The sequence below is a fragment of the Tachysurus vachellii genome, chromosome 12 (genome assembly GCF_030014155.1).
Source record: "Tachysurus vachellii isolate PV-2020 chromosome 12, HZAU_Pvac_v1, whole genome shotgun sequence".
Lineage (NCBI taxonomy): Eukaryota > Metazoa > Chordata > Actinopteri > Siluriformes > Bagridae > Tachysurus > Tachysurus vachellii.
The window spans coordinates 5086711-5158799 of record NC_083471.1 but is presented as its reverse complement, the minus strand read 5'-3'; the positions used below and the strand labels follow the sequence as shown (position 1 = coordinate 5158799).

The 72089-nt window shown below is 40.4% G+C and overlaps 2 protein-coding genes across 2 annotated transcripts; one reads left to right on the top strand and one right to left on the bottom strand.

The window, feature by feature from the left end:
- Positions 1-16110: 16110 nt before the first annotated feature.
- Positions 16111-58698, bottom strand: mei4 (meiosis-specific, MEI4 homolog (S. cerevisiae)). Its single transcript, XM_060882852.1, has 5 exons — positions 58562-58698; positions 58144-58377; positions 51841-52352; positions 41424-41555; positions 16111-16525 (listed from the first exon to the last, which is right to left on the bottom strand). The coding sequence occupies exons 1-5, from the start codon at positions 58593-58595 to the stop codon at positions 16274-16276; spliced, it is 1164 nt and encodes a 387-aa protein (XP_060738835.1). The 5' UTR covers positions 58596-58698; the 3' UTR covers positions 16111-16273.
- A 5952-nt stretch (positions 58699-64650) lies between these two features.
- LOC132854448 (5-hydroxytryptamine receptor 1B-like) lies at positions 64651-65983 on the top strand. Its single transcript, XM_060882853.1, has one exon. The coding sequence runs from the start codon at positions 64790-64792 to the stop codon at positions 65948-65950; it is 1161 nt and encodes a 386-aa protein (XP_060738836.1). The 5' UTR covers positions 64651-64789; the 3' UTR covers positions 65951-65983.
- The last annotated feature ends 6106 nt before the right edge of the window (positions 65984-72089 follow it).

Sequence of the window (72089 nt, the reverse complement as noted above, 5' to 3'; positions counted from 1 at the left end):
AGTATGCAAGAAACCACTGGTCAAGAAGGTCCACCAGAAATCATGAAAAATGTATTTGGTCTGATGAGGATCAGTATTGAGACTCTGTATCTGAGTTTTAAAGCACTCTGTGTGAAGCAGCCTAAAGCAGGTATCTTACAGTGAAATGGGATCCTGACCCCTTCTGCTCTCTGGACCTGCCTGATCATCTTGTTGGAGTTCTCATCAGTTGGTCACATGGACAAACTGGAGATACGTCAGTTTACTGTGAATGGTACAATTAGAAATGATGAATCTGGCTTTAGACTGTAGTTGATGTAATTAGTTTTGGTCTTAAGTCTTCATCAGTAAACAGCTGATAAATACAAGAATATAGACTTCATGGGAAAAACTTCCTGGTTACAGAACTGCACTTTTTATATAATATGGTATATACAGTTACATAACATGTACATAACACCACCACCACCAGCTCAACACCACCTCACCATCTCCACCACCACACCTTCATCACCAGTTCATCACACTATAACCACCACATCTTCATCACCATCACACTATCACTACTCCATCACCACCGCCATCACCACCACCACCACACCTTCATCACCACAACATCACCACCACCAGCTCAACACCACCACACCATCATCACCACCACACCTTCATTACCACACCATCACCATCACACCTTCATCACCAGTTCATCACACTATAACCACCACCACACCTTCATCACCACCACACAATCACCGTCACACTATCACTACTCCATCACCACCACCACACCCTTATCACCACACCATCACCACCACAATCACCACCACTACACCATCACCACCACCACACAATCACCATCACACTATCACTACTCCATCACCACTGCCATCACCATCACCACCACACCTTTATCACCACACCATCACAACCACCACACAATCACCATCACACTATCACCACTCCATCACCATCACCACCACCATCACCGCCACCCCTTCATCACCACCACCACACCTTCACCACCACTATAATATATACAGTTATAGAATGGAAATGATCCATAATTGTGTTCTTCAGTGTCACCAGATGAGGATGAGGATCTCTTTTGAGTCTTGTTCCTCTTTTCTTCCTATAGTCTTATGGAGGTTTTCCCTCACTATTGTCACCGCTGGCTTGCTCCTTAAGGATGGGCTGATACATTTAATGTTGACAGTCCCATTAAAAATCATATCATAACTGTCCATCACCAGATCGTCCCTTCTATTTATTTCTCATCCGGTACTTTATCGGCTGGCTCCGGGTGTAACTTTCTGGCAAACAGCAGTCAGAGAGAAACAGGAAAAATGTAATGATCATGATCGGATAATTTTGTTTCGCAGCACAGCAGCTGGCAGCCAATAGAATCTGATTAAACATCACATTCATGTAATGTTTCAGGAGGTTACACAATCGTACAGATGAATTACAATGATTATTCACAAAGAAACTTACCATACTCGTTTACAATATGTTACGTTTATGAATATGATAATTAACTTATATGGAAATTATTTAAAGGATGATTTTTGGTTGTTGGTTTGTTTGGCACTGAACTCCAGGAGATTGACTTCAAACTCAGTGTTGAAGCTTGCCTCCAGGTTCTGGGTGCCACATTCAGTGAGGGAAAAAATAAGCGAAACAAAAAATGAAGAAAAAACGTAAGCCTTAAGAAGTTTGGAAAGCAGCCACATGTGCAGCGCATTTGCAGGAATTATTTACCTGGATAAATTAATAAAAAAAAAAAAAAGAAATCCCACCCCAAGACAAGCTGAGATCATGATGCCTAATACCAACATCGATTTTATTTTATTTTTTTTGGTGAAAAATGCTATTTAATGATCAGATTATTACATTACATTTGTTTAATTTTAGAAACAGTAACAGGCAGCAAATTGATCATCAGCTAGCAAATCGATCATCAGCTGATTTTATTGAATAAACTGATTCAGTCCTAATGATTGAGTATTGTGACTATATTTACATCACCATCCTTCCTTTTGACACGCAATATACCAGGTCTGACAGATTTGGAGATTTGTAGGTCTTGTTACAAAGATATTTGACCACTCTAGACCCTAGTAGACGTCAACATCCGGTTTGTGTTCGTTTCAAATGTAAACAATGCGAACGATTTGCAAACACATCTAATCGTGTTATGTCTGGGTCAAAACGACCTGTTTTTTCTTCCTGACAGGAAAGAAAGGCTTAGGTCATATAGAGGATTCCATCAAAGAGGATTCAGAAAAGTATTTGTATTATAATTTGTATTAATATGTTCAAATATTCTGTTGTTTTGTGAAGAGAGTGTAGAATACAGACACAAATAAAATGTAGAGTGAACAAAAACTAGGATTTTTCTATTGGCTTTTGGAGAAGCTAAAGTGAGAATAGAAATAAACTACAAGGTGGCTGCATAAGCTTCTAACTATTATAGTCTTTATTTTAGAAGCATGTTCCCTGATGATCGTCCTCTGTGCTCTTTCTGTGGATGAATCCAAATAAATAAGTTGTGATAGTTTGTAAGTTGGTGTTATTGTTGTACAATGATTTAGTCGATTAGTTGAAGTTTTTCTGTTCTGCGTAATGATGTTTAACGACTCCGACAACCTCCTAAGTGCATTTTAGCAACCATCATTTTTCAAGAAACAAAGACTATATAAGAATAGTATAGAAGAATTTATTTTGTCACATATACATTACAGCAGGGCTGTCAAGTGTCACGTATTGAGAGTGACAGTCAAGCATTTGGGTCTTTTCTCACGCTCTCCTGCCACACATCGTATTTCTCAAAAACTTTTTGACTATTTATCATATATTTAATAAGCCGCAGCGCCCAAAATGTATCAGTCCGCACCGCTGTCTCTATGGAACCGGGCAGGAATCAAGTGTGTCTCAGCTCTTAGTCGAACCTGACACTTATCAGCCAATCAAAAAAAGGAGGCTACACAATAGCCAATCAGAAAATAGCACTCTGGGTAAGATTTAACGCAACAACCAATGGAAAAAAAAACATTCATTAGCGAGGATATTTTGATGGTCAGTTTGAACAAAACCTCAACACGAAACAGTCTCTGGACGGGACATTGTCCTCAATCATGACACTAAAAATGTCTGGGCTTGAGCTGAACTGTTTTATATGGGAGTAACATTACAAATGATAAAGGAGTCCAAAAAGGCAACAAACACTTACAATAAACACCACCAGTCATAATCTCTCTCACTCACTCACTCACACACTCACACACTCACACACTCACACACTCACACACACACAAATTCATGAATGGAAATTAAACAAATACTTTGTTGGAGATGTCACGCTTGCCTGTCTTCAAAACTTGAGAGCCCTGCATTACAGCATCATAGCGTAGGGTCAGCCATGATACAGAGCCCAACAGTGGCAGCATGGGTCTTGAACCACGATGATCCTATCAACAACCCGGAGCCTTAACCGCTTGAGCCATCACTGCCTTAAAAAAAAATAATAATAATAATTGGGGTTTTACTGAGGTGTTTTATATCTCTTATAGCTCTTTGTATACAGTACATAATTTAGGTCCACAAATGGTTCAACAGCAGGATCCCACGCTCTCATTGCTGTGGCCCTGATTCGATTCCCGGACAGGGCCCTAACCCAGCTAACTCTCAGTGCTGGACCCGAGACGGAATAAAAACAAAAGGGGGTTGCATCAGGAAGGGCATCCGGCATAAAACCCGTGCAAAATCTAATAACCACGTGATCTGCTCTGACCCCGAACAGGGAGCAGCCAAAGGAAGAAGTATACAGTACATAATTAATGAATAAATCACAACATGGGGTGCTGAAAATAATCAGTTCTAGGAAGGTTGGGTGAGGTCATGCCATAGCATCCACTTGAGTTTTTTTGTATTTTCCAATAATATTACATCCTGAAGTGTTTTACTCAGTTCCCAAAAAAAGAACTTCTGAATTCGTTATTGAAAACATTCTGTTTATAGTTCTATTGAATCAAAAACGATGACCTGAGTCACAGAGCAATTCAAGGTAAATTCAAGGTCACCTGCAGGAAACGGTCTGAATATTGAATCGTTAAGAGAAAAACTATAAAAGATTGTAAAGGCAACAGGAATCGAGTTTGAGAACAAAAGCAGAAAATACTGTACATCCCACTCAAGGCCCTTCCGCTTGCTCTTATACAGTGTCACACATTTAAGGCCAAACAACTAAATCAACACACCGATCAGTCAGCCAGCATTTATTTTTCATGCTGAGATCAGAAATCATCAAAAAAGTAAACCAGAAGCCTCCTGCTGCCTGTGACATTTCGACTGACGGACAAGAAGACGTGGGATATACAGTATTCTCCTCCTTTACAGAACTTCTCCTTCTATCCATTTTCAGTTCCCTGCCTCGCGCAAACCCGGCAGTAATAATTCACTATAATTCACATTAATACAGCCAGCTGCCGTGGATATAATCTTGTTATCTGGTTAACACTCAAAAACACGGCAAATTAAGACGAATGAGAATAGTTCGAGCTCAATTTTCCAGCGTAAAAATTATAGCAGATAAATCACGAGAAACTGCACAAGAAAGTGAACAGTCTCTTAGAAGAGTCCTAAAACTTGGAAAATGAGCTGGATTCAGAAGTCAGACAATGATTTCCTATTTCTCTCATGCAGCCACTGAGGGCCTGGCACCGTTAACACGCAACTGATGAGGTGACCTGATAAAGTCTAACAGGGTTCAATCCAAGTCCAAGAACACAAGCCCGAGATCTGATGAGAGACACAGGTTATGAACTGCTTTAACAAGTGCACTTTGAGTTGGGCTGTATGACGAACCTGGAGAATAGAGACCGATGTTTCCCACTTTTCTTATGTTGGAGAAAAACGCAGCATTTTGTAAATACTGTAATAAATTATTTTTGTAGGTAAGGGATCAGTGGTGCAATTTCAAAGCGTTTGAATAACCTTAAAAAAACATAGAGAACTACCGACTTACTACAAATATCAATAATTAAGCTTGTTTTTTCATCTACAGTACATGTACACGTGCTTGAGAAGGCCGCTGGGTTGTTTGTCTCTTCATCTTCAGAAATTAAGGCTACAACCATTTGCAACCGACCAAATCACTTTTTAAGTATTAAAACTAGCCTGTTTTCCGGTTACATGTAGAGCAGAGGAGTCAAACTCAAATTCACAGTGGGCCAAAATATAAAACTGAGATAAAGTCTTGGGCCAAACTGAATATTTATTGAAAAATTAACTGCAACTGATATGTAATGTTCAATCTTTTTCATATGGAAACAAACTTTTGTTTTGCTTGAACACAGGATTTGGAACAACCAGAGCTTGATATTACAAACACATAAGAAATTAAATTTGAAATAAGACACATCAGTGGTGTTCATTTCTTATTTAAATAAATAAAATAAATTATGCCTCTTGGTGGCTTAGTGGTTAGCACGTTCGCCTCACACCTCCAGGGTTGGGGGTTCGATTCCCGCCTCCGCCTTGTGTGTGTGGAGTTTGCATGTTCTCCCCGTGCCTCGGGGGTTTCCTCCGGGTACTCCGGTTTCCTCCCCCGGTCCAAAGACATGCATGGTAGGTTGATTGGCATCTCTGGAAAATTTTCCGTAGTGTGTGATTGCATGAGTGAATGAGAGTGTGTGTGCCCTGCGATGGGTTGGCACTCCGTCCAGGGTGTATCCTGCCTTGATGCCCGATGACGCCTGAGATAGGCACAGGCTCCCCGTGACCCGAGGTAGTTCGGATAAGCGGTAGAAGATGAATGAATGAATGAATAAAATTATGCCTCTCACTGGATCATTTTAAGTTCCTTTTTGAAGTGGATCTTTTTCAAAAGCTCCGCACACAAGACAAACAGGTCTGTCTTTTATATTCGTGAACAGATAATCTGCCTCCCATCTGTCTTAAAAGCTCCTGTTGTCCATCTTTCGTTTGGCCATTTTTGTGGAGGGTGTAGTTAACTTGCCCGATGTGACTGTAGCATGGTTGTTAACGACTGTCAACAGAGAATGAGGGGCGCTTGTTTTTCGTGACTACGCGTCAATACAGTGGCAAGGCATTCTGGGATTTGTAGTATTAGCGGAGCATGCGGCTAGCCAGCTGTAATGCACATTTGATATGATCTCGCGGGCCAAATATAATTACACCGGGCCTGAGTTTGACACCCCTGATGTAGTGGTTGGATTTTAAAACCCACTCAACCTACCAAAAAGGTTTAGTAAATCTTGAGTTTTCAAGATACAGTTCATGACAACGTACAACATGTACAACTAGTCCTTCTTTAATAAACGAGAAAACAATAAAAAAGCTTTGCATTAGAAAAGGAATAAAACCCTGTCATTGCATTGAACTCTAATCTCTCTCATACTGATCTACATTGCTAATTAAATCTTAATAACATGGATAAACATGTGAACAAAGATTTCTGTCAAAGAAACAAAACAAAACAAAAAATTCAATATGCAAACAGCTTGAGGTTAAAAGCAGAATGGCATAAATGAGCTTGAAGCTCAAGAACGTGACGCATTCACAAAGACCCTAGTAATGAAGAATCGGGATCAGGCGACGTGCATCACATGACGTGACAGGAAAAATCTGCTGTCAGTACGTTGAAAGGTTTGGAGAGTAAGACGATAAACTGTCTGGACGTAAGCATAAAAGCTGTTGACTTGCGGTGTAGATAAAAATGCGAGCTTTTGTTGAAGTAAAGCCACAACAATGCAGTCTTGTCTGTTCTTTTCCCTGTGATGCTAATTGGATATCGCAGTGCATTTTAATTTATTCCTGTAAATGAATGGAGTCAACGTAATCGTTTATTATTCAAAACACGTAAACCAATCAGTTCACCTGCTCATTTCCGCCCTCCTGTTTCATTTAGTAATGAGGTATCTGGTAATGAGAAGAAAGGAGGAAAGGTCTGTGATGTATGCTTGATCTGGTAAGCTTGGTTAGAAAATTATATACACCTCACCAACCACTGGGTTTTACTCTCACAACAGTCTTGGTTCTTCACAGTAGAACGTTATGGACTACAGTTGGATTCAGATACGAAGAACTTGATTTGATTCGCTGTATTATTACACCACCACCACAGATAAAGATTAATCAGATTTGGTAAGGTTTCACAAACAAACATTCCATTAACCCCAAAATCCACTGCTTCCAAGCATTGTCCTTTAAAGAAATACCAATAAAAAATACATAAACGCCCACAATTCTGTTCTGGGCTGACGGGAGCAGAGTCTGACATCATTATCTGCTGTTTCAATGTGTTGTTTGATTAGAGATGCTTTTCTGTTCACTCTGGTTGTAGGGAGTAATCTAATTTGAGTTACTTTAGGACCTTTTTACACCTGGTCACTTCATGTGTTTTCTCTGATCCGATAGCTATCTGATTTGTTCCATTTACATTAGGCCACATAAATGCGTCTTGGCAAATCTGATATCGATCCGATCTTTCTACTCCCGCCCAAAATACAAATATATTTTACCTCTTTTCCGGGGTAATTGAGATGGAACACGCTTTGGTGTGTGCGGTTTTCAGAATGCAATCAAAAAGAAGATGAAAAAACTTATGTAAGTTACGACGGTTATGCTACAAAAAACAGCATTTACTGTTTGCTGCATTTTCGCTGGCAGCAGCAGTGCATTTTAAGACCCAACGAGACGCCTGGGTGAAAGATCACCTGCGAGTGACGTACTTCCATTTGGGAGGAGTATAGCGCTGACGTATGTGGCTCGAACAACCACATTCATTTACACCTGTCCAGTTTCATCTGAAATGCGTCCCAGACCACCTCCTGAAGTGGTTTGGACAATCTGATTTATATCCGTCTCGAAAACATGGGGACCATATTTTAAATTGATTTTTAGAACAGGGAGATGGAATAGGGGCTTGCTCCGTCCGATCAGATAGCTATCTGATCACAGAAAATGCATGAGGTGACCAGGTGTAAAAAGCCCCTTAGAGTTCATGTCAGCTCTTCACAAGTCTGCACATGCTCCTTTTAAATGTCCAACCAAATGTTCACTAAACCATTCTTTGATGTAACATTCAGATGAAGTGTTTTAAATCAACCAACCAACCAACAAATCAATCAACAAATCAACCAACCGAGAAACCAACAAATCAACCAAACTTGTGGCTTGAAATGAAATTAGTGTCAAGTGATTATATGACTAAATGAAAGTCAATAGCTAAACTGGCTGCAACAAATAAAGAAGAATCAAGTCAAATAACCCACATTGAATGATGAAATCTTGTTTAATAAATGAATAAATTAATTCATTAATAAACAAACAAACACCAGGGACTTGTTGGAAAAGTCTTCAGTTCCAGCAGTTTCCTTGTAAACAGTCAGAGCTGTTAAAACTGTAATTTCATGTTTCCTGATATGAGAATATCTTCATGGATGGAGGACTTTGTCTAATTAACTTCAGGCGAGATAAAAATAAAGGATGCTGAGGGAATGTAAGAGATAAGGTACAGTGACGTTTTCTGCTAATAATAATGTTACGATATTATAACCAGACCTGCCGATCTTCACAAACAGAAAAAAAACATCCTGACAATTAGAAACATCTTTAATATAGTCATTTGTGTAGTATTTCCTATTATAAGATAAAATTATCAGGCTCATTTCTAGATTTTGTTTTACTCATTTCAAGCTTATTCATTAGCAGATTTTGCTCATTTTGGTCTATTTAGAACATGAGCCTATTCAAAACGTTTAATATTTATTAATTATTGCATCATCTTTCTGCCCTATGAAGAATTACGTTGAGCTTAAAACTTTTTTTTCCTTGTCTGTTGTATGACGTAGTATATAATAAGAAAATTACTTCCCTGTTAAACCGGCAAGCTACAAGAAATCATGTAGTCTTTTTCCACCTTGTGATATAGCAGCCAAAATAATTCAAGCAGAAAACATACGCTTCAGGAGAAAGGTTTTAAGTATATGACTTTGTCGAACACACAAAACTTTGATCAGATTCCTTCTCATCTGATCTTCACACACTGCAGCACCCTGTTAAGATCAGTGCCACGCCAACACCCTCAATAAATTTCATTCCTGTCTAATAACGAGCAATCATTCCATCAACACTAAATCAGGACGCGTATCGTTACTTCATATCGACGATATGGGGACGTCTCCCGCTGCTGCCTCGTAAATAACATGCAAGAAGAACATGCAACACTGTTAGACCGGGTGCTCAGTTATCAAGGTCACCTTCACCTCGGCGTGCTTGTATCTGGAACAGCCTCAAAAAATTGACCATCAACACTTCAGGCAGAAATTAAACGGACATATACAGTATGTAGATTTGGGAGACATTCAAAAGCCATGAACTACTAAAAAGCTATTAAAAATAATATTTATCTATATCTATAATATCTATAGTATCTATTCTACTGAATTACATGTATTAGATTACACTGTAGGGGTGTTGAAGGTGAAGTAAACATTGTTTAAGTTTAAGTCTTTCTCTCTCATTACATTTTTATAATATTAAGGTTTTTTCCCCGTTTGCTTTATTGGAACATTTTCACTTTGTTTTAAAAGCTGTTGATGTGCCTGAATTATTTTTTTTCTCCTCTAAAACAATTTTCGTTTGATTCCCCCAATCCGAGCCATGCCTCTAAGCTGTGTTGGCGATATCTGGAGAGGAAGGAGGAGGCAAGTCAGTAATGGAATGACCTGCCCCGCTATCTGAACTTAACCCTGGCGAGCTGCTCTGGGAAAAGTTGGAAGCGAATCTGCTAAAGGTATATATTATTGTCGTATTACTGTTATTACATTATGTATCGCTGTGATAAAGTCAGTATAACCGAGTTAAACCGGTGAAGACAATCCCTTTTGGATGGTGGTGGGTGAAGAAAAAAAACAGTCAAGATGTATGAATTCCTGGTAGATGACATATAGGGAACATCACGTTTTGGTCACGCTGTTGTCCAGTAGTGGCTTTCAAATCATCCTGAACACATAATACAGACACAATCTCGAGTATTAATGCAATTGACTCCATTTTAACTTTTACCACGGCGCTGCTGAATCTTAAATCTGATTGGTCGGAAGGTGCCGACCATTTTCATTTTCTTTGACAGCAGCTCTGATACACTTCATTCACTGGGACTTGACACAATATAATTCAAATAATAAATGAATTTATAGAAAGAATGATAGTAAAGAAAGTAATCAGAGATACGGTGAAGTGTTCTGTTCAGAAGATTATTTATTTATTTAACACGTGACTCGAGTGGCTTAATGCTATGTAGGTTTTCTGTCTTACGGACGATTATTTTGTTCACTTTACAACATGACAAATCCGAAGCTCTCCACAAAAGTGTGAAAAATCGGTTTGGTGTAGACCTTTTTGCAATTTACTAATTGTACAAGCTACAAACGCTGGTAATGTTACACCAATTAATTTGCTATTTTCTTCCAAGCTTTATTTTCCTTTTTGATGTCTCTATAAATGGTTATATAAATGGTCTCTATAAATAAAATCTAATAAATGGTTAATGAGAGTTTGAATATTTGAGTCAAGCATTATATAGAAACAAAGTACATTTGCACTACATTTCCACCACAAGGGAATAATACAAGGCAATTATTTGGATTTGTCGCTTTATCTCATCATGCATAAACTGCACATGTTGAAAAAAACGTGTTAAATGGTCAGCGGTTAAGGCTCTGTTAAGGGTTACTGATCAGAATGTTAAAGGTTCAAACCCCAGAATCACCAAACAGTCACCTGTAGGGCGCCTGGATAAGGGGTGTTCCTGGGGTGACTTACTGCACTCTGACTCAAGCTTAATGACAATAGATTTTAAAAAGAATTTCACTGTACTGTAGTGTACATGTGTTTAAAACAAATTAAAAGCATTTAAAATGCCTTGTTGCCGAATTGCGGCTTCTTCGTCACACGCGTAAACAGAATAGGAAAGGTGGAAAAAGGCCGTCTGTGGTGTAAACAGAAAGATTTGGAATGGTAGCAATAACACACCGATGCTCTCACTCACTCATTTTCTACCGCTTATCCAAACTACCTCGGGTCAAGGGGAGCCTGTGCCTATCTCAGGCGTCATCGGGCATCAAGGCAGGATACACCCTGGACAGAGTGCCAACCCATCGCAGGGCACACACACACACTCTCATTCACTCACGCACTCACACACTATGGACAATTTTCCAGAGATGCCAATCAAACTACCATGCATGTCTTTGGACCGGGGGAGGAAACCGGAGTACCCGGAGGAAACCCCTGAGGCACGGGGAGAACATGCAAACTCCACACACACAAGGCGGAGGCGGGAATCGAACCCCCAACCCTGGAGGTGTGAGGTGAACGTGCTAACCACTAAGCCACCGTGCCCCCTGAGCACCGATGCTGCACTGAGGATTTTTAGTATGGTTGAGATTGATGTTAAACCATGAACATTGAATTTCAATTACACAAACTATTTGTGGTTTATTTAATAGTTTAAAAAAAAAACAAACAAAAAAAAACCTCTATGTAAAATGCTTTCCCAGGCAGGCAGAAGATTATTAAACATGTCTATTATGAAGGTTTTCATAATTCAGGGAAGCTAGCATTCAAGATGTAGCATAAACTCTGAACATTAACATATGACTAATCAGAATGAGAATGTCACAGCCAGGCTGCTCCGCCGAGCTCTGTGGAGCTCTGCCTCCTGCTGAGACGCTCTCATTTCTGCCAGCGATGATCAACGCTCACGTCGGTGGAAAAAACACAGAGAGAGAGAGAGAGAGAGAGTCAGTTCACGTTGTTGTCATTTCCCCTCTCTTCCCTCCATCTGTCTCTCCTTCATCAATTCGCTCTGCAATTTACTATCAGGCCCCAGTTTTGTGAATGCAGCTCATGTCTAATTGTAACGAGTTATCAAGTGTAATGAGCTTTTAATGTTTTCACACACACGGAAAATTGCTCTGCGGTAATTAAGGAGTCGTCATACTGTGATGGAGTACCTAGTCTGAGAGATTAATATGGTTTTGATGCACTGGGAGGGGTATTATTTATTTATTTATTTATTTTTCATTTCTTTCTATATTTTTATACAGTACGCATTTCGTAGGAAGTGTATATTTTGATGTTTACAGTTTCGTTACAGCATTTTTACCTGTATTTTAACTCAAAAGACATTTTGATGGTCTCGTATTACTTTTAAAAGGTTATAACCTTGGGCAAGACATTACAAGCACCATAAAATCCTGGAGCTCGAAATAGCTTTTGATGTTTAAAGTATGGGGAGAAAAAAAAATAAATAAAAAAATAAAAAAACGGCTGCCTTTAAATCAAAAACCTTCACTTGTGTGGGGCAAGGTCAAAAATCAGAAGGGTCATCTTTGATGGCATTTCTAAGTGAAGACTAAGTGCTTGGTGTGTGATGTACAGATGTACAGTATGTTTGAAAGCAGGTACCTAGATTTGGAAATTTGCTGTCAGGTTTTGTTAAAAGATCACTTTAAAATCAATTACTTGCCACTATACCATCGGTTAGGTCTAAGATGGTTTAAGAAACAGATGATTTTCTGTTCAAAACTCAACACTTGCTTCGAACGATAGTGCTTTTTTCAATTGCCGATCATTACCTGGAACAGTAATAAGGAAACAAGACCAAACAAGAAGTCAGGCTTCAGTAGCAGATTTTAAGCAAAGCTTGTCGTATTCACTGGCGGCCTAGTAATCATCATCATAATGAGCAGCCTCATGGACTGATTTTTGATGAGTTTTTCAGTGTTTTCATTTGTTTGTTTCTCTAAAAAAGCAGCAGGAAGACAACGAGACACAAACCATACTGATCGTTTCGTCAGTGTTTACATCAGACATCTGTATGGTGAAAAATCTCAATCCGATGTGAAACGGTTCGTTTTGTTCTTTGGTTGGATCCAGTACCTCAGAATCTACCACAAATTTTTCCACAAACAAGCATCTCAGAACACACAACAGGTTGACCCTTGGTTTGGATTGGCTATAACGGCAGGAAACCGGTCCTGTCAGTCAAAAAGAGAAATCTGAGACTACAGTGGACGTGGGCTCACCGAAAACAAAACCTGCACAGTTAAAGATTAGACACTTGAATTTATTTTCACAGCATGTAGTAGTATAATGTCAGGATTTGTCACAAGTGGTGAGCTCCATCACCGTGATCACCGTGAATCTGCTTGTCCTAACACCGGTGCTGCTGAGTTTCCAGGCTCCTGAGCAGACATGTGAATGAACATAAGCGGTTCTGTCCATACAGCTTTCTGACATATTAAGCACACAAGAGCCACCTCGACCCCCACTCATCCCGGAGGATTCTGTTGTCTTGTAGTACGTCCCCGGGATGCTGGCGACAGGATATGAGAGATGCAGAGATGGCAGGAGGAGAAGCGGGAGTCGAGACAATACACAGGCGATTGTTATCAGGCAGCAACATGGAGTCGAGCGAGCAACGCGTCCAGCTCCGGCGACATAATTCATGATCCTCCATCAAATGAGTTCGGCGTCAGGGATGTTATTGCCTGCACAAATATCTCAGCATGGCAGTGCGACAGCATCACAGGGTCACTGATGGAGCTATTTATGAGGGGCTTGTGAACTCAGGGAAGCGAGAGGAAGTAAAGAAGGAAGGAGTGCTCATGGAGCAAAATGGGTTCACGAAAATCACGAGCACTACAAACGAGAAAATGTGAACCACTGCAGTTTCATGGCAAGGTTATAAAGTATTCCTTTTCTGATGGGGGGGAAAAAACTGGACAAGGTATGAATCAGTGGACAACTGCTGTGGTGGTGTACTGGTATTGGAAAGTATCCACTTCACGAGGTTAGCAGTAACTTTGCTTTATGTCAGGCCATCGCGTTGTCGATTAATATCCTGTAACACCAGACTTGATTTATTCCTTACATATCAGAACACACTAAAGTTTTCTAGTTCATATCCCTGCTCTGTACATAATATGGACTGTACTAGGAACAAAGATGGAAAAAGCACCATGTCCAAACCCTGCTAGAAGATCTTAAAAAAAGTTTATTTAAAAAGATTAGATTCCCTTTCCAGTGAAATACTCCTCACCTACCTCGACATTTATGTCTACATTTCTAACTTTCCAACTAATTTACAAATTATTAGCAGTTCACAATGGGAAATGATGCGGATTAGCATCACCCACATCAGCCTCGCTCTCATAATATGAGGTAAAAGTCACTCATTTATTCACTCACCTGTTCTCTGTCCATGCTAATGTTGGTAGGGAAATAATTGCAGATTCATGTTCTCCATTAACCTCCATAGAATCTCCATTCATACTGCGTATAAAGAAACTAGTCTGGTATCTCAACCAAATACTGTAAGGGCTTCAGTAGCTGGCGACCTCATAATTCGCTATCTAGCTCTTACACATCCTGAGAATGACTTACTATGCTGTAGTAGCAACATCAATGTGATATCTTAAGTATAATATGGAGCTTTTGAATAGCTAAAAGCTTACCTGTATGTGTTTAACGTAGGTTAGATAGTGAGCGGTTTCCTTTGAAGCATTTTAATTGCTAATTTACTGACTTCACTGTCTCAGACCTTGCTGCATGCAATAAACATGCAATAAACATGTTGACATATACACACACACACTGGATGGATGGATGGATGGATATTTTATATACACACACATAATTTCAAATTTAGTGAGCCGTTGTAATTTTCACCCTGTCAGATTATGAGATATACAGTAAAAGTTCCTGTCAGCTGTCTTGTAAACAGACTGCATAGTCAGCTATAAAAAAATACCAAATTAACATCATTCAACTAAAAAAAAAAGGGAAAGAAATCAATGTTGTTTTCGTGCCTGAACAGTTAAACGTTCAGTAATACCATCACAGCTGACAGCACGATAATATCATAAGCCATCATTAAAGGTTAGCTGAGAATTTAATAAAAGCGGACATCTTTTTTGAGACGCGTACGGTGAAAGAGAACGGAGAGATGAAGGTAAAACAGATTGGAGTCTATCGTGTTAATCAGTGAAGGATCAGCGCCAGGCTCCAGGGAAGTATTTAGGATTAATGTGGATATTTAGGATGAATCTAACACTATCTTAATTGCTGTTGGGTGGCAACAAGGGACAATTAAAAGCTACTGATTAGATAGTGGTCTGATGCTTCTTGCACAAGATTACTGGTCAGAATTTGCTTCAGAGAAAAGTCCACAACATGTTAAGGTGTGTGTGTGTGTATGTGTATAGTGTTGTATATAAGTGGACTGGATGTCACTGATATGCAACATGTATACACATACACACACACACACATACACACACACACAAGGTTCTATCAACCGTGCAATAAGACATACATTAAATGGAATTTAAACCATTGTTGTGTAAATACTCACACTTGAAAAGATGATCCACTTATTAGAGGTTTTCTCGGGTCTAAAGAAATGTATCCGACCCGAAGTGACCCGAATCACTTTTTACCCCGAACCCGACGTGCATAATTTATTTTTTTTAAGAAAGACCCGACCCGAGACAAACCCAAAAAAATCAGACCCGAGTCCGACCCGACGGCAATTTTTTTTTAACCTGGCTGGACCCGAATGTTGCACACACCGAATGCAGCCCTGTATGCACCAGTCAGACAGAAAAGTAACCGCTACAGCGTGGATTCAAAATTGATTGACAGGTCTGTTTGAACGAAAATTAGCTTACCGCCAGCAACACGATGTCGCAAGCGGTCTTGGCAAACAGAGGAGAGGTTGGAAAAGGACTCGAGTCGATGCACACAAGCGAGATACAGTAGTTCCGGTCTTCTCGGGTCCGTTTGGTAAAAACACATTCATTTTAAATTACCCGAGACCCGATGCCGCTATTATTATACCCGACCCGTGCCCGAGATGGACCCGTGAAGACCTCTACCACTTATGTCTGCTTCTCTGAGTGTGTTCAGGTGAGCGGCAACATAAAAATCCCAATGCGTAGTCCATAATAATTCCCCAAAATCAGTTTAACACTTACCTTTCCTGTAAATGCGTTCTACACTTACAGACCAGCTCATTCATAAAGGCAAATGAATCAGAAGAACAGTTCACTTGGTTTATTTGTCATTAACAACATGTCTTAGATTTAGTCCAAGGACTTGACCAATAACTGCACACTGACTGTCTATATTTTTTTAACATCATCTTGCCTGAGAGATATGGAGAAAAACTAAGTCAGGAAGAAAAACACAGGAGCTTTGAAGCTCAGGTCCTTCGAGTGCAAGCAGGTTTAAGAAGTCCCTCGATTCTCCACATGTAAAGAGCGAACAGGGGAAACTCATCCGAAAGAGGAAGGATGTGTTTTTCCAACTGGGAAAGTTGGAGGTGGTGGTGGTGCTCGCTCCCTGTGCTACATGACCTGGCTTGAAGGAGCTGCTCTAGGATCCAAAAAAGGTAAAAGGAGTTGTCATATCTGACCCAGTCGACCTGCTGTGGCTGTTGTCCCTCAGGAACTTCCTGGAAAACAACACAAGGGGGTATTCACTGGTCAGCAAAAGTTCAAGTATCCGCAAACGGGAGATGATTAGTTATCGAGCGCGGTTAGGATATACACAACTTTGACACAAGATGAATATTAACATTAGATTTACACATTTCTATTTTTTTATTTATATAAATCCTTCAACATCTAGTCCAACCAGATACTACCAAAAAGCTTTAGGCACTCCATAAGCAAGGCTGGATGACAGACGTGTGGATTCAAAGGCTTACTGATATGTTTCTGATGACCTTATGCCTTCACATCTAGCATGTTGTGATGGCTGAAAATATACAAAGATCTTTCTACAGAAATGTAAAAAGTCAAAAGGATCGGGTGAAAGAAAAACGGGTAGAATGAGACATGGTATAAAAATCTGGTCTGTAAGTGTAGAACTGAGGATCCTGAGGCATCTACAGATCTACCGGCTCCAGTTGGACTTGGGAAACTTTAGAGGAGATGTGAACCCTTTTGAGAGATCAATACAACATTTATCAGACTGTATATTTATAATCACACCCTCCAGTGTCACCCAGATGAGGATGAGGTTCCCCTTTGAGTCTGGTTCCTCTCAAGGTTTCCTCCTTTTACCATCTAAGGGAGTTTTTCCTCCCCACAGTCACCTGAGTCACCTCAGACTTGCTCAATGGGGATAAACACATACACATTGTGAACTAAATATATCTAATATTAATCTTGAATTTTGTACTCTATTAATCTTTATTATTCTTTATATTAACCTTTTGTTTTATGTTTATGTTCTGGAAAGCTGCTTTAAGACAATGTCAGTTTTAAAAAGCGCTATACAAATAAACTTAAATTGAATCGAAAACTGATAAAGACTTTAATATTCTAACCTCCTGCATTTTTAGATCTCTCTTTATCTGCCTTTTAACATGTTGAGCGAAAAAATGAAAGACACAAGCCATAATCAAAGGGCATCGTTTAAGAAACTAACTTCTGCATCTTGTCACAAGTTTGCTCTTGTTATTCGAACTAGAACAAAGCTTTGAAAATGAACCATCAGAAAGCAAGGAGCCTTTTGAATGAATCCCAGCAGATGGTTGTTTACTTACTGCCTCTGCTAAAAGTGCCCCCAGGAAGCAGGAGAGTACGTAAGGGACTACCACAAAAAATACATTCAGCCATAAAGACTACAAGGCAAAGACTATCAAAGACTACAGCTGAAGATGTTTTTTTTTTTTTTTCTTCCAAAACCCCATCACACTCATGGAAGTCTGAGGAGAGTTCAGAAACCGCCAGCAACGAAACATTAATTTTAGGAGAAATGTGACTTCAAGATATTTGGAATTCAAGAGCACCTGCTTGTTCAGTGTGAATATTCACCCGCTTCTATTATATTTGATCCAGCTGTAAAAAAATTCTGAATGTGGAGGAAAAGCTCTTTAAAAGGGACCTCCAGGAGGAGGATGGTATAAAAAGAGATTCATAAAACTTGCATCGAGGCAAAACCACGCTGGCACGGAAAAGCACAGGGACGGATTTAATTTGATGGCACGGCTTGATTGAAGGTGACAAAATGGAGAGATAACGTTCATCCTGGTGTTTAATTACTTTAGAAAGAAGCAGGCAAAACAAGATCAAAATTGTTCAAGGTTGACTCCAGTGAAGGGGAAAAACACCAACAAAAATCTTGTATTAAATGTAAAAATATTGCTATAATAAAAAAAATATAATATTTGTTGACTTATTGTTGGTATTGATGCATCAGCATGGCTTCAACCTATAAACATCAACCTCTTTCACATATTCTGCATCTGGCATTTCTTCCCAAATTGGAATGAAGTATCTTCTATCATGAATGGATAGACTTCATCTGATCAACCAGAGGTTGAGTAACACCATCCTTCGCAGACACTCCGGGCCATCATCAGGATTCAAACACAAGCTCCAGACGATACCATGAACGCTTTTCCTGCTGCACAAACAAAAAGGTTTTGATTGAAGTGGGTTTTGCTATTCATAATGCAGAACATGCTCTGGGTCATCTGGTATCATCTGACTTGATCTAGCGTAACTTAAACAGGAACCATGAATGGATCGTTAACTGTTAAGACTTTAAAATTTAAAAATATACTTTAATTAAATTCTTATTTTATCTGCTCATACTTCTGAGTTTGTTAAACCCAACAGCTATCTAACGGACGCCCTAAAGCTTAGACAAATTTAGGAAATAAGATTTTTTCAAAGCCTTAGGGCCTTTTTACACCTGGTCACTTCATGTGTTTTCTCTGATCCGATAGTTATCTGATTTGTTAAAACTGTTCCATTTACATTAGGCCACATAAATGCGTCTCGGCGAATCGGATATCGATCCGATCTTTCTACTCCCGCCCAAAATGCTAATATATTTTACCTCATTTCCGGGGTAATTGAAATGGAACACGCTTTGGTGTGTGCGGTTTTCAGAATGCAATCAAAAAGAAGGCGGAAAAACTGTTTTACTGTTACAAATGTTTACATTTACTGTTTGCTGCATTTTCGCTGGCGATGTTTGATGTTATTTGTTTCTGGCGCGATGCACGACTCGTGAGTCACTTGCGAGTGACGTACTTCCGTTTGGGAGGAGTATAGCGCTGACGTATGTGGCTTGAACAACCACCTTCATTTACACCTGTCCAGTTTCATCTGAAATGCGTCCCAGACCACCTCCTGAAGTGGTTTGAACCATCAGATTTATATCCGTCTCGAAAACTTTTCGGAGGACTTTTAGACCTTGTCTTTTTACCATCGGATAGCTATCTGATCACAGAAAACACATGAAGTGACCAGGTGTAAAAAGTCCTTTAGTCTCACAATAGTATGACTATAGTACTTCTTTCTCGGGGGAATCCCTTTTGGCTCTGACGTCTGGCTCGTTGCAACAATATTTCTTTTTTTTTTCATTATACGTGCTCACAGGAAATGCTCTCTCGTGCTTAGGCCCATCACGTCAGTGAGGATGTTTATTAAAAGGATTAACTGCTTGCTCCTGAGCTGAACCTTCTCATCCCTTCCCCATAACTTATGTAACATGCAATATCGAACAAACCCCAGATGATTCATCAATGGTGCAAGAAAAAGATCTTCCTCAGCACATTTGATTTTGGTTGGTACTTTGGTTGCCCACTCATTTAGCTGACAGCTGTATTTAGGCAAGAATGATAAATGTACTGAATCGAGCGGTCATAGAGAAACTACAGAGTGAATGAGTTTAGACCCAAATAAAATGGGGTGTGGTGGGTGGTGGTCGGTGGTCGGGGACAGGGGTTTGAACTTTAATAGAGATGAAAAGACGCTATCCTAGAAGTAATGTGACTAAAAAAAACAAAGCCTGAAAGAAGCAACTAAGAGAAAAATTAGAATAAAGGGAGTATTCTGAGATGATAAATCTGTGTGTGAAACGTCATTGCTTTCAAATCTGGACCCCCAGGAACGTAGTGCGATGGACTGTGCTTCAGGACAACTTATGGTGAGATATGGGGGAAAGTAATAAGGAGGAGGGAGAGAGAGAGAGAGAGAGAGAGAGAGAGAGAGAGAGAGAGAGAGAGAGAGAGAGAGAGAGAGTTTGTACACTCACTAAGGGCCACCCATACACATGCATATTCAGGCCATTATTCAATCAAGTAGCAGCATTGACGTCCAAAATCACATCAAGATCAGCTGATGTTCACACCTTTGACCATTGTTGGTTGTTGGTGCCAAATTATGAGAGTCGACGATGAATAAAAAAAAACACTATGCTTTCTTGGTGGAAGGGATGAACACAGGGGCGTTTGCCAATCCTGTGCATCTGTGAGCTCATGTATGAGGAAAAATCCAGATAGCACCTGAGGATTTTACAGCACACTGTGATGCGGCATAAGCATCTGTTCAAAAATAGATGAAATTGGCTGGCTGGGTTTCAGAGTAAGCATGTGCAAAGCCTTCATCCTCTTCGGTTGGTGGCATTCATATGATTTGATGGAGGAGGGACGAGGGAGCATTTCAGAGTGGATAATACATGAAACCTTGGGCTGATTCACTACAACAACATACATACACACACACGAGTAAATATATATATATATATATATATAATATATACACACACACATATGGCAAGAACTTGGATCCGAGTTGTAGAGATGTCTAGAAGCTACTAAAAATTAATGCAGGCTTTTATTTTTGTAGCCCATCCTCATGATTTAGCATATTTTATGCTTGCCAGGGTTGTAAAGATTGGTTACTTCAGTTACTGTAACATTATGTTACTAAAAGCTTTTTGTTTTTCGCACCATTCTGTATAAGCTATGCCATTATTTGTCCAGGTTTTATTACAAGTTAGAAACGATCAAAATATGAACCTATTTTGAAATTTTTCATGCCTGGTTTCTAGAGTTGCTCTTAAAGGGATGAGGCATGATAACAAGACAGTGGAACTCGCTGCCTCTTTGGTTCACTATGGAAACGTGCTGAGGCTAAGGGATGAGTAGCGGTAACGGAATACGTCACTGCAGTCTTACTGCTAAGTCACTCAATCACAAGCCACTATCTCTGGAGGAGTGAGACTGATATAACAAAGAGCAAAAGCAATATAGAAAGAGCACAAATTATTTCTCCCTAGAGAACACTACAGCATGCCTCGTTCTTCTAAATTGAGAGAAAATAAGCGGGGTAAAAAAAGCCAAGAAGCAGCAGGAACAGCAATATGACAGGATGAGCAGCTGGATGAGTCTTGTTTATTCCCACTCCTCCTTACTTAAAATTCAACCCATTCCCATCATACAGGAGTAAAAGCTTGATATGAACGATGCTACCCAAAAATAAGACATTTAGAAACATGTCTAATGAAGCAAGTGGCGCTGTGGAAAGTCCTACTGTTGGGTCGTGGTGCAGTTGGGTGGACCTCATTCTTTCTGCCTCGGCAGAATTAACACTCATCTAAATGCATAGGCTGTCCATTGTGCCTGAGAGCAGAGTCCCAGTGAGGACCCAGTACGAGCTCTGCTTCTGCCGCCTTTAATAGGCCAGATACAGAGAAGAAGGAGGAGGAGGAGGAGAAGGAAGAGAGCAAAGACCTGGCAAGCTGCAAACTAGGACAAGTATTACTTGCTTCACGGTTATCAGAAAGAAAAAAATTAGGTTCAAACACGACCATGATCCTAACCCATGGAGGTCCATCAGTCTCCCAGGGTTCAAAGTCTTCTAAAAAAGTCGCATTTGAATTATTCCTGCATCTCCCAGGCTGTGCTTTTGCAACAGTCCAAGCACAACAGCTGTATCGACAGCATGAAACACCATGAATGTCAAATAGCCAGAGAGATGAACTTCAATTAAATATGCGACTTTACAACTGTTTATGATTAAAGGTGCGGTGCACGATGTTTGAGAAATGCTTCAGAAAACTGAGTCGGGCCGACAAACAAAACTAACATGTAGCCAATGAGCAGAAAGGGGGCGTGTCTTGTCAATATGGGCGGAGAGAGTGTTCAGTGCGCATGTGTGACATTAGCAGAAAGCGATTGAAACATTGACATGGCGGATAAAAACAAAAAGCAAAAAAGGATTACGATAAGGCAAGAAGCAGAAACCGTATTAATATACTGTAGGATCAGCTTTCCAACGCTGGAGAGAACTGAAGGAGCGGGAAGGCCTGCGATGGGACGCCGAGGTCGCTTTGTTCCTTCTCGATAGGTGAGTAACGTTGGTTTTGCTTTGTTACACAGAACTAATATATGCCGTCCTTTGCATGATTATGCTTGTGTGTCATTTTAGCTTGTTTGTTTACCTGCAATCGTATTGTTCTTCCCTTCAGCTATTATAAAGACACATTTCTTTCCATTAGTTGCCTGGGTTACGTATGTATGTGTGGGCAGAGCTATCAATACAGGGGTGGGACCCATTTGGGTTAGGGACGTGTTTGTTTTGGTGATTTCAAATGTCAACATTGGCTTTCAAACATCGTACACCCCACCTTTAAGGCTAGGTATGAATCACTCACATTACTGAAGAGTCACATTACTGAAAGTGACTGGACGCCAGGTCTATGAAAATATAATATTCGTATAATCTGTTGCTCTGGGGTCGAGTTAAACTTTGTGAAGGAAGAATCAATGGATTACCAAACTTGATGTGATCAGACAAAGTTTTATTGAAGGTTTCTCCATTTTTTTTTCGAGATCTGTGAACATTATATTTACTAAAATAGTGCAAGAAAGTACAGAAACAAATGTTCATCAAGCATCTATAATAGAAAAAGACCCTTTATGTTTTTATGTGATTTCCCAAACAGAAACAAGAAAAAAAAAAAAACCTTGAAGAAAAAGCACCCACTGAAAATTTTAAATTTAGTGATTTTAGAAGGGGGGCACGGTGGCTTAGTGGTTAGCATGTTCGCCTCACACCTCCAGGGTTGGGGGTTCGATTCCTGCCTCCGCCTTGTGTGTGTGGGGTTTGCATGTTCTCCCCGTGCCTTGGGGGTTTCCTCCGGGTACTCCGGTTTCCTCCCCCGGTCCAAAGACATGCATGGTAGGTTGATTGGCATCTCTGGAAAATTGTCTGTAGTGTGTGATTGTGTGAGTGAATGAGAGTGTGTGTGTGTGCCCTGTGATGGGTTGGCACTCCGTCCAGGGTGTATCCTGCCTTGATGCCCGATGACGCCTGAGACAAGCTCCCCGTGACCCGAGGTAGTTCGGATAAGCGGTAGAAAATGAGCGAGTGAGATTGAGTGATTTTAGAAGAACAAAAATACTAGTACTTTTTATAGGAGGAAAATACTGTTTGATTATAATGATCATAATGGTAACTAAATAAGGACGTAATAAAGACAGTGGAACCGTAAAGATTTTTCCATAAGACTACCGCAGGTTACAGTCGCTTGACACAAAAAGATTTATTTTAAACGCTACTTATGCTACTTACTAGTGTGAGACCAAACCAATGACTCACACTGTTAAATCATGTAAACAGGAAAAGAGCTGAGACTCAGGTGCCCCTGCACTCTTAAAGAATAATACGTGGGAGTTTTCTCCTCTGACGCCGTGGGCCAAAGTTTCTGCAGCCGAGGGTTAAGATTTACAGCCAAGGATTTGACTTTGCTGAAGACTCTCTGACTTTGTGCTTGATTCGTTTCATTCATTGCGCTCTGTTATGTTATGATGCCGTGGCCTTTTGTCTGAGCGGGGTCTTTTCAATCCCTGTAGCTTTACTCAAGGGGGGAAAGAAAAACATTGCTGTTCTTGAAGGTCAATGTTTACAGATGTATCAGAGGAGATACACAAGTGGCAAAAACATCTAGCCTTTTAGTGCGCTAAATATTTGCCCAGTGACTAAGTGTTACTGTTTGACTGTCACAATTAGCAACTAAACTAGGGGCACTTTTTACAAATGGTAATCCACCTGCATGTTTTTAGGAAGTGATGGAGGAAAATGGGATAAAAGGGACATGCGGTACTGGATTTTTACATACAGTACCGAAACATTCATGCTGATGATTTTCAATTTGTTGTTAATATTTACAAAGATTTTAGCCAAGTGGCTTTTAAATATTGAGATCAAAAATCATGTTATATCATCATGTTATACCGACTACTAGTCACAATACCACATCACTGGGATCGGTAATGACTAGCTACTAGGGTTGGGTATCAAAAGGAATTTTCCTGTTCCTGTTTCCTGTTCCTGCCTTACGATTCCCGGTTCTGATTCCGATTCCATAATAAAAGAAATGTGAAAAATAATGCACAATACTTAAACAATTCCCTTTGTGTTTATTAATCACTCTTTAAATATTTTAAACAGAGCATTTCAATTCATATCAATTTAAATTGAAATAAATCCAACATCAAATTTAACATTCAGAATTACAACTTAGCAAAACAGTTAGCAATTTTTCTGAAGAAAAATGAACGTCTGCTTTCTCTGGGAGAAGACGAGACCTTTCCTGGCTTATTGTATCTCCAGCTGTGGAGAAAACCCTCTCAGAGGGACTTAAGTAAAGTTGGCTCCATATTCACAGATTCGAATTTCCCGAGTCAATAGCTCCTGACCTAAACACTCTTATTACACAAATAACGCCTCTTTTTTATTGTAGTAATGTATAGAGGCAGCTACAACGCAGGTACAACCCAAGTTTCCTCAATATCAGCTTTCCTCCGCGTTGGACAAAATACATAAGTCTCTATGTGCAAACACCTAAGAGACAGATTCCAAGGGACCGTCAGTAAAGTGCAAAACCCGAAAAGGGAAAACAAAAAACAGTCAATAACTTTACTGTAATACACTGTACTGTCACCAAACTCAGAACACACATCACTGATGTCCTTTATTTTTGGAAAATGTGTTTTTTTTTTGTTTTTGTTTTTTTATGATGGGGTAGATTTGCTTCCTTGTTGTAGCTTTGGAAATTAATCCACACTTTAGACTTTTTTTTTTAGACATGTTTAACACAAAGCGTACCTCAGCAAAGCAGCACGAGTGACTGATTTCTGTGGTAAGCTGCATTAATTTGGTTGCGTGACTGTAAAACAATTAATATTCATGAGGAAAGACATGGCTATTTAAGTTGACTTCTCCCAGCGCTTTGCCTGTAATTGCATCGGAACCGCGTTTGGAACCGAAACAAAAAAATTCCCGCGCGGTTCCGGTTCCTGTTAAAAATCGGTAATGACTAGCTACCGACTACTAGTCACAATACCACATCAGTAATGACTAACTACCGACTACTAGTCACAATACCACATCACTGGGATACGCTCCATTTGAGGTGTAAACACTAACGCATCCCAGACAGCTTCGGATGACTGCCAAGTCACCAGTGATGCCAGTTTGCATGGCTATACTATTGACTCTGGTACATTTTAAATTTCTATTCGTTATTTTAAAAAATGGCTCCGTGTGCATCAAGATATTATGCACACCATTACATAACCACTACCACCATGTTGATAAGAGTCTTTGTTTTTATTCTGTTAAAGCCCTTCCATCTACAAACAAACATAAGAAAAGCAGATCCATCAGACCAGGTGTAGCTTTCCCAATTGTTCTAGTTCAGTGAGGCTGTGACTGACACAAGTGGAACTTCTGCTCATCAAGTTGTGCATTTTCGCTCACCGGGGTAGCCTACCAGTTCGTTCGAACCTGTCTGGCCGTTCTTCTCTGACCGCTCACATCAATAAGACGTTTCCTTGGATGTCTTTTGTTTTTCAAACCATTGTGGGTAAACTCAATGTTTGATGCAATCTATAGATTGTGTAAAGCAAATCAGCTGATTTCCCCAGCGACATTTAAAATAAATAAATAAGTAAAATAAATCAATCACCACAGGCATGTCCATTGCAGCATGTAGGTGAACGAGTAAGTGAGTGAGTGAGTAAATGTCTGTACTGTATATAATCTGATAAAGATCAAAACAAGGCCGTGTATGATATGCCCAGTATATCCCCTTGTAAAACCAACTCAATCCAGAACCACAACAACTTCCACGAATTGATTTTTTTTCCCCCCTCAGGAAGAGATGTTTTGCAGGGCATCTCTCTCTCGATCCCCCCCCACCCTACCCCACCAGCGCCAGTGCGATATGCCCACAACACAAAGATTTACAAGACAGCAAATCGATGGTGCTGTCTCCAAGAGTCCATTTGTTGAACTTTATCTATGATGATCCGATCTTAAGTGTGTGGGTTTCTACCATTAAAGAAAACATTTCCTTTGTTGGGGAGAACATGAATTCATATCCGTGTCCTCAAGAACCGCAATATTCCAGCAAATTTAGTAGTACAGTTCCAAACAGCGGCAACACCCTTTGTTAGATTTCACAATGTGACAGATTGACATTAATACTATGTGAACTGACCGTGCTCACTCAACATCGTTCGATCTAGTAATAATAATATTTTAAGAAAAGTGAGGATAAGCAATGAAATCGAGCATTCCATGTTTCTCTATCTGCTCGCTTCGGCATTCGTGGCCTCGGAGTCACCTAGTGTCACGGTGACGGACAGCAAAGTTAGAGTATGCCATCTCTTCCTCACAGACAGCACAGCCAGTTTTACTTTCTTTGCTCCTGGCCACAGGTTCCTACAGCACTGTTCAGGATTAGAACTTGCGATCCCCAGACGACGGAACAAACTCTCTTTTGCGGTGCCGTTTGAGAGCCCGTGGCATCTTTGTGACATCTTAGCAGACCTAATAATGCCATCAATCTTCACAAAAGCTTTTGAACCACCAGCCCAAAGCATCAATTATCCATCACCATCAATTTCAGACTTGTGGTGGTATGTATCCTTCTCAGAAAGAGCTCAAAAAGAGTATTTTCTATTAGACAAACTGCTGAAGTAGAAAAATTTGAATTTCCGTTAACAAGAAAGGTAAGTAGTAAAGAGACCGGCCAGAGCTGACAGGTCGTCTATTCGTTCAAACAGCTGCTCATGATCACTGTGGTGAGCAGAAAAGCATCTCAAAACACACCCCAGCACAGCTGAAATCTTGTTGCTGATTGGTTAGAATGTGTTGATTACTTTTCTATACCAGCAGCTCTGAGGATAGTTAATAACAAGCTTATATTAACAAGAATGTTTTAAAATATTATTGTTTCTATAAAATACACAGACTTTTATGGTGTAAAATCTAGATTTATTTGTTTGGGGTGGGGGTTTGTAATACTTTGGGGGGTTGGTTTCATGTTTCAATATAATTATCTAGAGAAGTCTGGAAATGGGATTTTAGAGAATTAGTGAGGGAGAGAAATAGCACTGAGAGCAGCTGGGCCACCTTTATTATTATTTCTAGCTATTAGCTATATATATTTAATTTAGCATCAGTTGTGGGGCTGCACCACAGATTTTTTCCCCCTTTCTAAGATCAATTTCTTATTGCAGCAATGAAACAAAATTAAAATTGATCTTTCGCCAAAGGAATTGTTCATCGTTAGGAAATGAGGGTTCAGACATTGTACAGTTAAACCTCTCTCAGCTGCCCGGCACTTGACAGCTCGTTGATGGTCTTCGCGATGCTGCTTATCCTCAGATGATGTGACACTAATTATATGACTTATGATGATGGTCAAAAAACTAATATAAGGGTTATGGACAGGGGGTGAATACTTATGCAAACAGAATGCTTATTTGAGTAAAAAAAGAAAGACTCCTTGGGGTATTGAGTGCACATACAATCTTAATTAATTCTATTTAAGATACTTCAAGGTGTAGAAGATCAACAAGATGGGGGCGATTACTTATGCAAAGCACTGTACATTGTGGTTAACTCCCAGAACATGCAAGTGAATAAGATAAAGATAAATCTCCTCTAGGTGTTAAGCGTGTGTGTTCATGCTGCCCTGACGGACCAGAGTCCCAGTCCCACCTCACCCACGGTTCCAGGGATACGGACCGGATTCACGTTTAACACGTTCAACAAGGAAAGTGTGCGCTTGGCAAACTGCTCCATCCTTGCTTCATTATGAATAAAAACAAATCCTCGGTTTTATTTTTATAAAATACAAATAAACATTGTTTTTGTCTTGTTGTGATAGACGCTAGCACCTCCTCCGCACGACGAGAGCGGCCGAAAAGCTCGCGCTGTGGAAGAGAGCCAATCACGGCGGCTCAGTAATATTCGTTTTACTTCCTTCTGCATGAACATAAGCATCTTTGCTAACACCAGAGTAATGTAAATATGTTGAAAATCTGTCGGTATATTTTAACGACAGACATAATACTTCCTGATTTGAGCCAATGATCTTCCTCACAGTGACCTTGAGTGTGGTTAAAGTGCAGAACTACAGGGTCATACGCTTTTCTAATCAATATGTTGACGTTTGATGACCAGTCCCTTCAGGCTGGAATTTTTTTCCTCATAGTTGTGGATTGTTTCTGATCCGTCACTGAATGCTGTCTCTAATAAAGTGCTGTATAGAATTAAAAGAAGATGGAGAGTTAAACGCGACCCAATTTTACGCCGAGCTGTTAAATCCTGTCCTTGTGCTGAGGTGCTTCGTGTCAATTTTGTAATTATCTGATATAGATAAATGTCATTGATATGACATGACAAGGTTTCACAAACCATACATACATAGAGTGCAGAAACTCTGTGCAAACGCTATGACTTGAAGCAGATGAAACGGGGCTCGCGGATCGTGACCGCAGATCATTCGTTTTTAATGAGTTCTGGCGAAAGGAGCAACAGCACATGCTGGAGATTAGATGTGGGTGTGTCCAGATCAGTGACATGACAAAGTCCTCAGCTATGATGCTGATATACACTGGTGAATTTATAAACAAACACTAAATTTCCCTCCAGAATGTTTCAAATTAGCGGCAAGATTAGGAATTACCAGCATTCAGAGCGCCTCCTGGCAACTTCGTAGTGAGTTCTTGGAGACTTGCAAGGATCAAATCAAGCAACCCAAAGCGCTACTAATCAATTACACTGCAGCCTTCGAGATTCTGAAGCTTGTGGCCAGAAAAGTGAACAAAAATTTCCATCGTTGGCATTTTTCCAGATGCATCTAGCTAGCAGTGTTTTTTTTTATATTTAGGTATTTAACATAATCATGATGACTAACTGTAGGTTGAAAATAAATGGAAATTATTACAATAAGCTGTAAAAGGCAAATCTCTGCTTAATTAGCCTGTAGTGCTTCCAGTGTGACAGCAGGCAGTTAACTTCAAGGACAGTAAAGCTCACTTCAAAACCTGAGGCGATAATTGTGGCGCTCGCAACACAATCCTATGCTAATCAGTGTAGCTTTTCAAACCAGCTGGAAGCAGCAGGGTAGCAATCAAGCGCACGCAAAGTGCAATCTTGAGCTTTTTATTTTGTTGTGATTGATGCGAGCACGAATCGCTTGAAATATGGGCAAAATATGGCAATGTGATTCCACAACATTTTGACTCGCAGCTGGTGTAAAAACTCGATTGTTCCCGTCAACAGTCGCGCGATCTGACGTACGATCGCTCGGTTTTATTTTGTAGCATTTCAGTGAAAACCTTGTTGAGAAGGCTTCAAGTGTAAATGTGTTTAACCTCCTTTCATGTAATACAAAGACTTATTGTCTAGCATGTTGCTTCTGGAAATAAAAAAGAAAACTTTAAAAGAAAAAAAAAAATATCTGAATCAAAGTTGACTTGCCTTGAAACTCGAGTGAAAAAAGCCTCGAGGCCGTGTGACGGTCCCAAGAGTTTCCACTGGAGCCAAAGATCTAATGAGTTGTAGTGTAAAGAGGACGAAGGCTTTGCTTTAGCTCTCCAAGGCTTTTTGACAGCTGTTAACATGAAAACGCCAGACCTGCTCACGGTGCACACTGTCAAGATTTCTCAGTTTTCCATCCAATCGGTGTTCTGAATTCATTCTTTCCTGCTCAAAAAAGTTAACAAAGAAAATACGGGATAAATAAAAGGATCTAAACACGATATCAGGTCTCAGCCGAAGTACTTCATCTACAGAACGAAGAGCATCTGATAATCTTTCTAGCCACCAAGTTAAAGAATCTGGTAGGTTACAATCTGATACAACAAAAATGTTTCAAGCACAAAAAACACTTCTGAATAAACACAGTCAGTGGACTCGACAAAATCCTCTCTGACACTCTAATGGTTTTGGAGGTAGGTTCGGCAAAATCTGGCCTGACGGTTCAACTAGAATTAGCATGCTACCAAGAGTGATGTTTGCTTTTTTTGTTTTCCTTTTTTCTAAGCTGATTTGTTTGCCAGCCATTCAGACAGTTCTCATCAACACAACTAATTAGGGCTGGGCGATAAACCGATAACGATATGTATCGCGATAGACACTTGATCGATATCAATAAAAAATGTGTTCGATAAAACGTTCGATATTTTTTATTCTTTGTCGGAATTAAACAGAGGTTGCGAAGCAAGTTTGGTTGCATTAACAAAGGCACTCACTCTCTGGTAGCCTAGCAACATAGTGAGTGACACGCTAACAGCCAATAATGTAACAGTATCATGTTTGGTTGCGCCATATCGTTGTCTCGTGCTGGTCTGCTGGATTCCTCTTCAGTAACCGATGACTGATAAGCAGAAACTGATAAGCAGTGCTGCAGCGAGCGAGGAAATTGTAAATAAAAGAGGAAGTCAGCTCACTAGTATGACAGTTTTTTGGATATTATAAGTCTGACTGTAGTCACACCAATGTCGTCTGCAAATTATGCAAGGCCGTTTCTCTATGTTTATATTTAACACTTTGCACTATTTTATTACACTTTATTAAGCATTTCTTACATTTTCTTTCATTTTGCACCTTAAATGTTAAGAGATCATTGTTAAGTGTTCAGTGTGACTTTAGACTTATGTTTACATTTTAATTATTTGAATTTTCCTGGTTGTTGACATTTCTGTCTTAATAACTGAGGGGATTATGATCAGAGGAAGGTTAAGTTTAAAATAAAAATGTTTAAATGGAATATATTTTTCTCCTGGTCCTTATTTTAAATGAGTCATAAAAATATCAATAATTATCGATATCGACCGATATGAAACACTGATATCGTGATACAGTTTTCAGCCATATCGCTCACATTCAGCCCCTTCACCAGTTCTAAAGGTTTTCGCTGTCGGCAGAATGAGCTGACTGTGCTGAGCCATGTTGCTTACGATGGGGGTGGAGTCTATTAGAGAGTGTTTATAAAATGACTGGAAGGCAAACGTGTTTTCTGAGCCATAAAACTCTGGTGCTGAGGCCGGGACTCTGACGGTTACCTTTCTTACTTTCCACATAGTGATAAATTAACAATTTCACCTGTAAACATCAAGAAAGGTTTGAAGGTTGAACATGAGTCATGTTAAATTGCTGATTTCTGTGAACGGAGGTGCTTCTTGACCCTGTTAGTTGGCAGAATGTACCAGAATCTCTAGTGTTATTTTGTTACCCTGTCCCTCTGCCCTTCAATTATCTCCTTGAATCAAATTCTCTGCTGTTGTATTAACCCTGATTATCTTAGTGGACCTAAAGAAAACACTCAGAACTCCAGTTAAGAGACTACCGAGCCTCCAGCTACGAACAGACCACATTTCTGTAAAATCTGACAGTGCCGGAAAATATTTCCCTTGCTTCTTTCTAACACTACATAAAGTTTATCTTCAGTAGAGCCCAACATGTAGGGCAGTGAGGCACTGCTGCTCGGCGAAGGTTTGCTTTTTCTTTCTCTGTCCTTGAAGCGTCGGAACCCCAATGAAGTTGTTACAGTTGGTAAATCGTCACGGGTGAGGGAAGCCGGGTTTAAAGAAGAATCTTACACAGGCCATTGTTCCTGGTTTTGTGCTCACGAGTGAGATTAAATGATAGAAGAGATCCTCTTGGTGTGTGTGTGTGTGTGTGTGTGTGTGTGTGTGTGTGTGTGTGTGTGTGTGTGTGTGTGTGTGTCCATGGACACCGGCTGATGAGAGAAGGAAGGGAGTGTGTCTAGTGAAGCTGGTCTCTTTGCTTTTTCACGGCTTTTCCATACATAGAAATATAATAACCTCAAACTGCATTTCACTCAGCTTAATAATAATAATAATAATAATAATAATAATAATAATAATAGTAATAATAATAATAATAATAATAATAATAATAATAATAATAGTAATAATAATAATAATAATAATAATAATAATAATAAAGGATGGTTAAAAAAGAGTGATCTAGTATATATTAGTCTAGTCCATAGTAAATTAATGACTACAACTATGGTGAGCAGAAAAGCATCTCAGAACTATGGATAAGCTACAACAGCAGAAGACCACATCAGGTTCCTCTCCTGTCAGCCAAGAACAGGACTCTGAGGCACATCAGCCCAGAGTCACCCAAAATGAGCAGTTGAAGACTAAAGAAAGAACAGGATGTTTGTTGTTTTTTCTATTCTTCAGTGTTCCAGTCTTGTGTGTTCCTAAAGGTGTGATGTTTTGTGCGTGCCGAGTTGACCGAGTTATGCTGTACTTCCTGGAAGCTTTTCCTCCGTTCTCTCCTATCGACATGATACGCCGCTGTTAAAGTCACAGCGAAGACAAGTTTTCTGGATGTGTGTGTGTGGTGTGCGTGTACAAGTCAAGTCACTTTCATGTTTAACACACACACTCTGTGAAGCTCCTTTGCATGCTTCGGTCAGCTGCTCTCACACACACTATTAAACATCCTCTGAGTAATCGCCAAACAAGAAACACAGCAGTGTCAGGAAATGACAACGGTTCCCAGTGGATGAACTGAGGTTTGGTTTTGGTTTTGTCAGAAACACTGACAAAAACCTGCAGATATTTTTGTTTATTGGTTCATTTGTTTTGTTTCGGCTCACGAAACCTAGGCTATGTGCCAGGTGTCGTGGTGTGACTGCTGTGCTTTTTTGGCTATTTCTCAATACTTTTGAAAGCGTGTGTGTGTGTGTGTGTGTGTGTATATATATACACTCCCCTGCTGATTGACCTACTTGCCGTCTATCCTCTGAGGAATTTCATAAACAATATGGCCAACATTCTGAGAATGTGATATAAAACCATCAGTATCAAGTCAAACTTCTTTGAGCGATCCTTTTATCTCGAGGTTGAAACATTAACTTTTTTAAAGATGAGAAGATCTACGAGTGAACTTCTATATAGCATCCGTCTTTCGGCATCCTCTCTCCTGAACCTCGAGCTCGACGTGCTTGATAAGCCTTCGGTTAAAGTGCCGCGGTCAAACGTGGTGCAAATACATTCGAGCTCGCTCATCCCTGACACTCGTATCAGTTGCATTTTCCTCCTATTAAAAAATAAGAAAGAAAGACGCGCATAATAGTTTACCAGGCGTTAGTCAAGATGAAAAAAGCGAGAGCGGGACAAAGAGAATGAGAGCACAATAAGGGTGAGTTGGAGAGGGATGGAGCTTCTGTTTCACTCCAGCTGCTGCTGACGGAAAGGCTGGTGCTGTTTGCGATAATTACTTCATTACTCCACCGAGCTGAATAGATGCGTATGCTCGTGAGCGCTGGCTGTGATGACATCCAAACAAAATGAGACAAAAAATTTGTTCTTCTATTGTTCCCTCACGTCGCTGAATTACTGTCGTACTGAAAAGCTTCTTTGCCGACGCGGTACGCATATACAGATAGGTGACCCAAAAATAAAGAAATATATTCATTAATAAATAAATAAATAAATAAATAAATAAATAAATAAATAAATGGTTGGCTTTATATTTGAGATTATTTTGGCGCCTTTGTTCTTTGTCCGCTTGTGTTCTTCCATAGATATGCCATCGCTGATCAATACAAAACCCTTCTAATTGAAAAATCAATGTTGGAGTTAAACTGCCTCTGCCAGCAAGCATCTACTGACCGCATGACTGATGCTCAGCCTTAAGTGTTGGGCAGCACAGCCACAGACCTGTCAGACAACAGGCACCAAATTAATCTGTTTGCTTTGACTTACATGATATTTTTGCATGTTTATACAGAAACTGACAAAACTTCGTATTCAATAAAGCAAACGCTGAAAATAAAAGTGTGTTTTTTTTTTATCGTTCTAGCAAATCTTTCATAGATTGTGCTAGTTTAATTTTTCAGGTGTTTATATGTTGTGTTTACAGCTGAAGTTGTTAAAGGTGAGGTCTCTGTTGTTTGAAACCCAAATGTTGACATTTGAAATCACCAAAACAAACACGCCCCTAACCCAAATATGTCCCACCCCCGTTTTGATAGCTCCGCCCCCACACATACACCAGACAAGTATAACCCAAGTATAACCCAGACAACTATTATGGCGGAACCTGCAGGAGCAGCTGGCCGAGGGGATATTTTTATCAATAAATGAACTCGATGAGTAATACTATGGTAATACAGATATGTTTTTGTAGTACTGTGTGTTGTACCGTGAAAGGTTTAGCACCGTTTCACGTGGAAGACGTTCAGTTCTCTCCAGCGCTGGAAAGCTGACCTCTTTGTCCTTTAGTACATCCATTTCATGAGTTTCGTTTCAAGTCGTGAGTTAAGAAGTAGCTAAAGCAAGCTGATGCATATTCGATGCATAAGGTCAAATAACCTACAGTACTATCAGCCACGTCCTCGACAAAGAATATAGAGAAGTTAAATTAACAATAAAGCAATGAGCTGTCTGACAGAGTTATAATACAGTATGGAGCAGATGCAGTTGAACGTATTACCCAATTAATAAAGGGTTTGGTATAACGTAGGCAATTTGAAGCTTAAACTGTGCTTCTAGCTGTCATGGCTGATCATTTACACCATCGATCACATCAGCTACGTGAGCGGTGCTCGTCTGCATGATTCCAGTTAAAGTGTCACAAAGAGTTTTGCTTTCATGAGCTCTTATGTCGAACTCACCAAATTCCAAAGTTAAGCAGAAATGGCTGCGCAAAATACATCTTTAATGATCGACAACTATCGATCATTAAAACAGTCCCAGTGCAAACTCTTACTTATTTCTGCATCAGGGTCAGAAACATGACCTTCAAACGTCTTTACCTGCCATTTATCTTTGTCATCATTACGTCCTCATTAAATCCTGTACAGATAATCGCTCAAAAGCGAGGAAAAAAAAATATTTTCAACAACCCTGTGTTCGCTCCAAACTTCGAACGAGCTCTAATTGGGTGTCGGGGGAGGAGACGATCCGATATGTAGAAAACAGGACCGTGAATTGGATGCGAACAGCTTTCTGAGAGCTTGTTCAATATTATTCTGTTTTTTTCCTCTGACCAAGAAATGTGGCCTCAGCTGCCTCAGCCCACAAAGTTCACTTAAACTCAGACACAGAATACGGTGGGCTCGAGGCTAGCATGCTCTTCTCGCCTTTACAGTTTCGCTAACTGCTGCTAAGCCGATCAGGCTTGATAGCTATCCATCCTAATGAGCAGCATGTTAGCACTTAGGCCTAATGTCTCTCAGAAAACGAGCAAAAATTAACAATACGGCTGAACGTTTATCCTGTGTCCTGTTGACGTCTGGTTCACCTCACACCTCTTCCATTGACACCATTAACCAGGTGACTAATTAGTCAGATGTCATCTTAACCTATTAGGGGTTTCTAGGCAATTGTATCTTGGGACTATATTTGATATAATCAAAAAATCTGACGCTTTTAAGGCTGAATTATTGGAGCATTTACAATGTGACTTTTGTACTTGTCAGAATTTCGTCTTTAACAAACTCAACAGTTTGACCTTGTTGCAGGTATAAAATCCTGTTCTACAAAAGGTACGAGTGCAGACACGAGTGTGCGCTCGGTTAATAGTGTAAATATGAACTTTATCTTTAAAACAAATCTGTAAAAGCTATGAACGTATAACGCAAAATCAAGAAAACCGGGATTCTGCGATTTTAAAACCTGCCTTGGAGCCGTATTAATTTTCACATGCAAATCCATGCCATCTGTGTAGTGACTTTGTAAAATCGCACCTTGGATGCAAAATTAATCGGCTCGCATAAACACTTTATAAACAAACTTTACATCGAATCAAAAAGCAAAAGACAATTGTCTGTGTGAGAAAGTCAGTTTTTAAATGAATCCTGTCTCTTAGGTTTGTGTGCATTTAAATAAATCAAGGCCCGAGTGTGCTGAAATTCAGCTCTCTAACCTAGTGCTACTGCAAATGTTTGCTCTCCAGAGTTGTCCTAAAACAAGGTTTACCTCTCCAGGCTTTGTAACGAAGCAAACACCAGCTCTCCGGGGTTGTCTTGGGGCATACATTACCACTCTTGACATGTCCTGAAGCAAACAAGAGATCTTCAGACTCACCAAGTAACAAACATTAACGATCTTGGCTTGTCCTAAAGCACAGCTCAGGGATCCAAGACAGAACACTGAATTTAAAAAAAAAAAAACAAGAGCATCAGAAGGAGTAAACTCGGACAAAGTTGGCCAGGAGTCATCAGTTCTGGTCCTGGAAGGCTTGAATTAGGTCATTTCCTGGCTGATAGGCAGCTCACTAGTGACTTACAGTACCAGATGGTGTGTTAATGAAAATATATCACCGATGTGAAGCCCTTCAGATGGGTTAAAGATGACCCTTGTCGTGGACATGAAATTGGTTAACAAATCGGATAAGTGCAAGTAGCCTGATTTGATCAATAATGAAGACATATGGCAGAGGTTCAGGCTCTAATAGAGAGCAGGATTTCAACTACATGTCATTCAAGCAATCTGTCAGAGAGGAGAGAAGAAGAGCTCAGACGACAGAGTGGCGCTCGAGTGGACATGATTTGTGTGGGGTTTTTTTGTGTGGACACAAACACACATCACACAAATCAATGTTAATAAAAGTTAAAAGTGTGGTCAACGACTCCTCAGGGAACTTTATGGAAGTGATAACCGTGGTGCTATACTGTATTTGGTTTGATCTAACAAATTGAAATGGGGCTTCTGGGAAAAAAGTTTATATCCCCTCTAAAAAGAAAGTGCTATTTGACTCGAGCTGTAAAGTATTCATTCACTTTAGTATTCCTCTTGGCAAATCATCCTCAGTTCCCCAAAATTACACAGTTCCTTCTGATGCACTCAATTTCAAACTCCTCTATAATTTTTCAAACGAATTCGAGTGAGAAGACGTGCAAGGCATTGATGAATTAATCTGTCTATGTTTGGGGGACGCTGTCTTATTGAAATGTCCTTCTCCAAGGATTGCTGCTCATTAATTTATTTATTTTTTGGCTGTGAGATTTTTTCCACCAATAATGTTTCTTTAATACATTTTTTTTCAGGCAAATTTCCTCACAATATCATGATTCTCCCACCACCATGCTTCAGTGTGTGACTATATGTTCAACCCCCTATGCTATACTTAAAATATACGCTCCCCTCCCCGTCTTCACTGAGGGTATATACGCTCCCCTCCCCGTCTTCACTGAGGGTATATACGCTCCCACCCCCGTCTTCACTGAGGGTATATACGCTCCCCTCCCCGTCTTCACTGAGGGTATATACGCTCCCACCCCCGTGTTCGCTGAGGGTATATACGCTCCCACCGCCGTGCTTCGCTGAGGGTATATACGCTCCCACCCCCGTCTTCGCTGAGGGTATATACGCTCCCACACCCGTCTTCGCTGAGGGTATATACGCTCCCACCGCCGTGCTACGCTGAGGGTATATACGCTCCCACCGCCGTGCTACGCTGAGGGTATATACGTTCCCACCCCCGTGCTTCGCTGAGGGTATATACTCTCCCACCCCCGTGCTTCGCTGAGGGTATATACGCTCCCACCCCCGTGTTCGCTGAGGGTATATACGCTCCCACCCCCGTCTTCGCTGAGGGTATATACGCTCCCACACCCGTCTTCGCTGAGGGTATATACGCTCCCACCCCCGTGCTTCGCTGAGGGTATATACGCTCCCACCGCCGTGCTACGCTGAGGGTATATACGTTCCGACCCCCCGTGCTTCACTGAGGGTATATACGCTCCCACCCCCGTGCTTCGCTGAGGGTATATACGCTCCCACCCCCGTGCTCGCTGAGGGTATATACGCTCCCACCCCCGTGCTTCGCTGAGGGTATAATACGCTCCCACCCCCGTGCCTCACTGAAGGTATATACACTCCCTGAGGGACCACACACCCACCCCCGTGCCTCACTGAGGGACCACACACCCACCCCCGTGCCTCACTGAGGGTATACATTTTTATAGAGAGAACATGAAATAAATTTAAGCAAACTTTTTTTAATGGTATCTTAAGCTTTAGTTTTGTGTTCATATTTAATAGAAAATAGAAAAATCGAAAGACGCTACGTCTGTAAATGTGAAGTGAATTGTCTGTGGAGATACAGGCTTCTGTCTCAAAATGTTAGAGTGACAATTAAAAACAAGTAAAATCCGAACCGAACTCTGCGTAAGTCATGACTCCACATTCTTGTCAAAGCTCAGCGTTTTCCCAAAACTAGACACAATAATACATTAACCTTAGAAAACTTTAGTTATTTGCAATTATTTTTAAACTTGTTTCTGCTGACGGGGCGACTTCCTGTGGCGCTGCATGGTGTGTAGTCGCCTAATAGGAGCGATAATCAGAGGCAGAATAAGAGGAAGAATAAGGCACTGCCTTCAATTTGTAGCAAACTTTATCAAATATTATACGATGGATTATTATTTGTACTTGTTTAGAAAATGGATAGATTTGTTTTTTAAACCCTGCATATCTGCAGCTATAAACTTCCAACACTACACACTGATTAATTTAACCGTCGTCTTAATGGATTTTCTGTTACATTCCAGCTCCTGCTTTCTGCTGACTGAAGCCATTTCTACATTCCCCAAAATAATACACTCGAGTACTAAAAATAGGTTTTAAAAATAAAAATTGATTTTTTCAACCCTGTAGCTTCTGTTGATTTGAGATAAGCAGCCAGGTATTTTTTTTACATCCACTGGACGAGAAGCCTGTGAGTGTCCTGTTGGATTCGTGGATGGACAAAACCAAAGGGCTCGAATCAAAGGATACATTTAGTTATGAAGTCAATAAGGGGCTTTTTTTTTTACACCTGGTCACTTCATGCGTTTTCTGTGATCAGATAGCTCTCCGATGGTAAAAAGACCAGGTCTAAATGCCCTCCGAAACGTTTTCGGGACGGATATAAATCCGATTGTCCAAACCACTTCAGGAGGTGGTCTGGGACGCATTTCAGATGAAACTGGACAGGTGTAAATGAATGTGGTTGTTCAAGCCACATACGTCAGCGCTATACTCCTCCCAAACGGACGTATGTCACTCGCAGGTGATCTTTCACCCAGGCGTCTCGTTGGGTCTTAAAATGCACTGCTGCTGCTGCAAGCGAAAATGCAGCAAGCAGTAAATGCTGTTTTTTGTAGCATAAAAGTCGTAACAAGTTTTTCGTCTTCTTTTTGATTGCATTCTGAAAACCGCACACACCAAAGCGTGTTCCATCTCAATTACCCCGGAAATGAGGTAAAATATATTTGCATTTTGGACGGGAGTAGAAAGATCGGATCGATATCCGATTCGCCGAGACGCATTTATGTGGCCTAATGTAAATGGAACAGTTTTAACAAATCAGATAGCTATCGGATCAGAGAAAACACATGAAGTGACCAGGTGTAAAAAGGCCCTAAGAAAGTCAATGCTGTGCAAGCATCAACAATAAGGAGCCAAAAACAAGTAAATAAATAAATAAAAATCAGGTTACATAGTATTAAGTGCATTTATTTGAGAAGCTAAATACCTCAATAAAAGAGATTTGATAAATCTTGTGTTGTACAAAAATCACAGCAAAATTAAGCATTTTCGAGCAAAAAAAAAAAAAAATCACAGCTGATAAACACCGTCAACAAGTCTGTTATTCAGACTGTAGAGGTAGATCTTCAGCATAAATTTTGCACACATCTGCGTATACAACAGCAAAACTTTCCAGAGAAAGATGAGATCCGGCAAAGACACAGATCACCGGCAGCTTGGGTCAGAGTGAAGCACTGTGGGCGAAGACGCTCTCGCACTTTTATGTTGGACTAACAAGCTTAATATATCAAGGCACAAGGCACTATTTTTTTTCTTTAACCATTTTCATTAATCTTTATATCCTATTTTATAACGCGGACGGTCAAAAATCATGTGTGTTATACTGTTTACGGGTTGTGGAATAAAATTAAATAAATAAAGTCAGACACGAGTCGAGAACTTTAACAGCTAGTCATAACAAGGGTTGCAAAGGGGAGGAAAGTTTCCAGTAAATTTCCGGAAACTTTCCACGGGAACTTAATCTGGGGAATTTTGGGAATATTCAAAATTGGAAATTTACGGGAATTTACAGTAATTTATGGGAATTATTTGGAAATATAGGGAAATGTATATAAACTATATCATATACAAACAAATAAACATTTTGTTTGGTCATAAGCAGACGTACATGCAAGGTAATACAAATTTTAAAAATGACGTCATGATTGATTTAATTGTAAGTAGAGCTTTAACTGATTCTTTCATTGAGTAACACAAAAGCATAATAAACATTATTATGCTTGTAATAAACATAATAAACTTAATAATTGTAATAAACATATTTCCCAATAATTGCTATAAAATGAAAGCATCCCCCATCCTTGCCCTTCTAAAAAAGTCCCAATCAAAATGTAAAATGAAGCATTTTTTTCTCAAGCTTATTAGGTCTCTGCTTCTGTGGTAGTCAAGGCCTGGAAAATGGAGGTGAATAAGTGATATATGGAGGATTTTTTTTTATTTCAGGGGGAGTGTGTGTGAGGGGGAGGGGGGTCATCAAATTATCTGTGTATGTGTTACACTCCTAATTTACTGCTTATTAAGAGTTAGTAAGGTAGTTATTAAGTTTAGGTATTGGGTACAATTAAGAATGTAGAATAAGGTAATTCAGAATAAGGCATTAATATGTGCTTAATAACTATTAATAAACAGCTAATATTCTATTAATATTCATGCTAATAAGCAACTAGTTAAATGACCCTAAAATAAAGTGTTACTGTGCGTGTTATGGAAGAATGCAAGTACCTGCAGGAGGTTTGGCCTCAATGGCCCTCCAGTAAGCAGTGTGCTGTGTGCAAGTGACTGAGGAACGCAGGGTACAAATTCAACTTAAACTGCATTAAATCTTGTTGTTTTAAACACAATTATGCTGCAAGATTTTTTTTAACTACATTTAAGTTCCTTGTTATAGGCAACTCTGCATTTTTTTAAAATTCCCAGTTTATTCCCATATATTCCCGTTAATTCCCATATATTCCCGTTAATTCCCATATATTCCCGTTAATTCCCATATATTCCCGTTAATTCCCATGGAAAGTTTCCAGCCTTGAAAATTCCTGGAATTTTGCAACTCTAGTCATAACACAAAATACGATAAAATAAAGCTGGCGGTTCTAACACAGACTTAACGAGCTCAGCCACCTGATTTGATCCGGTTCAGTTTGGCAAACTAGAAAAGTGGTCTTACCTGACAGGCGGCCCAGAGCTGCTCGGCTAGGCGGACGATGCGGGTCAGGACGAGATGAACTAACACAGGTCTAAGCACGCTGGCGCCTCCTAGACAGATCAGACACTCTGTCAGATTGTCCTGCACAGCAAACTGCAGGGAAAGATAAAAACAAAGCATCGGTCTACAACCACATCAAGCAATTATTGTGATATAACAAATATTCCGCAGGCTTATTACAACTGTCATGATTCCTTCGCTCTGACACGTTATATTAATTCTGACTCAAGCAAAAGGCCGTGCTAACCTTTTCACGGATTTCAAAACCGAATGTTCTCGAAGCTATTGGTTGCCTACGGCTCTGTTTCCGTCTCCGCGAGCTCAGAGGGAATTCTGCCTAAAAAGAACTGTGATGTAGCTGTAAAGGCAATGTGAAGGCGGGGGGGGTGTTGACTGAGCACCTGAGAGGCGATAAGAAGCCGTTCGATTTCCTGCTGAGTAACAGGGATGGCTGATGACGGGGGGGTGGGATTGTGTAATGAGTAATGAAAACATCTCGCTGCTTGCGTGTGTCTCGACTTTAGTTTTATTTATTCTTTTTATTTATCCAGTGGGTTTTCAGACACGAAAGCTAAAATGGCTTTTAAAAAGGTCACAGTCTTCTTGACCTTAAACTAGAACAAAGGGGCAAAGCCTCCTACAGGCAAACCATGAGTGCTGCTGATAGCAATTCTTTTAAAAAGGAAAAAAGAAAAAAAAAATTGTAAAGAATTTTTTTCATTTCTTTTGCATTTCTTATTGTGAAGAACGAGGACACTTAAACGTGTACGAGGACTCATACAATGACTTGACTTACTCCACTCTTTTTACTACTACTGCTAATAATAATAAAGTTGAGTTGAGTATCAGATTCCTATAAGATGCGTCGAACCGCTCTGTGCTTATACGGGAAAAGCCGTTTTAAAAGAAAGAAATGAATATAAATGTAAATGAGTATAAACAGCACGTTAACCCGAACACGAGCATACTGGGATACGTGTTAGAGACAGAAGCCACCTCGTCTCTCCTACATCAGACAAAGCTCTCTGTGCATGAAGGAGCTCCGGGGCGAAAAGAAAGAGCGGATTAGCGCTCAGCACCAAAAGTGCAAATTAGTCATGCGTTCAGGAGAAGCCATTTACAAAACTAATTGAAAATTATTTTTAAGAATGTAATTAAAACATGGGCAAATCAGTCAGGAAGACACTGAGGTCTCACAGATTACAAGGAGAGAGAGAGAGAGAAAAAAAGATAGTGTAAAAGAGAGAGAGAGAGAGAGAGAGAGAGAGAGTGTAAAAGAGAGTGAGAGAGAGTGTAAGAGAGAGAGAGAGAGAGTGTGTGTGTAAAAGAGAGAAACAGAGAGAGAGATAGTGTAAAAGAGAGCTAGTGTAAAAGAGAGAGAGAGATAGTGTAAAAGAGAGAGAGAGAGTGTAAGAGAGAGAGAGTGTGTGTGTAAAAGAGAGAAACAGAGAGAGAGAGAGATAGTGTAAAAGAAAGTGTAAGAGAGTGTGTGAGAGAGAGTGTAAGAGAGAGAGAGCGCGAGTGTAAAAGAGATAGTGTAAGAGAGAGAGAGAGAGATAGTGTAAAAGAGAGAGAGTGTGTGTAAAAGAGAGAAACAGAGAGAGAGCGATAGTGTAAAAGAGAGCTAGTGTAAAAGAGAGAGAGAGAGAGAGAGAGATAGTGTAAAAGAGAGAGAGAGAGAGTGTAAGAGAGAGAGAGTGTGTGTGTAAAAGAGAGAAACAGAGAGAGAGAGAGATAGTGTAAAAGAAAGTGTAAGAGAGTGTGTGAGAGAGAGTGTAAGAGAGAGAGCGCGAGTGTAAAAGAGATAGTGTAAGAGAGAGTGAGAGAGATAGTGTAAAAGAGAGAGAGTGTGTGTAAAAGAGAGAAACAGAGAGAGAGCGATAGTGTAAAAGAGAGATAGTGTAAAAGAGAGAGAGAGAGATTATATATAAGCTTATATTTAGTTCTTTTGTTTAGTAAATAAAATCATTTTGCTTATATGATTTATGTATGAAGAAAAAAAAAGCACAACAATCTCTGCTCATTAAAACTCAGCAGGAAAAAATCTGAGCAGAAATTTTCATTTAAATGTTAAAAAACGTTGAAAACAAACGCAGATGCAGATGCAGGCTTTACTGTGTAACTACAAAAAGTACCAACACAAAGAGAATGACGTAATTCCAACCTTCCCATTCAGACCCAGTTATATGTTCTGTAGGAGTGTGACTGGGACATGAGAGGTGAAGGGGCTGATTACAATCTCATCAGGCCACGATTCGTGTCGAGCGAAGATCACACCGTGAGTGTGAATGAGAAGTAAAGAAGGGTTTGTTGTTGGGGTTTTTTTTGGACAGAAAAACAAGACAGTGTACAACAAATGTATCTTACAAATTTAAAAAGAGAAAATAAAATGTAAAATTGAGGTCATGATAGAAATCACCTGGTTCTCCAACAAGTTTAAAATTAAAAAAAAAAAAAAAGTTTAAAGTACTGAAAAAGTTTTATTCCTCCCCAAAATAAGGAAAAAAAACAACCAACCAAACAAAAAAAGTTGGAGATCTGGCAACCCGAGTATAAGCTAGAATAACATCACTTTTGTGTACTTTATATTCGTTTCATTTTTTAAAAAAAAAATTGATTCATTTCTCCATGCTCAACTGAACCTCGGCTCATTAACACTTCCGATTCAGCCGCGTGTCTCGGAAAGCCCGAGCCGAAAATGGTTCCTGCTGAATGAGGAAGAATAGCAAGCTTGAGCTCAATGGGTTATTGTGTTATATGTTCATCATGCGCACAGAGTCGGTCCTAATAGAACCATGAAGGCTAATCTCAAAGCTCATGATGACAGAAAAAAGAAATGCATATCCTCGGCTCGGGGAAATGACATGTCATGTTCAAAAGAGTTACGGCGTTATTGGAAGCGTACAGCCATCCAATCAGCTCCCTTCCCACTCAGACAAGAGATCGTGGGTTAGAAGGCGCGTTATTATTTGCTGCTTCGTTCACCTCCTGCCGAGCATTCAGCCTCCACCTGCGTCTACTCGCCATGATGGAGGTTTTGGGAGGCTTTTCTTTCTTCCGGCTACAAAAGAACGTAGAAGGAACGAATAAATTCACAAGGCGCAGATATTATCTAAACGCTCTGATATGCGCAGGGTGCTGATAGAAATCACAAGTGTCATTTGAAGCTGCAGAGGAAGAAGGTGTCGAGTTTTATCTCGTACTCTGTGGACAATTAACATATCTGAGTGGTGGGTGAGAGAACTGGGGACGTAATGTTGACATTGATTGGCTGTGGTGCACTAAAATAACAAAAGGAAAGAACAGAACCTGGTAAATTTGGAGGAACTAATTATAATCTTGCAGCTCGATAGACTGTATGCATCGGTCTCGTGTACTGTATTGTCTAGTTAAACGAGCTTTATGTGAACAGGTTCATTTCCGTTTCAGCCTTTACTTCTGTTTTGTCTTCTGTAGCTCTGGGTCTTTATGCAGCACCAGGATCCTGGAGGATTGTTAGCTGTCAGCCCTGTGTTTCCGCTGGGCCAGAAACCTCGATGAGGTTAAAAAGTGGTAGCCAATGCACTAGCATGCGCTATCTTTAAGTCATAATCCTCTACTGACCCAGACTGACCTTTATATAGTGAAATTTCCAGCTCAAAACAGGATGTATGTATATGTGCCCACCCCAGGACGTGCAGTGAAGGTCAATTAATGGTCTCTGAACCAATGCTGCTGTAATTTTTAGTTGACTTTTCAGTGCTCAAAGAAGCACTGGCTGATTTGATGTGTGAGGGTTTGTTTTTTTTTCTACATTATGGCTCAACAGTTAGCGTTGAACCAGGTGTGCTCAGGTGCAGAAAACAGCGGTGCCGTGACACATCTTGACTTCTTCTGTATGCTTAACAAAGAGCGACACCTAGGTTTCCTATTCGATCAGCTCAGATGCCGAGCGCCTTCTGCATTCGGTGCCTTAAATAAATTTATTGCTGCTTTAAAGGGACCGTTTATACACAGGATTGCTGACGTTTCTAAGCGTGTACGTCGTGGTCTTGAGGAGGATACACGTGCTTGGACAGGGGCGTAATAACCTTTGATGTACTGCAAAGGGCATCTTGAGCTCAGGTCAAAGCAATCATTACAGCCATCTAGCCTTGACAGAGACATGATGAAGTTATGTTTACTGAAAATAAAGCCATCTCAGAGGGTGAAAGTAACGGAGCAGCACCAACTGTCTCTGTTTTTTTTAGACGACTAAACAGATTACACGTATAATTAATCAATACTAAGCCTAATTTGTAGCATACTATGTTGAATGGGATAGAATAGACGACATGAGACGAAAATGTCGGCCTGGTCTATATCCGGGTTGCCAGATCTCCAAGAACAGCACCCTAACAACAACATTTAATAAGAAATTAAAGCTAAAACCAACAGCATAAAAAAAAAAAAGAGATAATTCATAAAAAAGACGAAAATAATCAAAGTTTCAAGTATTTAAGTGATGAAGTTCAAGCACTGGAAAGATTTTTTTCTCCCCATTTCCAATAAATAAATAAAATAAATAAATAAATACAGACACTGGAAAAGGTGTATATATAAATGACAAAAAAGAACCACTCAAAACATTTAAAAACAAACAAAAGTGCAAAATTTCCAAAGTGCAATATTGTAAAATCCCTCCAAATAATAATATAAATAAAAATAAAAAGGCATCACTGTTACTCGTAAATCACTGCCCTAAAAAAGACGAACAAAAACGTAAGATTACAGAAATGATGAACTTTTGAACTCTAATTAAACTTTGAATCATTTTTCACACTAGTGTTAATTTCGTCACCTATTTTTAATTTAGTCTTAGTCTTAGTCTTGTGCCAAATGTCCTTGTTAGTTTTAGTCATATTTAGTCAGTCATTCACATATATTTTTTTGTTAGTCAAGTTTTAGTCGACTAAAAGTCTCGTCATTTTAGTCTAGTTTTAGTCAAAAGAAAACTCAAGGTATCTTAGTCAAGTTTTAGTCGACTAAAAGTCTTTTAATTTTAGTCTAGTTTTAGTCAAAAAATTTTAGTCTTTTTTTAAAATAACACATTATTACTGAGATTATTACTGATAAACATTTCAGTAAAAAAAAGTGTTTCACTCGAACTTGACTGCACATCACATTTTTTACTTTATTGATACTGCTTTTAATCGTAATGCAAAGACCGGTCATCGGGACATAAGCTGTCATGTACAATAAAAGAGCCTGTGCAGAGACAGGAAATATAATTTAACACAAAAAGCCTGACTAGACCTACATATAGGGTGGACTTGCGCTCAGGTTTTTTTTTTTTGTGCGGCTTGTGGACGAATTCTTTCTTACACACTAAACAGCACGAAGCCGCGAACTCGTTGTGAATATTTTAAAGGCGTAACAGCTGATGAAAAAGCAGAGATAATTGTGGACGAAAATGAAGAGAGATTTTATCTTAGTTTTTATTTTATACAAAACATTTCCGTCTCGTCTTTTTTCGTCAACAATGACGCATGTTAATTTAGTCTTAGTCAGCGTTTTTGGACAGTGGTGCAGTCTAGTCATCGTCTCGTCTTAGTCATGAAAAAAAAAGGTTGTTGACGAACATATTTCATCTCGTCTGACGAAATTAACACTTTCACGCAAATCAATATTTCATTAAATCAAAGAATAAAGAGAACTTGGGATATATAGAAATACATCTTTATCTCTCTTTTTGCAGTTAGCTTGGCTGAAAATTATATATAAACAGATCGTTTTTATTCATTTTCGTAGTCTTTTTGTTTTAATATACATTTCGCTTTGGTTACTGCTGAACTGCAGGAAATGTGCCGTCGCTCACACAGCTCAAAAGATTGAGCCCCAATAAGCCACTTGGACTGTACAGTAATAAATCCTTCAATAAAAGCAGAGATGATGAGCTCTGCAGTAACACAAGCATCGCAACTGCAAAACCTATTCTGGAGCTCGGAAGTCGGCCTAATATACTGTATATACGCGCCCTTAAGTGCTTAGTGAATAGGTGGGACATCAGTCTTTGTGTGAAGGCAGTGACTCAGTGACTCAGCTGTTCAGGCTGTCAGGGAAGTTCATTTCAACACCTGGGTGCCAAATTGTCTTGGTGCATATCATTCTTGTGTCTTCCACTCACATTAAGACAGCTGGGGATGGGAATTATGAGGTACACAACACTGTTAATGTACAGACCCATGAGGTACACAACACTGTTAATGTACAGACCCATGAGGTACACAACACTGTTAATGTACAGACCCATGAGGTACACAACACTGTTAATGTACAGACCCATGAGGTACACAACACTGTTAATGTACAGACCCATGAGGTACACAACACTGTTAATGTACAGACCCATGAGGTACACAACACCGTTAATGTACAGACCAATGAGGTGCACAACACTTGGTGTACAGACCCATGAGGTGCACAACACTGTTAATGTACAGACCCATAAGGTACACAACACTTGGTGTACAGACCCATGAGGTGCACAACACTGTTAATGTACAGACCCATGAGGTACACAACACTTGGTGTACAGACCCATGAGGTGCACAACACTGTTAATGTACAGACCCATGAGGTACACAACACTTGGTGTACAGACCCATGAGGTGCACAACACTGTTAATGTACAGACCCATGAGGTACACAACACTTGGTGTACAGACCCATGAGGTACACAACACTGTTAATGTACAGACCCATGAGGTACACAACACTGTTAATGTACAGACCCATGAGGTACACAACACTTAATGTACAGACCCATGAGGTACACAACACTGTTAATGTACAGACCCATGAGGTACACAACACTGTTAATGTACAGACCCATGAGGTACACAACACTGTTAATGTACAGACCCATGAGGTACACAACACTGTTAATGTACAGACCCATGAGGTACACAACACTTGGTGTACAGACCCATGAGGTACACAACACTGTTAACGTACAGACCCATGAGGTACACAACACCGTTAATGTACAGACCCATGAGGTGCACAACACTGTTAATGTACAGACCCATGAGGTGCACAACACTGTTAATGTACAGACCCATGAGGTGCACAACACTGTTAATGTACAGACCCATGAGGTGCACAACACTTGGTGTACAGACCCATGAGGTGCACAACACTGTTAATGTACAGACCCATGAGGTACACAACACTTAATGTACAGACCCATGAGGTACACAACACTGTTAATGTACAGACCCATGAGGTACACAACACTGTTAATGTACAGACCCATGAGGTACACAACACTGTAAATGTACAGACCCATGAGGTACACAACACTGTAAATGTACAGACCCATGAGGTACACAACACTGTTAATGTACAGACCCATGAGGTACACAACACTGTTAATGTACAGACCCATGAGGTGCACAACACTTGGTGTACAGACCCATGAGGTACACAACCCTTTTGGAGTGTGTAAAAATGGCATAGAGAAAATTACTGTACAGTACATTAGGTACAGAACACAGATTTATGGTTTGTACACCAACATGTTTGGAACCATGAGGTACAGAACTTTTGACCAGAAGATTTAGGTAAGCAAAGTTGCTCTTTTTTTTTTTTTTTTTTTTACTGTGTTTTATATCTGAAGAAAGCAGGAACTTGGTGTGGAAAAGGAGCAATTTGTGATGTAAGAGAACTTTTGCTATTTTGCAAATTGTAAACAATGTGTGCGTCTGTATTCGGGATCAGCAGAAGCAGGTTAATCAGACAGGCTGTGGAAATCCTGCCCTGCGCATGGTCACAGTTATCCAACTCTTAGGAATCCCCGGGTTTGGATAAGCAAACGAGTGAAAGAAATGGCTGGATGTTGAAAAGGAGAATTCTAGACGACAAAGCCAGGCTAACAAAATGAACAGCGAATGACACACAGACGTGTGCATTGGTGCGTGCATGCTGCGATCACAAAGCTCCATGGAGATGACAAGTGCTTGACGTGGAGACGTATCTCCAGGGATAGATGGCAGCTCGGTCATCCTGGGATTTCACACTGCTGGAATTCCATAATGAGGTGCCTGACAGACCCAATGACACGCAAAATGAAACATGATTACAGGGGGGAAGGAGGAGAGGCCTAGTTATATGGATCTTCTCCACGGCACCACATGGAGATGAGTGGTATTCTGGATAGGAAGCAAAAGGGTACCACACAGGGTAACTACAAGGCCTGTGAGCTAGCACCTGAAGATCATCTTTAGACTCAGGGTGATTAAAAATAACCCAACTTGACTGTGGTGAATGTAAAAGGAATGAGAGCTGCAAATGAACCATTTTTGACCACTTATTTTAACTTTAAACCATGTCTTCCTTTTAAATATTCTCATAACTAATTTTCAGGTTTGCCTTTTATAATTGTTTTCTACATTATAATTAGTTGTCTTATCTATTAATTGTCTTTAAATTCGTTAGACATTTCAACCTGTAGAAGACTTTCTGCTCATAGTTTCGACCATCAGATGTGGCAAAGGCACCTTTTGGCATACGTTTGGCTATATGGTGTATAACAAATGTGCACACGACACGCAGTCGCGATGCGTTTAAAATCGAGACGTTAGTCACAATTAAACAAATGTTTCACAAAGACTTGCTGCCTTTTATCTGAGGGAGCAAACGCATAAATAACCAATGACTGCTCGTTATACTTTGTGATCATCTGCGTAACGTATATATGATTGAACGTATATGGTCGAATCATTTGACGGTGGAGACCAAATATAATATCACCAACTCTGTGGCCTTTGTGAAGAGAAATTCTACCCAGATTTTCCAAACGTTACTGAAAAAAAAAAACACCTCCCTCAGATTAACGTCTTGAGCAAGACAGGAATGTTTTGTAGAACGACACCACCAGGGCTCTCAAGTGTCACGCATTGAGAGTGACAGTCACGCATTTAGGTCTTTTCTCACGCTCTCCTGCCACACATCGTATTTCTCACGCAGAAAAACCTTTTGACTATTTATCATATATTTAATAAGCCGCAGCGCCCAAAATGTATCAGTCCGCACCGCTGTCTCTATGGAACCGGGCAGGAATCAAGCGCGTCAACCCTGGAGCTCTTAGTCGAACCTGACACTTATCAGCCAATCAAAAAAAGGAAGCTACACAATAGCCAATCAGAAAATAGCACTATTGTATCTGGGTAAGATTTAACGCAACAACCAATGAAAAAAAAACATTCATTAGAGTATTTTCGATGGTCGGTTTGAACAAAAGCTCGACACGAAACAGTTTGTCTCTGGACGGGACATTGTCCTCAATCATGACACTAAAAATGTCTGGGCTTGAGCTGAACTGTTTTAAATGGGAGTAACATTACAAATGATAAAGGAGTCCAAAAAGGCAACAAACACTTACAATAAACACCACCAGTTATAATCTATCTCTCTCTCTCTCTCTCTCTCTCTCTCTCTCTCTCTCTCTCTCTCTCTCTCTCTCTCTCACACACACACACTCACACAATAAATGGAAATGAAACAAATAAAATGAAACAAATTGTTAAATTGCGGTCAGTGATCCTTATTCCCGAACATTACGGCTTTTTTTTTTTTTTTTTGGGTGGGGGGGTTTTTAGTGTGGAGATCTTCTAAAAACCCGTCTTCAAAACTTGAGAGCCCTGGACACCACGGGGTGTGTTGGAGGTGTTGTGCGATCAAAGTGTTCTTCAGGTGGAAAAGGAACGAGATCTTAAAAGGAGGACAAGCTGTGTGTCGTCTTCTGTGTCACAGAGCAGCTTAGTGGTGTTGGGTTTCAGTTTTGGGTGCTGGCACTCACGATGAAAATTCTGCCATACGTTACCCGAACTATGAGCATCTACAACGATGAGGGAAGAACCGGATGAGTTGAGGGTCATTAGCATAGAAATAGTACGAGATCCACATAGCAGGAAATGAAGAGAAAGAAAAAAAGAATTAAGCAGTGAGCAATGTTTCACACTTCATCCCAGCGTTTGTGCAAAAAAAAAAAAAAGATATTCAAATGACAGAAAAGCAACAAATTCCTTACAAATATTTTAAGCATGACATGCAAATTAATTTCTTACAAAGTACAGATTTTTTTTTTACCCTGTGCCTTCTTTCGTCGTTAAGCTTCGATGTTATCGCGGCAACGATTTCAATTATTTAAAAAAATGTGAAGCCCCGAGTCAGATCACATATCTGACCTATAAGCCGTCATAACGGTGCGTCGCTAACGAGGATGAGGAAATGAGTACAGCATTAGACGATGATGTCATATTGTAGAAAATATATATATCTGCTTGTGCCCCCCCCTCCCCCCTCCAAACACACACCATAAAAAAAACAAAACAAACGTAAGCTAAAACTCATCTACCTTATTTAGCTGGCTGTTGTTGAGCAGCAGCTCGAGCAGCTCCTCTAGCAACTCTTCAGCTTTCTCCAAAACTTTCCGCCTGCCGACTCCTCCTCCCTCCAGTGCCTGCACGACCAGCTGTGAAGCCTGGACGAAGCGGTCCAGCTGAGACACGTCTCCTGCGCTTCCTCCACCGGCTTCTCGGTGAGCCTCCACCAGAGATTCGATCATGTTCAGAGCCGTGTCCTCGAGCACCGCGTCCCCTCCATCCGTCTGTGGATTCTTCTCTGACCTGCGTAACGCACAAAGGTTGTGGAGAAACCGTGTGTGTTTGGCGAGTACACGGTCCTGGGCGTCTCTGAGGAATGATGCCTGACTGGGTCGGAGGGAACGTGGAGGGACAACAGTAGAGGAAAGGACAGCGTCGACAGGATCGGGCGTTAGGGAAAGGGTCTGGGTGTCACAGCCGGAGTCGTTTTCCGAAAGCTGAGCCTCTGGGAGATCCTGGGAGAAAAGCTTTACTATATCCTCACCTGGAAGAACAACAGCCCAAGGGCTAGTGATCAGATTATTGCAGTATCCACAGTTACATGCAGAACTGCACACATTATGTTTAATTACATATTGCTCACTTATTCCTTTAAGGAAATGCTTAAAGTATTGTTCAATAAACAGCCACGAACAAACAAGCTACTTCCTGTTACCACTTCTGTTCTAGCAGCTATAAAAACTTACCTATACGTGTAAATAAAAATTGCTTTTTTATTGCTTACTGCAAATTTTATTTGTTAAGCCAAAGGCACAACTAGAAACTGCGCTAGACATCTAAAATATGAACCACTTCTGATTCTAACTACCGTGATGGTTAATTTATTATTTATGTGTAGCGTTGCCCTAATTTATTTATTCTTTAGAACGCCTTCTTGCTCTCGCTATAAAACAAACCATTGTACAGGAAGTCATTTCAGAGTGCTTCAGTACGACGTAGAAGCAGCGCAGGACGCGGTGTCTCCAGAGAAAAGGCTGTAATTAACGACATTAGAAGCAGAGTGAATAAAAGAATAAAGTCCATTACCAAGTAAACACTCTTGTTGAGTCATTTCCATCCTATTATCATGTTCCTGATCGACTGAAGGACCGGTGCTGAGTGCGTTAGGAACATTTCTTCAGACAAAAAGTCTCGATTTCGATAAGTATCTCCAAAACAAAGCACGAGGCATCGTTTAAATTCTGTTTCGGTTTTCCAGTGAGGTTAGCTAGATTTATATTAAGTCGTGTCTTTCATTTTGAAAGGATGCTTGACATCGTTGAGGAGTAATAAACAAAATGCTGACTAATTGCTAATGACTAGTGGCTTCATTTCTTCTTTAAATCGTTAGGAAATGGCATGTACACGACGTCTCGTAAGGCTACGATCCGATTAAATGAGTTTGAGCTTGTAAAGTGCTTTCAGAAAGTATTCAGATACGATCAGATGTCGCTTGCTTGAATGTGTTAGATGTTTTAAATTTAAGTTAAAGTACTTAGAACCTCGGCTAATGTACTGAGCCTTCTGTAGAATTTCACTGGAGTCTCAAACCAACGTCCAAAAAAACTCTTGCTAGATCTCTGTGATCAGGTTGTTTTGATAGACCTGGGCAATGGAATAAAACCAATCTTATGAATCTTAATTCCCACAGCTTTATATCTTCTCAATCCTGGAACAATCAGGACTTTTCCTAAAACTGGCCATATGGCCAAAGTGAGAAGGGCTTTGGACTGGGAACTGTAAGAAATTACAGAAATTGCACCCAAATTCCACTCCAAGGTACACATCTAAAAGAGCTCATTCCTAAAAAGGCTTATGTATCATAAGGTAATACCAAAACGACTCTAAACTTATAAAGTTGATTCAATTATAAATGTGGCAACGGCGGCAGGACATTAAGCATCACCACAAACAAAGGGTCTATGTGACTGTGATTATCATTTAAAGTGACCATTTGGTTGATAATAACTGTAACAATACCAAGCCAAGGTCTGCGTGACCGCGGTGACCGCGATTACCATTTAAAGGGACTATTTGACTGATAACAATTGTAACAATAACAAGACAAGGTATACGTGACCGTGATTAACATTTAAAGACATCTGGCTAAATAACAAGGTGTGACCCAGCCATTTGGGAGACATTCAGTTCTTATACTCAATACACATTCGAAACAGAACTTCATTTATACTACAAAGAGGAAAACAGTATATAATGCTTGTGCAGGATTTGCACAAGCACGTCAGATTTGCACAAAAGTACGTCAGGTATTTTGTCACTGCTATGCTGGAATAAATTTCTTGTTCTTCATTAAGATCTTCACCATCATCGTCTTATTTTTACTCAAAGCATTTTTTTATTTCTTACAGAACTAACAAGGAAGCCAGTGATCTGTCCAATAGAGCTCAATCCTCTGCAGAGACAGAAGAGCAAAGGCAGTAATACTCATCACCGAGATCTTTACAAGCCACTTCTGAGTAGAAAATATATGGTAGGAATTTTGAGAAGCGAAAAGTGAGGAAAGGAGGACATTCTTTGTTTTGAGGAGACAAAAATGAGACGCTGTATAAAGAGAAACCGGGTACAGCTCATTATCTAACTAATAACTTTGCAAGTGTGAAGCATGATCAGGGTTTCCCGCAGCACTTTGCAGTTCGGGCGCCCCGCCTAAGCTGGGAAACCCTACCGCCTTAACTAGGTCGTCCAAAAAAACCAAAAAGAAATTCCGCTAGACAAAAGGCCGTCAAGTGCATCTCGGAGAATAGCGCGGACGCGCTTCACACCGCGAGTGGGCACGCGCGCCACATGGCCGAAATGAGAGAAAGACGTGGTCCGTCACTGTCTGGAGGATAACTAGCCGGTTGATAAAACGTGTGTCCGTCAGAACTTTTAAGTGGACTTATGTTTTGGGTTTATTTAAGCCTGTTATTGTATTAGTCTATAGTTCTTGCAAGTTTAAAGTAAGTTAGCTGGTGATTTTGTTGTTTGAGTTCTTCACCTGCTAGCTAGGTTGCACGTGCCTGTTTTTAATAATTGTTAAACGTAGTACAGAGTCTGTGGTCTATCTCACAAAGAAGCCCCGCCCCCGGGCTCCGCCCCCCGCCCAACCCTACCGCTTTAACTAACAAATTTTCTGCGGGAAACCCTGATGATGGTGGCATCAAGCTGTAGGGCTGCTTGTCAGTGACTGGAATACGGAGACCAGTCAAAATTAAGGGAAGGATAAAGGCAAACAACTACAGAGTACCTACCTAAAAATATGCTTTGAGATTGTAGACCTTAAACTACGGCTTTAGACATTTCAGCATCGCAAGACATAAAGCATTCGGTCAAGAGAACATTAAAGCTGCTTTTAGACAAAATTCTGAATGTCATCGAGTTGCCCAACAAAAACTCAGACTTGAGCCTCATAGAGCATCAGTGGAAAAAAATAACAATTCACAAAAGTTTGCCTGTCAATCTGTTTGAGCTTGAGAGGATCTGCCCAGAAGAAGGCATGAAACTGCACCAAAGCCAAATCAAAGCTTGGCTGCAAGGTTTAAGGGTAAGAACACTTAAGGGTCTAACCCTGAGATCTCTAATTTTTAATAAAGCTGCCTAAATAAAAATGCCTCATCTTGTTTTCACTTTGCCATTAAAACAAAACAAAAAAAAATCTAGCGAGCATCAGTTCTGAAGGAAAAAGTACAGAAAAGTTTAGAGGAAACGTTTAGATTGCGTCGAGCCGAGAGGAACGGTACGGTTACTCAAATCGTCGCTCTACACCCGAGGTGATCAGAAAAGCATCGCAGAACACATCAACACATCAAACGTATGGAGCTTCGCATCAGGATCAACTCCGTTCAATAAAGGAGAATCAGAGGTTTCAGTGGGCACAGGCTCGCCCACACCAAACAGATGACCAGATTGTCAACGTTTTCTGATCTTTTTTCCAATTTTTTTTTTTTTTTTTTTAAATGTTATCACTTTTCTAATAATAAATTAGAAAACAAAACGTGTCTGAAGTGTTATTAAACTATAAACAACTCTCTTTACACATGGAGTTCTTGACTTGACTCTTGACTTGACTTGAGTATTTAAAGTATTCACAAGTAGTATGGAATGTGCAGAAATCAATTCTAAACGTCGAGCCCTTTATAACCCAACGTACAAAGCGCATTCACTCTTTAACGCGCATCAGGAAGGGAAATATAATCCTCACTGAGTAGTGCAGAGAAATGAACACAAGTAGTCAGAGTCAGTTGTAAGATGTCAAAGATGCAATCTAGTGTGTAGTATGGAATGTATTTTCTTGTATTTAACGTCTCACTCGTCTTCTATTTATTTGTATTTATTGTGTTCTGTTAAAGGTGTTATCCTCGCAAATGTATATCAATTGTGGAAACTGTGGAATTCATTACCAACTGAGACAAGGCAAGCAACATCTCTTGACACTTTTAAATCTCTGCTTAAAACTTATTTTTTTAGGGTAGCTTTTAATTTGACTAATTGTAATTTTACATAGTGCTTATTTTATTGTCTATTTTTGTTGCTTTAATTTTAATCTTTATATTATGTGTGTAATTTTGTTGCTTTTATTTTGCTTTTGTAAAGCGCTTTGAGATGTTCTTTTAAAGGCGCTATAGAAAATAAAGGTTATTATTATTGTTATTATATGCGTGTGTGACGGCTTTATTAAATATAATTACATTCATTAAAATATGAAAAAAAAAAACGTTCTCTTATGCCGTCGTTCCTCAGCTGTATTAAAAAACATTAAAATGTTAAATCAACTCACCTTTGACGTTTATTGCACTTTTAAACCCGGACGACGTTCCAGTATTGTGTTAAACACTTTATTAATCGTTTCCTAAACAGCGGTCTCTTTATTTGAGGTTACTTTCCTTTCAGAAGTATAAAGAGATTCATCAAAAGGAGAAATATTTTGACTTCTCTGTTCTGGACTTTATTTCTACACACAGCACTTAACATCCCTCTAACACAAACCCCTGTGTAAGTAAGCGTACAACTGTCGTCTGATGTGTTGTTCAGTATAATCTCTCATCCCCCCTCTAGGGTCCAGCAATGCTGACCAAATATTATTTTATGACTCCACTTTGTTCCAGTGTGTTAACGTGTGTGTTAATCATCCTCTAGCCTTCATTACCATCACTTTCTGACTATAGCATGCTGCTGGCTGGATAGATTCGGCTAGATAGATAGATAGATTCGGATAGATTCTCTCTCACACACACACACACACACACACACACACGTCAGTGTCACTGCTATGCCGGGAACGATGCATCACTTAAATAATGCCAGGGTAGAGAGCAGAGCCTTCAGAATTAAAGAAAAATAACCTCACGAAACAACAGGCTTTTCTTTAAGTGTGATTAATACCTTTATTTCTGTTTTGTCCTTTGTGCAATAAACAGTGGTTATGAAAGATGTGCACAAGATTTGGTCCTTGACACTGAGCTTTTGATCTATTGAAGAAACCTTTAAAGAAAACCTGAGGATTTAGTTCACTGCTATACTTCAGTTAACAGCCCCCTTATTAACATACAAGGGCATGCAAATACGTGATTGAGAGACAAGTGTTATTTATCCCTCGTGTCATCATCACATTCTCTAGGTTTAGATGACACGAGGGATAAATAACATTCGATACTGAATCGAATGCAGCAGGCGCTGAATCAAAACAGTACATGATGAGTCGAACGAGTAGGCACTGCGTACTGCGTTCAGCTATATAATGTTAAAATGACAATAAAAGCTTCTTGAACTGACTCGAATGCTGCATACGCAAAATCAAAAGCTGTAGGCGCTGAGTCGAATTAACCAGAAGCTGAATCAAAAGCAGTAGGCGCTGAATCGAATGCAGTGGGCACTGAATCGAATTAAGCAGAAGGTGAATCAAAAGCTGTAGGCGCTGAGTCGAATTAACCAGAAGCTGAATCAAAAGCAGTAGGCGCTGAGTCGAATGCAGTAGGCACTGAATCGAATTAATCAGAAGCTGAATCAAAAGCAGTAGGCGCTGAGTCGAATGCAGTAGGCACTGAATCGAATTAATCAGAAGCTGAATCAAAAGCAGTAGGCGCTGAGTCGAATGCAGTAGGCACCTTAACACTGGGACGCACTAGGCATCAATCATAAAAACTCACCTTCAGCAAACGAAACAGTACTATAACCAAGACACAAGCACTTGACACAAACAGATGACAAACATATTGGATGCGATTAACGGTGGACTTCTTTAAAATGTAACATTTATTAAATATTCCTCATGATCCGTGCGGCACTCAGTCACTCACCCCGCGCTGTCTCGGCACCATTTTGCTGCTTCCTCAGCAGTTTACTGAGCAACAGCTCCTGCTTCAGACTTAAAACTTCTTCCTTGAGATCCTCTGCTTTTCTTTTCCAGTTTTCCTCCTGCTGTTTGAATCTAACAGCCAAATCTTCTGCGTGTTGCCGACCGCTCTTCCCCACAGGCTTGCTCTTTATAACGGCGAGCGCTACGCCCAGTTTAGCGCTGCTGATGCGAAATGCTAACGATAAACATTTATTTAAAAGAAGAAAAGAAATAAACAAACATTCAGTCTGATGTGTGTATGTGTATATACACAAACCTGTGTTTTAAATGAAATAAAAAAGTACAAGCACTTTTAGTCAGGTTAGCTGTTCTAGTCAAGTTAGCTGTTGTGCTAAATAGTTAGCACATATGCTACAAACCTTCACGCCATTTTGAAGCGTCATAATCAGCCATTTTGTGATCCTCAGCTTAATAATAAGCCTACGCGAGTTTTGTTAGAGGACAATCTTATGAATAAATCTGATAACTCGTTTCAGATTGTTATAATGCTTCTATTCATACTACGAAATATATAATAATTTAAAAAAAAACGTCTGAAAACTAACGTGGAGGTGCTTAAACGTTTTGGCACGTGAGCGCCTCGTGCGTCAACTTAATAATCACCCCTATACTTCCCTATTAAATACTTATAAAAACATATAAATATACGTGATAATATACAAACCCCCCCCCCCCCCCCCATTATGACATATAATATTCTAAAAGTTAATATTTGAATTAAAGAAAACATATTAAACAACATTATACAATGTAGTTCTGGTGGTTAGTAGCCTTATTTTTCCAAGATTTAATTACACAGAATTTATGATAAATTCATTATTTAATAAAATGTCATGAAGCCGGGGCTACTTGTTCTGAGCAGGTGTTGTCAGTGAACCGAGGCCCCCTGGCACCATCTCAGGGCCCCCAGTTTGAGAACCACTGGCCTAGACTACTTGTTCTGAGCAGGTGTTGTCAGTGAACCGAGGCCCCCTGGCACCATCTCAGGGCCACCAGTTTGAGAACCACTGGCCTAGACTACTTGTTCTGAGCAGGTGTTGTCAGTGAACAGGCTGTAAAACTGTTGGCTAAGTTACAGATACTCATGAGAAACTGATGATGATTATCTGGGAAACATCTCTAACAGCAGTCATAATGTCATTGTTTGTGTCAAACAAGTTGTGAATTTGTTGTAACATTAAAACAGGAGATCATGACTTACTCTGTGCTCAAAGCGATGCTCGCAGGATGATGGTGATCAATTCCAGGATATGTTTTTTTTTCATTGGTTGTTGCGTTACAATAGTGCTATTTTCCTATTTAGCTATTGTGTAGCCTCTTTTTTTGATTGGCTGATAAGTGTCAGGTTCGACTAAGAACTCCAGGGGAGATGCGCTTGATTCCTGTCCGGTTCCATAGAGACAGCAGTGCGGACAGATACATTTTGGGCGCTGCGGCTTATTAAATATATGATAAATAGTCAAAAAGTTTTTCTGCGTGAGAAATAGGATGTATGGCAGGAGAGCGTGAGAAAAGACCTAAATGAGAGCCCTGATTTTGCTCTTCCGCTTTATGAACCTTGAGGTGGAAGAGCTACAAGAGCAAAAACACTAAGTGAAAAGACTTCAAACCTTCAGTTTCTGTGTTTGTCTGACAGAACTGGATCAAAAAGTGCTAGTCTGTTTTTGCTGTTGGGGCGGTGGACCAAACATAGCGGATGCCAACAGACTGAACAAACTCATCCTTAAGGCTGGTCGTGTTGTGTGGTGAAATCTCTGGACTCTCTGATTGTACTGACAGAAAGAAGGACGTTGTCTAAGATACCGGCCGTCTCAGACACCCTACATCTTCCACCCGCTCCATGATGTCCTGGACGGACACAGGAGTACGCTCAGTCGCAGACTCGTTCAGCCGAGGTGCTCCACAGAGCGTGGTCCCGGAGTACAACCACATATCTCATTGTGCAGCAATATACCTTTACCTGTAGAGTTATTTAAATCCTAGTATTCTTCTTCTTCTTTCGGCTTTTCCCTTCAGGGGTCGCCACAGCGAATCATCTCTCTCCACCTAACCCTATCTTCTGCATCCTCAACACTTGCACCCACTAGCTTCAAATCCTCATTAATTACATCCATATACCTCCTCTTTGGCCTTCCTCTTTGCCTCCTGCCTAGCAGCTCCATGTCCAACATTCTCCTACCAATGTACTCACTCTCCCTCCTCTGAACATGTCCAAACCATCTTAATCTCGCCTCCCTAACTTTGTCCCCCAAACGTCCAACATGGGCTGTCCCTCTGATGTACTCGTTCCTAATCCTGTCCAATCTTGTCACACCCAAAGAGAACCTCAACATCTTCAGTTCGGCTACCTCAAGCTCTGACTCCTGTCTCTTCTTCAGTGACACTGTCTCTAAACCATACAGCACGGCCGGTCTCACCACTGTCCTGTACACCTTCCCCTTGATTCTTGCTGATATTTTCCTATCACACAGAACTCCTGACACCTTTCTCCACCCACTCCAACCTGCCTGCACTCGCTTCTTTACTTCTTTCCCACTCTCTCCATTACTCTGGACTGTTGACCCCAAGTACTTAAATCCTATTTAAATCCTAGTATAATTTATATATATTATCTTCGTGTATATAAGTCGCAGGTCTCTATTTTGGTATTCTTTTTTTTGGTGACTTTTGATGACTGCGGTAACAAACCCAATTTCCCACTGGGGATTAATAAAGTATTCTGATTCTGATTCGCTTCAACGTTGAACCTGATGAGATGTTTTTCATCTCAGCATAGGTGTAAAGAGTGGCTGATTGATTTACCCAAACAAAAAGGACAAATGCGACTCATCCAAAGCCCTCGATGACCGGTGAAGAACGTTGCTGAAGACAGAAAACAAAGTGAATCGGTCATAGAAGTAGAAAGTGTCCAGGAAGTCTGTCTTAAACCTTTATACAAATTCTAATTAAAATTTAAAAATTAATAAAATGTGCTATTAGCAGCCTCTCAAGTTGCTTTATGGTAAACAGTACTGATAATAGCCTGCTGTGGTTGGTCCATTTAAAGCAACAAAGATCAAGTATCACAGCTAAGCAGAATGTAATTGGATCATTAATCTAGCGAGATGTCCAGGATTAGTCTGTAATGTGCGTTTTACTCATTTGCTTGTTGTCACATTTTGGTGATCCATGATGGAGTAATTTCACAGCTCTTTCAGGAGCAGAACTTTCTCAGAAGACACTGTGATCTACTGTAAAGTATTTCTCCTGACCAGGAAACACGGCGGGCGTTTATTATTTAAAAAAAACAAAAAAAAAAAACTTAACAATACTATTCTATCTATTATTACAAGATGCCTTAAATAATCCATTCTGTTTATACTACATCTCTGTTTATACTGTACTACTTTAAGTGGTATAACAAGTGTGTGTTGTCATTTTTCTGTAAACATACATACACGGAGGAATCATCAGATGCAATCTCTGTAGTTGACGTCAGATTTGTTGAAAATGAAAGCTTAATTTCGAACTTTTCGAGCAATTATAACCTCCATGAATTCCCAGTTCCACCAAAAGGACATAAAACCTTGATAAGAGCTATAAAAGCTATCCCAGTAGGTTAAATCCAACAAATTGAATATTACCTAATGATTGACAAGGGTAAAGTTATGCATCCGGCTTTGCATTTGGGTGATATTTTAGACAGGAAGTGAAACATCAGACATATTTACAGACATTTTCCAATAAAAAGAAAGATTACTCCAAGAGGTCAATTCTACTAGGATTCCTTTATAACAGATATAGTTTAGTTTTTTTTTCTAATAAATAAACTCCTCATTGCGTGTTCCTTTTTTCCCCCGCTGAATTTAACTAATTTCATCCCTAAACAACAAAATTAAAAAATAATTTTTTTAAAATTATAAACAACAAAAAAGCACAAAAGTTTTCGATGCTTTATGAGGACAAGTTTAAAGATTTGTGTTAACCTTGATATTGTGCTGTTCTATGTCTGTGTACGTTTATCCTCGTTTATCCTTTTTCCCCTGATCATGTGTTGTATGTTTTGTAAAATAAAAAGATATATAAATTAATTAATTAATAAACAAATAAAGCCTTGTGCATTTACAATTTACGTTTACAGTAGTGTCATAAATTCGTTAAAAACATAATAAAAGCAAAACATAACTGAATATTCTTTCTTTCATTTTGTAGAAATTGAGCCGTGTTTGTTTGTTTGTTTGTTGTCGACTTTCCAATTCACACATATGGACTTCCCAGGAGGACTTGGGGACACGGTGAGTAATGTAAAGTGTAAACATGTAATATCAAGCAAAAATAAGGTTACCTTTTAAATCAAAGTGTCGATCCTCGTCTTCTAGCTTGTTCCGCTCCTGATACTTAGTTTTTTTTCTGCTGTCAGGTGTATTATGATTGAAAGTGCAGTCGGTGGCCACTCATGCAGTGTACATGTAAAACACCTCATAGACGTGAGAAGAAGTTAATGAAGATGTATTTAAAAAAAGGTCATGAAATAAAATTTCATGGTTGAGTCAGCGCGTTAAAGCTCGGCATCATCAGCTGCAGTCTGTCCCTTATCCAAGGGCAAGGAGAATATACATCTGCATATGTGTGTGGGTGATGGATGTGATGATTAAATATTGTTGATGAACTCGAATGATTCTTGAAAAACAGTCTTGCTTCCATGAGTCTCGCAGTTCAATATTAACGTCAAGATTAATGAGACGTCATTCACGCTAAACTTATAGCAGGTGAATTTAAGGGATTATGATTGATTGAGTACAGGAAGTGTGGTCTGACCTTTTTTACGCTACATTATAGAGCAGCGGTGTCCAATCTTATCCGGAAAGGGCCGGTGTGGGTGCAGGTTTTTATTCCAAACAAGCAGAAGCCACACCTTTGTGGATAAGATTGGACACCGCTGTTATAGAGCATTGTGTGCTTCCGACTTTGTGGTTACAGTTTGGGGAAGAAGCAAATAGAAGAGTGTGTGATGGTCAGATGGACACAAATACATTGGGACATATAGTATATTTCACATTTATGGCTTTTGTCAGATGACCTTACGTTCTCAGCTGCTGAGGGTTAAGGAGGTGAAGGATATTAAGGCCCCAGCAGAAGCAGCTTGTAGGTGCACAAAGACATTCTGGGTTTTGAGCTCAGCGTCTTGACTCGACTCATCCACTGAGCCACAAACTGTATTTTCAGCCATAATATTCCGGACAGACATAAACACTGATATGGTTAAAGAAATGTATATTTTTGAGTCGTATGAGCTCACCGACTAGTTAGTAAGTGTGTAAAGATTGGAACGATGAATCGAAATAAAAGGCGATGAATGAAATAAATCAAGGCCCGAAAACAAACGATGGCTCTTTTTAATCCTTCTCTACACCGTTATCCTTTGTGAATTTAAACGTATGGCTGAAACAAACCTTGAGCAGATTGAAGGCTACAAAAAGAGAATCGTATCATATGTTTAGCAGATAGAAATGTATCGTATCTTCTGTATTAACTAGGAAGTATTAATCGTTATTTATTTAAGTGATGTTTATTTCTACTGACAGTTGAAAGTGGAAAACAATGTCATGCAACGAATCTCTCATTCTTTCTCTCTCTTTCTCTTTTTCCCTCTCTCTCTCTCTCTCTCTCTCTCGCTTCCTCTCTCTCTCTCTCTTCCCCCTCTCTCTTTTTCTCCCCCTCACCCCTTCTCCCCACCCTTCTCTCTCTCTCTCTCTCTCTCTCTCTCTCTCTCTCTCTCTCTTTCTCCCCCCTCCCCTTCTCTCTCCCCCTCCCCCTCCCCTTCTCCCCCCCCTCCCCCCTTCTCTCTCTCTCTCTCTCTCTCTCTCTCTCTCTCTCTCTCTCTCTCTTTCTCCCCCCTCCCCTTCTCTCTCCCCCTCTCCCTCCCCTTCTCCCCCCACTCTCCCCCTCCCCCTTCTCTCTCTCTCTCTCTCTCTCTCTCTCTCTCTATCTCTCTCTCTTGTACTAACTATTCTTTAAAGATTCTTTATAAAAAGTCATTTCCGAGTCCTATAACTGCGTCGGTGATGAATTGGAGTTTGGACTGAAACAGAGACATACAGTACATGTTGTATAGCTTGTGAAATACAGGCTGAGAGTGTGAGCGCCCCCAGCGTGCACGCGCGTGTCCGGAGCGCGCGTCCAGCGCATAAAGCAAAGCGCGCGGCACCGGAGCGTCATTACAACTTGTGAAGTGGTCCAGGACACACGGTGCTGTGCTTCACGTGGCAGACCAACAGGATGAAGGCAGCAGAGCTTTGCGGCGCAGTCACAGGCGCTCACACGGCATCTCTTTTACGCACGGAACATGAACAACTTGGGAAGACCGGGATCCAGAAAATCTGCGTTGTTCGTTTTGGTTTTGTCAGTCGAACGGAATACAACGTCATATAGCACAGCAACAAAGTAAAGGAAAGCCTCGAAGTTTTTACACTACTTTTTTGCCCCTCTTACATTATTGTATGCGTCTGTCATGCCTCGAGAGAGGAGATAATGCGTTTGAAGATGACACGCAAAAAACGCAGAGGATGATCGCGCGCACGTTGTAAACGCTGCTCCACCGGCCAAACATGGAGCGCACCGGAGCTTTCAAGCCGAGTCCCGTGGCGTACGGAGAGCTGCTGAACCTCTCGGCTAACTCTACAGACACCAATTACACGGGCGAGACGGTGGAAAAGAGCGCCAGCGTGTTTGCACAGGCAAGTGCGGCGGTGTTTTTATCTCTTCTGACGTGCGCCACGGCTCTGTCCAACACGTTCGTCATTGCCACCATATATCAGTCTCAGAAGCTGCACACACCAGCCAACCTTCTGATCGGCTCGCTTGCCGTCACTGACCTGCTCGTGTCTGTGTTGGTGATGCCTGTAAGTGCTGCGTACACGATTAGCCAAACGTGGACTCTGGGCCAAGTGGCGTGTGACTTGTGGCTGTCATCCGACATCACGTGCTGCACAGCATCCATTCTTCACTTATGTGTGATCGCGCTTGACCGCTACTGGGCCATCACGGATGCTGTTGGATATTCTGCAAAGCGCACGCGAGGCCGGGCAGCCTCCATGATCGCTGGTGCCTGGGTCATCGCCATATCCATCTCGGTGCCACCCTTCTTTTGGCGCCAGGTCAAGGCAGACGAAGAGGTCACCAGCTGCCACGTCAACCAAGACCATGTCTTCTACACCATCTATTCCACCTTCGGAGCCTTCTACATCCCTACGCTGCTGCTGGTGGTGCTGTACGGTAGGATTTACGTCGAGGCCCGCAAACGGATCTTGAAACAGTCGCCTCAGAAGGCGGGCAAAAGACTCACATCCGCGCATCTGGTCACGCACTCGCCCGGTTCTGTGGCATCCACAACATCGCTCACGTACGGCACGTCTGAGCTGACTTCCTACGACGGTACGACCTCTGTCCCGGCAAACAGCCAGGTGAAGGTCACCATGTCTGACGCGCTTCTGGAGAAGAAGCGGATCTCGGCGGCTCGGGAGAGGAAGGCGACCAAAACTTTAGGGATTATACTTGGGGCTTACATTATGTGCTGGCTGCCATTCTTCATTTACACGTTATTGGTGGCTATTTGCACCTCGTGCACGTTTTACCTAGAGCTGTTCGACTTGTTCACGTGGCTCGGCTACCTGAACTCGCTGATCAACCCTATTATTTACACCATGTCCAACGAGGACTTCAAGCAGGCTTTCCATAAACTTATGCGCCTAAAATGTTGCCGAGCTTGAGTAGGTTGGAATGAGAATCCAAGATTTGAGATTTTCCAAGATTTCCAAAAAAAACTATAAGAATAGAACATAAGACTATAAATACAGCCACAATGCTGGTATCTGTCTCCATAGCACTGTCCACGTTCAGGAGGAAAAATATATATCCACACACACACACAATTCAACATATGGTGCAAACAAATCAGAGAGCATTTATCTTAAACGCAGCCATCAGATAGCTAAACCTTACTGCTGTGAATTTAAAAGTGTGTGGGTTTGTTTGGATTGTCATGTTTTGCACCATTAGAACGGCGTTTTCGCAATCTAGTGTTTATGAAATCGCGGCATTTTACGCTTGTCTCATTTTCTAACTTTTTTTTTTCTAGTGGAAAACACACCACCTGGAGGTTTTGTCAGGGTGGAGTCTTATACAGGTACACTGGTGTACAGTGGTGTGAAAAATATTCAAACAGTCGCAGAGTCGTGTACTCACTGATTTCCTTTTTTATTTTGTGTCAAAGTTTCCGGCTGAAGCGACACTCGGTTAACTCCCTTTAAAGTCTTCAGTGGCTACTGTAATTTACGGTGTGGTCATCCTATAGCACTCACTTCTCCATTCTGATTGGTCAGAAGACATTTATTTATTTATTTATTTTTTATACAGCACCCTTAACACTTGTTCTCGATTGTACGTCTACCACCATTTGACGGAGGTTCCACATAAACTGTGTAGTTTAGAAACGTGTTAATTAGCGTGTTAATAAGTAAGATATATCTTGACAAGGTGTAGGCATCGGTGAAGCTCTTTAAGGGAAGGAGTCTCCAGTGTGAGAGCTTCGGAAAAGGAACTAACTTGTCTTGGAGATGTTCCGAACTTGAGCATCGGGCCACGTCAAACTGCTCGATTTGATAGCTTGCGGAATGTTTAGAGGTCACTATGACAAAATGTGGGAAACAAAAGTCATTAGTGTGTTTTACGCATAAGTGTGTAATAGTTGTGCTTGATTTAGGATTCGTACATTTGGTCTTATGTATTTACTACTCAGCATTTCTATGCATGGATACTGCGAAAGCGGTTGTTTATCGTTTTAAAAACAAACAAAAAATGTAATAGATTTAATTGTGATCTTCATCTTCTGGATTTAATTTTGTGAATTCCGAATATTTCTCACGCCACTGTAAAGTCGTCATATGTGCATTTGGATTGTAATTAGGTTCTAGGAGCAGGATGGCAGAAAGTAAAGCACTGTTCAGGTCCAAAGGTTGGAATGGAATAGTTTAGAAAAGCCAGTAGGATCTGAATGCGTGGGTCAGAGAGGTGTGCTGCTGAGTGCCGTGCGTCAGTGTATCGGTGTGTATGTCATACACACGTTTGTAGACGTGCTAGCTTTTTCAATTTCTCTGTACGTTTTTTTTTTTCCAATTATCTTTGAATCATTTTTCTTGTTTTCTTGTTTCCTGATCCCTCGTTTTCGTTGCGGTGTGGGTCGTCGTTCCTGAGAGCTCCGGTCTTGACAGCCGGCCCGACATATCAGCACGCCCGTTGCTGAAAAAGGAAACATCTTCTCCCTGCCACTGCTAAGCATGCCGGAGCGTGCTGTTATTCAACAGCAATTATTATTCTCAGAATGACGTCTGTGGTCGGAAAGCTGCGCGTTGGCACGTTGTCAAATACCACACGAGCACAAATGCAAATGAACTGTGATCACCTTGCTGTGGAGCACGGATCGATTGCTACAGAACGTACCCTGTATCCGGCCCGACGAGGCTGCGGGGTCGATCTGACGAGCATCCATCAACAAAGCTACTGCTGTACTATACGCTTCTGTGCATATAAGCAATGTTCTGTAACTACCTTTGTTGCAAATGTTGCAGATTTACAGGCCAATGGAGTTAAAAAGCTGCTGCTATTATTTGGGAAAAAAAGGTATAAATAAAAACGAATAAACTACAATTCTGATTTCAAGGTCAGTTTTATTTTTAATTTTCTTTTGTATAGAAATAGGGATGTTTCCAAAAGTCCCGCCTGATGCGCTAAAGATAAAGTGAATAATTATCCGCGAGCCGTTCTCCTACCTCATCTTCGTCTTTGGTTTGCGTCAGCGGGATTTGCATTAAGCTGTGGAAATAAAGGAAATCCCAATTAACACGCCGTCGTGAGTTTATTCTGTGTTTATTCTGTAGCAGCAGCACAACGCATAAAATCCTGCACAAACAGGCCAAAAGTCTCAGTTACACTTCAATCAGACATCAGCATGAAGAAAAAAAAAAGCCTGATCTCTGTGACTTGGACTGGGGCATGCTTGTGGTACCATATGTGCCGGTTTAATTATTTGCTGATCTCCTGGGATTTTCACAAACAACAGCTTTAGTGATTTACACTGGATGGTGTGAAAAATAATACAAATAAATAAATAAATAAATAAATAAATAAAGTGAGTGGGTGGGTGAAAACGGCTTGTTGTTGAGAGAAGACAAAGGAAAATGGACAGATTGGTTCGAGCTACCGGGAGGTCTACAGATTATACAGAGGAATCACACTTTATAGCCGTGGTGAGCAGAAAAGCATCTCAACGTGCACTGAACACTGAACACTGAACACTGAGGTGATTTAGCCACAACAGGAGAAGGTATCAAGAACAGGAATCTGAATCTGTCTGGTTTCTGTAGGCCTCAGATTCCTCGTCTGGGCTAAAAGGAGAGGAACCTGATGTGTTCTTCTGTTGTTCAGTTCCTCCACTTTGAGGATTTGATGGCTTGAGTGCTTTGAGGTGATTTTCTGTTCAGCACGGTTGTAAAAAGTGATTATTTGACCTGCTGTACACCGTCCTGTCAGTCAGCTCAGACCGGCCTGCTCCTCGGTTCTCCTCTGATCCTCTCGTCAACAAGGTGTTTCAGCCTGCAGATCTCCAGCTCCCAGCAACCACATGCCAAGTCACAGATCTCAGACTTTTCCTTCATTCTGGTGTTTGATTTAAACATGACTTATGTCTTATCTACAACTTATTTATCATTTAAAAGTGGAATTTTGGATGAATTTCAGAGTTATCAGTATTTTCTTCCTCTTTTTTTGCGTGCACTCGAGCTGACGTGGAGTCCACACGTGTAGATCAAATGTGTGGTCGTGTCTCTGATCTCACGCTTTATCATTTCCTTAAGTTTTAATAGGGATCGAGAAATATAAAATATTAACATTACTGAACTTTTACTTGGTTTAAATAATTATACATTCTAAATCCTTCTGTTTATTTTTAATTCTCCCTTTCTCTTTCTCCCTCATCTCCCTTTCTCTTTTTCTCTCTCCCCCATAAACCTCTCTCCTTCTCCCTCTCCCCATCTCCCTCTATCTCTCTTTCTCCCTCTCCTTCATCTCCCTCATCTCCCTTTCTCTTTCTCCCTCATCTCCCTTTCTCTTTTTCTCTCTCCCCCATAAACCTCTCTCTTTCTCCCTCTCCCTCATCTCTCTCCTCTCCCTTAATCTTTCTCCCTCTCCCAATCTCCCTCTATCTCTCTTTCTCCCTCTCCTTCATCTCCCTCATTTCCCTTTCTCTTTTTCTCTTTCCTCATAAACCTCTCTCTCTCTCTCTCTCTCTCTCTCTCTCTCTCTCTCTCTCTCTCTCTCTCTCTCTCTCTCTCTCTCTCTCTCTCTTTCTCCTCTCCCCATCTCCCTCTATCTCTCTTTCTCCCTCTCCTTCATCTCCCTCATCTCCCTTTCTCTTTCTCCCTCATCTCCCTTACTCTTTTTCTCTTTCCCCATAAACCTCTCTCTCTCTCTCTCTCTCTCTCTCTCTCTCTCTCTCTCTCTCTCTCTCTCTCTCTCTCTCTCTCTCTCTCTCTCTCTCTCTCTCTCTCTCTCTCTCTCCCTATCTTTCTCTCTCTCTCTCTCTCTCTCTCTCCCCATCTTTCTCTCCCTTTCTTCCTCACTGTTTCTCTCTCCTCATCTTCCTCTCTTTCGCTCTCTTCATCTCCCTCCCCATTTAACTCTTTCTCCCTCTCCCTCACTCTTTCTCTCTCCCTCATCTCCAGCTCTTTCTCTCTAACCCACCCCCCCCCCCCCCCCCGCTGCTTCTAGATATTACACTTTAAAAATATCACAGCCAGCTGTTACTGATGTACACAGAGTTAATGGGATTTGAACTTCACACATTTTTTTTTTTTTACACAAGAATGCATGTTTAATGAAGAAGAGTGGCGATGGAGTCCTCTGGGGAATCCCGTCTATTTCCAGATGCGATAGGTGTTGCATATACATGCCATGTACATGTACATGTTGTTAACCTCATAGCCCTCGCTGTGAATCAGCTCGTTGAAGAGCAGTTAGCGATTTAGACAGTGGACGAGTAAACAATCAGATTTATACTTGACAAGGCAAAATCTATCCATGTTCTGTAGCACTTATCCAGACCAGGATATTCGAGGCTCAAGAAGGGGACACCCTGGATGAAGTACCAACCTACACACACACACACACACACACATCCTACATACAATTTAAAGATCAACTTTAAATCTGGGGGAGGAACCAATGAACCCTAAGGACAGCCACCTTGATCACTACTCTACTGGAATAAGACACGTAATATATAATTACATCGGTGCAGAATGTAAACTCAGAGTGCTTAAACTCATCAGAATTTAAACTTATCAGAAGCATGTCTTACTTCCTGTTTGACTCTGACCACACCATTTTCACGTCCCTTTCACTTTCACTCATCAGGCTGGAAAATTATTGCTGCTTTACTGCTGTACTTTGAGCTGAACTAGACATACCAAAAGAGATGTAGAGCAAAGATTATATTTTAACATGTAACACATTTTTTGCTGCATGCTGAGAATTCTGTAGTGTTTTCCCTGTAGCCAATGGCACCAGTTAGACAATGTAGATGTAGCTTAATGTCATGTCAGCTCTGATATTTTTGTAGCTTCGTACTGTAGATGACGACGGCTGATGGGGAATCGATTCAAATTTATTTATGTATAGCGCATTTAACAACGAACATTGTCTCAAATCAGCTTAACAGTACATAAGAAACATAATACAAAAAGTCCAAGATTAACATTAGACTTATATTTAAATGTGTTTGTATTTATCCCAATGAACAAGCCTGAGGTGACTGAGGCGACTGTGACGAGGAAGAACCGCCTTAGATTAGGACGAAACCTTGAGAGGAACCAGACTTAAAATTAAACCTCATCTTCATTTGGGTGACACTGGAAGGTGTGATTATAAACTGTTATAAACTCCAGAGAGTCTTATTATGACATATAATGTCTTATTACAGGATGACATACTTTTTTTGACATACTTTTTATCATCGATTTCCAACTCAGTGAAATTATTTGCTGTAACCCGTATGCCCCGTCCGCCCCGGTCACCGCACCGCACCGCACGTGAACTCTGTCATCCTGTCTGTATTCATTCATCATGCATGTTTTCTCCCTAATTCCTTCAGACCTCTACATTAGCCTGGTATATATGAGATGATATGAGTTATTTAATCCAATGCATATTATTAAAATATCTTTTGTATCTTCTCAGATTATTGGTCTCGGCATTTATTCCGATATTACTAAAATATCTATTTAACACGTAGTGAGCCGAGAAGACAGAAAATAGATGATATTGTAAATCGTGCATGCAGATGATTAGACACTGAAGATGATTTAATGAGAATGGTACAAACAGGAGATGGAAAAGGAACCTGCTGGATTTAGATTCAAAGGCGCACTAACACACAAGTGACTAAAAGTGTATCATGTTATCTCACTTTAGCGACTAATAATTATGTGATACTTGTTATTTTTTATATTGTGACTTGTCTCAGATTTAAAGGATGTTAGACTGAAGCTGTGTTCCAAATCGCATACTTAATGCACTTGTATTCTATTTACACACTGCTCTATATAGTGCTTGTGTTCACACTGAAAATCCCAAGATGAAGTGCACTTGAAGTTCCTTCACTTCAAGAACCTGCATGAATTAGGGTTAGGGTTAGAGTTAACTAGGTGGAAAAAACAAAACAAAATAAAAACGCAACACTCGTAGCTTTGCTTCTGTAGAGGACGAGGGAACAGGGGGCGGGGCTACCAGGCACTGACACTGGATGAAAAATATTCAAGATGGCCGACGACTCTGAGGTGATCAAGATGTTAAATC

Excerpts from the sequence above, each read along its gene's own strand:
- mei4 (XM_060882852.1), bottom strand. The coding sequence starts at position 58,595 with ATGGCTGATTATGACGCTTCAAAATGGCGTGAAG. Across the intron at positions 52,353-58,143 it reads TGGTGCCGAGACAGCGCGGG|GTGAGGATATAGTAAAGCTT; the intron begins GTGAGTGACTGA and ends TTGTTCTTCCAG. Across the intron at positions 16,526-41,423 it reads AGCTCTGGGCCGCCTGTCAG|GAAGTTCCTGAGGGACAACA; the intron begins GTAAGACCACTT and ends GTTGTTTTCCAG.
- LOC132854448 (XM_060882853.1), top strand. The coding sequence starts at position 64,790 with ATGGAGCGCACCGGAGCTTTCAAGCCGAGTCCCGTGGCGTACGGAGAG.